Here is a 72089-nt window from a genome sequence, read left to right as displayed (position 1 = left end):
ATTAAACCAGAATGAATATTGATGCAGGGCTTAAGGAACATACATTATTGCCTACTTTGTGGTTTAAATATAGAATCCTTCATTTGACAGCTGTGTGATCTTCTTCAAGCTTATTACACATTTCTGCAATTTAGTTTCCTCATCTGTAAGAAAGATGATAATGCCAAATTTGCTTAAAGGATTAAACAAGGGAACATTTTTTTTTTTCTCAGTGCATTAGTGACCAAGACCTCGAACCGTTATCCTATAGTCTGTTCTCAACATGGCAAGAACACAGCTCCAGCAAAAGCCTAAGTCATGGTGGCTTCTGTAGCTCAGTGGGTAGGGCAACGGCCACATACACCCAGGCTGCCAGGTTTAAACCCGGCCTGGACCAGCTAAACAGCAATGACAACTGCAACAAAAATATAGCCAGGCATTGTGGCGGGTGTCTGTAGTCCCAGCTACTTGGGAGGCTGAGGCAAGAGAATCACTTAAGCCCAAGAGTTTGAGGTTGCTGTGAGCTGTGACACCATACCACTCTATTGAGGGCAACATAATGAGACTCTGTCTCAAAAAAAAAGCCTAAGTCATCTAATGCCACCCCTCTGTTCAAGGTTCTTCCATGGATGGCTGCCCATTACTTTCAGAGTGGAAGCAAAAGTTCTTACAATGGCTCATAAGACCCTACACCAGCTGTTCTTATTCCTGGTTTTCCAACCCTTAATCTTCATTTCCTTCATTGCTGTCCTGGCTCAGTGTGCTCCAGATGGCCTGTTCTTAATTCTTTCCAAACCTTGCAGCCACGTTCCTGCCTCAGGGCCTTTGCACCATGTATTCCTTTGCATAGAATAATCTTCCTCAAAACAGCCACTTGGCTCACTTCTCTTCCTTCAACTCATGACTCACTCGCCAATGTGGCTCTTTTGGGGGATGACCATTAGAGCTATTGTCATATGAAGTCTGATGATTAAGTTTGCAAATTCTCCACCATGTTTCTCAGTGTGGTTTTATAACCTTAGTCTATCAGTGTCTCACAGCTGTGCTCTATTGATGTGAACCAGTATCTTGCTAAGTGGCATTCATTATTGTTGCATGTTTCTGTGTACTGTGGTATGACAACTTTGAGGGTCATTCCAGAAAAAGAGTTTCAAAATTGCTGTGAAGTGTGGTTTAGGTCTTGGCATTTAGTGCATAGCTTCCCAAGTGGAGTATTTTAAAGGTGACCATAGTGATATTCAGCAATGAGGTATGTAGCACCTTTTCTAGGATGAATTCTTGAATTTAATTGTCAGACTGCATGTGTGATACTCTGTAAACACACTGTTGAATTGATTTTTTATGTTTATAATTTTTTGTCTTTTCCCCTATTAGAAGGCTATATCATGAAGGTGGATTTTTTTTGTTGGCTTTGTTTACTGATTTATCTCTCATACCTGGAATAGTGCTTGTGTGGAGTAGGTGCTCAAAAAATATTTGACAAATGAAGGAAGAACTAATAAGTGGCAGTGAGATTTTACATTTTTATTTGGCCCAATTTACTTTCTCATGATTTAGCTCATCGCCACCTCCTCTCACATCCTTTTCCAGAGTGCTACATATGGCAAGTTAATCATTCTTCCCAAGGAGGTGCAGCCTGGTTGTGAGCCCAGGCCTGCCTCCAGCTACTTTGGAACATGATCATTTCCCATTTCTCCACTTTTATAAAATAGTTTCACAGCAGTATGCCTTTGAGTGAGCATTCAAGGGTCTCCAAAGAACACTGCTTTCTTTGTAGTCTTGCTGCGTGAGAAAGAAAAATATCTCCACAAAAAGTCAATCTTGCCAAGGGCCACAATTTCTGTCTTTTTTGTGCTCTGCAATATAAAGTCAGCTCAGGATCTACTTTTCAGCCATTGCCAACAGTGCTTGGATCCCTGTGTCTCCACCAAACACTAGAATAATTGGTTATGAATTAAGACTGGGACAGACTACAACCAGTTTAACTGCTGCTGAGGAGAAAGGGAGAGTCACCTCACAAGCAAACAAAATGCTCCCAAATGTATTTGAACATGCAAAGGATGTTGGAGGTGGTGTAAATAGTGAAGAGTTTAAAAGATTGCTTTCTTTTAAATAATATTCTGTAATTTACCTCTCTTTTCTTCTTTCTTTTTGCTGCAAGTACAAGGAGCATAAGTTGAGGGAGGTGATGGATGGTTTCAGAGAGAAAATCTGAACAATATTTGCTTTGTTTTCATTTGGGAAAAAAAGAGTGAGAAAGGCTCACACCACAGTGTGTGAGCAACAGGTATGGTTTCCCAGGAATGATTTACAATATTCTTGTCAGCTCCTTTTGGATGGAGAATAGATGGCTGCTCATGGAAACCATTCAGGTCTGCTCTTAGGAGAATTGAGATTAAACAAAAACACCTTACCTTTACCCAGTAAATGACTTGAGGAGGATAGTTCTCTACGCTACCATTTTAGTAAATTTAAAATTGCAAACGAGAACATGACTATATATGAATAGTGTGTAAAATTATAGTAATCCCCACTTATCTGAAGGGGATATATCCCAAGACCCCCAGTGGATGCCTGAAACCATGGATAGTACCAAACCTGACTACTGTCAATTGGAACATGTTTCTATTTTTGTCTTTTGCCCATAAATTTAATGCCTTTTCCATCTCAACTAAGCATTTACCATGTACAGTGGCTGTAACTTTTGCATTTTATGGTCTCATGGCAAAACTAGCACGAATTTTTTTCCATCTTCCTAATTTCAGAGACAAGGCATGTTCTTATGATAGATCTCCACAACCTCAAGATATGATTTTTTTCCTTCCTTAAATTGAAAATGTTTTGCCTTACAGCTTCTCTTTGACATAACCAAATAGATAATATCACTTGTCTTGTACTTTGGGCCTACTATTAAGTAAAATAAGAGTTACTTGAACATAAGCATGAGATACTGCAATAGTCAATCTGATTGTAGAAATGGCTACAAAGTGACTCAGGGGTGGGGAGACTAAACAATGTGGATACTCTGGAAAAATATCCACAGGAAAAATTCAAGCAGGAGAGTGAGAAATTTCATCATGGAGCTGAGAATGGTACACAATTTAAAGCTTATAAATTGTTTATTTCTATTTAATATTTTTGGACTAAAGTTAACTACCTATAAATGAAATTGCAAAAGGCAAAATCACAGAAAAGGGGGAAACAACTGTATTCCAGTAGGAGGATAATTCCTGTAAGTAAGTAGGAACATAAGTAAGCATAATATTGGTATAGTGCATTGATTTGCACACTGATCTTGTAAATCTGTAATGCACTGAACTCATTCATAATAACAAACAATTAAACTCCTTTATTGGTAGAACTGTGCTATACTTTGAGAAAAAGATGGATAAAACAGCCCTTGCCCACAAGGAAGTTATAGTTAAGTGTGAAAGAAAAACAAGAAGTATAGTGATTTACCATGTGAAGTGGTTATAGTCAATGCCATGGTAAGGGATTGAGGGAACATGAAGAGACACTAGGGATGCCGATTCCAAATAGGAAGGCAAAGCATATTAACTGTGTCCAAGAGGATGTGACCTCCTTATCTTGACGAATGCCTAAGTTGGAGTTAGCTAGATGGAGAAGTGGTTGAGTGAGAGAGGACATGATGGGCAAAAGGAGCAGCTCCAACAAGAAAGTATATTCTGGAAAGCACAAAAATGTATCCTGGAAGACACATCTAAGGGACAGAAGGCAGTGGAAGGCTGTGGAAGGTTTTCTCTGATATCTTATGAAGTTTGGGCATAACCATCTATGGAGAGCCACAAAGAGAATTTAGGCAAGGCAACAATAAGACTATCATATTTTAGCCAGGCATGGTGGCTCACGCTGTAACTTAGCACTCTGAGAGGCCAAGGTGGGTGGATTGCTTGAGCTCAGCAGTTAAAGATCAGCTGAGCAAGAGCGAGACCCTGTTTCTAAAAACAGCCCAATATTGTGGCGGGTGCCTGTAATCCTAGCTACTCAGGAAGCTGAGGCAAGAGGATTACTTGAGCCCAAGGGACTGAAATTGCTATGAGCTATGGTGTCACAGCACTCTGCCCAAGGCAACAAAGTAAGACTCTTATCTCAATAAAAACAAAATCAAAAAACAAACAAACGGAAGACTATTATATTTTGGAAAAGTTATACCCCTGGTACTATAGAAAATATATCAAAATTCAGGCAACTGGGTACATGGTAGGTCAAGTCACTGAAAAAGAATGAAAAAGAGAACTTCCGAGGGCATGGCAGGTACATATGAATTCATGGTGAATTCAGTTTGGGATATGTTGAGTCGATATATTCAGGGAAATGTGAAAGATGGTGAGAAAAATAGGAGTTGAGTGTAAGAGAGAAAAAACACTTGAGATAGAGTGTTGAGATCATGAAGGGTTTTATCATAGTATATATGGCCACTACTTACTGTCTTTTCTAATTAGAAATGAAGTCCATGAGGTTGACGACTTTATTTTGTTTATTTCTAAATCCCAACAATCTAGTACTGTGCCTGGACCACAGTGATAACTCAAGAAATATCAACTGGAGAGGTGAATTATTCAGAATTACAGCTGGAGAAGATATGTTTAGAAAAATTAATTTCTTACATGCAACAGAAATGAAAGAGGGCATAGTGGGAAAGCTTAGGCTAAACAGTGGGTGAGTAATGTCATTTGGTGTTAAGAAGGAAGCATCAGGGAAATTAAGAGAAATAGTAGATAATGACCTCCTAGAAGACAATGGTAACAATTGTGAAAAATTCCTTTAAAAACCATGGAGCTCTAAGAAGGAAGTCATGAATGACCTTATAAAGAGATGCAGTGTGGTTTCAGTGCAGAGGTGGGAACAGAGCCAGAGCACTGACACAGAAGAAATTAAAAGGTGTTGGGAGTAACATTACTCTTTATAGACACTTGAGACAGACAACTGGCAACAGCTACCCAGAAATACCAGGTCAAGGAAGAATTTTATTTCTATGTTTTTACATTTTTATTGGGAGTTTTTTAGTTACGGTTAAGTAAAGAGATTAATAGTGAAGGAAGAAGATCTATAGAGGGTGTAAGATTAGGTCTATCTTGTTTCCAACTGTGTCCTGAGTTCTATGTAAACAATGGCCACATGCCACACACTCAATAAATACTTTTAATTGAATAAATACATTTTTGATGATATGATAACAAAATACATGAACATACGTGGTCAGAATAAAAAAGACAGTTTTAGTAGTTTTGATGAGGTTCGAGGGATGAGTACGTATCTCTTTGTCTTACTTTTTCCAGGTAAACATGGCTTGACTCCTATGCACTTGTGTTCTTTTCTGGATATTAAGGGGATAATGGCTCCCTGGGCCCTGAACCCACCACACCTTTGGTGTTCTCTCTGCACCTACATACAATTAGACATGGCGTGATTACACGTCTGTCTCCACTTCCTTCTCCTCCAGCTTCAGTTCCTCAGTGCACTTGGCTCCATCCTGCTGTGCATGACTCATTTTACTTTACTTTATTTGTCGTGTATATATCCTCAAGTCTAGCAAGACCAGCAACCCTCTTAATGATCTCACATTCAGGCTGGTCTCCCTAGCTCGCCTCTGAGCGCTGTGTGGATTATCTGAGATTTCTAGGCAACCTTTCCAGCTGTTTTGCAGTCAAATCTGTCTCTATGAACACGTGAGAAAACCTCATCACGTTTATGAAGCTGTCAGACTCCTCACAAAAAACTACCCAAAGGTATAACTCATCTGCCGTTTTTATGAGTGGATTAACTTCGAATTGTTTTTCCATGGAGATACACAAGACGTATGGCATTTACTACCATAGCTATCCTCCTCCTGGGGACGCCATGAAATGTTGATCATTTTCCTGAACACTTGCTGTAACTGCTCCCTTTTTCTCCTACTCATAATAAATATAACTAAGACTCTTGTTATAAGAATACAATTAAATCATGTCTAATTAAATAATTTCATCATTTCTAACATAGCTACTAATAACATGTATCTTTGAAAAATCACACCAATACTCCAGAATCTACAAATAGGTTAGAGCACAATCAAGGCAGTTTTCAGTATTCTAAAGGACAGAAAACTTTATTCTATGTGGCTGTAAACTATACCCGAAGTTCTGAGCAGCCATTTATCAATTTGAATCTCTAGTAATGAGGGGATTTAGACTTTCGCTAAAATCATCGATCCTGAATCAGGAATTCAAAGTTCATTCCTTGTTCTGAACTTACATACGTACAGAAAATGTTGATTAAGGTTGTAGAAGTTAGTTATCTATTATTGTATAACAAACTATGGTAAGATATAGGGGCATTATACACACCACAAACACACACACACATATATAAAACTGTCTCACACAGTTTCTTTGGGACAGGAATCCAAGATGAGTTTAGCTGAGTGATTCTCCTTCCTCTCGTGAGGTTTCCATCAAGATGTTAGCAGGGGCCACAGACATCTAAAGGGTTGGCAGGGCCTGAAGATGTGCTTCCAGATGGCTCACCCTCACTCCTGACAAGCAGTGCTGGGTTTTGGTACGAGGATTCAGTCCGTGTGGTCTACTTTCCCCCACTTATGAGGCTGCTGCAGTGTGTTCATATGCTTTAGCAGCTAGCTTTTCCTGGAGGTGGATCTAAGCGAGCAAGGCAGATGTCTCAATGTTTCTTATACTTAGCCTCACCTCATATACCATCAGTCTCTATTATCTTGTTAGTTACATGGGTCATTCCTACTCAATGGGGGTGAAGACTACACATGAATACCAGGACCTGCAGATTGATGGGGTCCTCTTGACTACCACAAAAGTCCAGGGCTTTACAGAACTGATACAAGAGCTATACCTGCTTATTTAAATATTTCTAGAATATGTGTTTGTGATGGTTACTTTCATGTGTCAACTTGATCACGCCATTGGGTGTCCAAATTAAACATTATTTTCGAGTGTGTCTATAAGGGTGTTTCTGGATGGGATGAGATTAGTGTTCGAATCAGTAGACTCAGTAAATTGTCCTCCCTGATGTAAGTGAGCATCATCCAATGTAGTTAGAAAAGGAAGAATTTGTTTCTTTTCCTTCTACCTGCCTACTTGAGTAGGAACATTGGTCTTCTCCTGCCCTTAGATTTTTACTTACACTATCTGGAATTACCTAAGTTCCCATAAGTTCTGGTTTACATATCTGTTTTTCCTACTAATATCCTTCTTCCATTAAAATGCCTCCTTTACCTCAAACCTTTTCCCTTTTCATAGTACTTATCTAAGTGCTTTCACTGTAACTAGTACTAAAGATTCATTGCTAATCAACATACATATTTGGAGATACATATTTTTTTATTTGCTTTTAATCATTTCAGGGAGAACTGAAAGTCCAGATCAGTTTTCACTTAGCCAAGTCCGTTGATTAGATTTACTCCAAAATGCCCATGCATGATTTCAAGGGCATAATGGGTATTGCAGAGACTTTCAGTCCTCTTCCAAGAAAACTGGAACCCTGCCGGGATGTGGATAGCAGATGTGTAGTCCTGACAACAGGGACTGTATTATATTGCTGGATTAGACGCTCATTAAGGGAAAGTGGTGTAAATGAGTTTTATACTCAGGATTTACCACTAATGCTTTCCAGACCCACAAGAATCTTCACCACTTGTTTTTTCTCCACTAATCTTAGGAGACTTAAAATCAGCTCTGGGGTGTCTGAGACCATTCCCACTTATCATAGAGGTGGAGATTTTGTCATCTCGCCTTCTGATTTTTGTAGCAGAAAAAATGACCTAACAAAACCTTGTTCATGTTACATGTGTTCATTTCTCTGAACATAGACATGAAATCCAGAGAAACGGCTGCAAGCATATTGGAACAAGGTTCAGCAACTTCCACCCCACCCAATTACAATAACATTGTTCCGTTACAGGCTAGCATGGACTTGGAGCCCAGGGGCAAATCATTTAAAGTACCCATGTCTCTGTTGCCTCCTAGCCTTGTAAAAATAAAGAGATGATGGTTGGCACATCTTACAGGACTCTTGTGACAAATGGCTAACAAATTCAAGCAAAAGCATTGTGCAAACGTGAAAGGGTACTGTCTAAAGCATAACATGACATGATGATGTAGTCTAAGGATCCAAATGCTTTCAGGATAATTAGCAGATTTGGCAGTCTTTGTCACTAAGGCATGAGTACTACATCTTCCAGAAATTCATTTGGTGGTTGACTTAGGTACAAGACTCTTCCAGGTTATCAGGATCCACTTTATTACTTTTTTTTATAACAAGAGAAATGTTGTTCAAATGGATTAGATCATGTAGTGGTAGTGCCAGTGAAATATAATGTGTTGGGCAAACCCAAAGGATTAATCCATACTTTTTGGTCATACTAGTAGACTTTGACTCAAATCCTTTTATTCTTCTTCATGAGTAATGATGCTTTGAATTTTTCTAGTACAGGAGATTACTGGCTCTCAACTAGAATGTTTTCCAGATTCTTCATACTGGATAACTCATGGAGGCCTTGCTTATGCACATGTACATTTATCCCCCACAAGCAAGGGCAGATATATTAGGTGACGATATCAGAATAAATTCAATTGAGGGAGGCTGTGACCATACTTAAATTTCATAACACCCTACACCTTCCTTATAAATATCCTTTTTGACACATTTTTATTAAATTGAAATTTATTTCATTCTGAAGTGTTGGAAAAGAGAGAAGTGGGAAAGAATTGTGTTAAATCTTGTGCGATAAAGGAAAAATTCTGGAAGATATTTCAGCAACATGAAAATACATCACATTGGAATCTCAGTTTTGTGAACTATTTAACTATTTGAAATGGACAAGTTGCTTATTATTCCAATTTTATAGATAAGAAAAATAAGGCATAAATATTAACATCTACCTGTGTATGAGGATTAAATGAGACAAATTTAGATCTCTATTTTGAGCATTATGAGGGCAGTAATGGATTAAGCCATTTAAAAATATTAAATAGGCCTACCTAAATGTATGAAGTTTTTCAGAGGTATATTGTGTGGTATTTACAGCACGATGAGAATGTATTTTAAATTGATCCCTGATCATACTTTCATTCTTTTAAACTTGTTCTGCCTCATTTTCTCTGAGATAATAACTATAATTATATTCATTCCTCAATATAAAGCTGCTCCTTTTTCTTTCTTGACATTCTGCCTTCCTTGACTAACGATGGTGAAGCTGCCACTGAGATTATTTATAAAATGCAAGAGATTGAAAGAGAATGTTATATACAGCCTACCCTATAAGTATTACTATAGTTTTCTTACCTACAAAATAAATTTTTCAGAATTAGTGTTTGTAAGCTAAGCACGTATTTCAACATATGTGAGCTTCTAAGAATCAAATCATAATTGTTCTGTCTGATTTTGGTCAATGCTTCATGTTCTCATCTGTCCTTAAAACATAAAAATATTCACCATTTTCCTTCCCTCTTCTTTATGCTTAACCTTTTCAGGTATGACTGTAGTGATTTTTTAAAATCTCTTTCCTTTTCTTTTTCATGCTTGGAATCCTTAGCAGAAACATTAGTTAGAAAACATTCCATGTTGCAGTCCAGTTTTTCATGGTTAAAGTTAAATTTTTCATGGAAGAAAGAAGTCTAGAATATTTTTTCTCACTTTTAGGTCTTCGAGGAATGGGCTTGTAGGAAAAAAATAACTTTTGATATTTATTTACAGATAAGTAACCATGTGTCCATAATCAGTAAAAGATCCAGATCCCTTGTGTGCATCTTATCTTTCTCTTTTGCATTGCCTGTTAAAGATGACCTTGTGTTTCCTGACTTATTTTCAAGAGAAAGATTTCGTAGGATGGTCCTGTACTCCTCCCTTATTTTATCAGTTTGACATTTTCTCCCTCTCTTATAATCCTAACTTTTCCTTTACTTGAAATGGTTGTCTAGTTCATGGAAACTATTGACTTTTAATATTTTGAATATTTGAATTACTTCAAAGGGAGAGCAATTCTAATGTAGAATTATTTTTTATGTATTTCTTACAGAGTCAAAAAATAGAGTGCATTTTATTTTGAATCTCCAAAATAAAAATCTAAAATAAAACAAAAATCTAAAATAAAATAAAATGTAAAGTAAATAAAAATTAAATATAAATCAAAAATAAAAATCTTCCCTGCCTAGCTTATATCACCTCCCTACTGCCACCCCATGGCTCCCTAGCTTATTGAATACACTTATAGCATTCCTTTTAGCTTATTGAATACACGTACAGCATTCCTTTTTTTAGCATGTATTGCTATCATGTGCTCTCTAATCTGTTCCCCACAGTAGCTATAAATTCCGTAAGGGCATGGAATATAACTTATTCTAGTCTACTCTATTTTTAGCACCAAGCATTAGGAGTAGTCATAATTAGTTTAAAAAAAAAACCTGTTGATAACTAAATATCAACTAATTTTTATTTATATACAAAGATAAAGTTTTATTTATCATCATCACCTTTACCCGCCCTCATTTGTCTTCAGTTTGTTTCTAAATAACATCAACAAAAAAGTGATAAAACCCAAAATATCTTTAGACTAACACCCCAAGTTTAAAACCACTTTGATCTCGTATTCCATTTTATTTCAATTCAAAATATTTGCTGCTGTATTTTTGAATAGAGTCTTCACAATGAAATTAATGAACCAATTGTTGATTTGTAATATTTACATTTGGTAATCTTTAAGACACTTTTTAAATCTCAATAGCTGATCTTGGTGGAAATTAAATTATACCCCAAATATTATAAAATCCTAGAGTTCATATGAAGTATTCTGTAAGAAATTGACAATGAAAATATTCATTAATTTATTCTATTTATTCCAAAGAGAGAATGTAGACATAAACCAGAACATATTTGTGTTGAAGGTGGAGTCCCAATTTCAACCCAGTTGACCTTGCTCAGTTTCTGGGCTGAGCTAGAAGGTTCAACCGAGGCATGAGGCACAATGGTAACTAAAAGCAAAAGTGAGTGGGAACTGAAAATAAACTGGAGCAGCAGAGGCAGTGTGGATAGAAAGTAAAAGTAACGTATGCAAGTTCTAAGGTAACAAAGAGAGATTTTATTTAGGAAGAACAAAGAGAAATTTGGAGTACTTCAAAGGGGGGTTGGAAGTGGGTCCCTCTCCTGAAAGAGAAAAAGTGAAAGAAACCAAGACAAAATGCAAAGGTCTGCAGCAGCATAAATATTTTGTTGGAAATTGGTTGCAAGGCTTTCATTGGCTTCTCTGGTCTCCAGGCAGTATTGCCCTTTTCTACTGGTCACTGATGGTCTCTTTCTATTGGTCACTGATGGTCTCTTTCTATTGGTCATTGGTTTCCTAGGTTACTTCATAACCACATTCTTAAGGCCCTTTCAGACATCCTGGTTCAGGAGGCCGGGCTTCTCTCACACTCCCCTTGAATCCTCCATTCTTTGTGTCTCTTCTCAATTTGAACATTCAGAACTGAGTTCATTTTTTAAAAATTGAAAAGCCTGGACACAGTGTGGTTTAGTGGTGATACATTAAACTACAAAACAATTAAATCCCAGTGACTTACCACACTGAATGTTTATTTCTGGTTCAGACAAATCTGATGTATTTTATGAGGCCATGTTTATATTCATTTACACAGGGATTCCAAGTTTCAGTCCCACATGCACCATGCAGCATGGACGTGACATTGCAAGCAACTCTGGAAGCACCACGCTGGCTCTTCATGGGCTTGGAACAAAATTGTATATGTTACTTTTGGTCTCCTTGATTTGGCCTGCCAGGTTCAGACAAATCCGATGTATTTGATAAAAAATATTTACTTTTCTTCCCAGCATAATCTCAATGTTCACTTTTATGTACTAAGAAAAATATCGGCTCATTTGGCTAGACAAGATACTATCACTGCATCTCCCCAGTCAAGAGCTGCAGTTCAAAATAAGAGAATGAAAACATCACAATTCAAATGTATACCTTTTCAATGAATATTTGGCTCTCATAAAATTACAAAAAGTAGCTGGGAAATAACTTGCTACATGCATTTTGCTTTTCTACAGTTTCAACCAGATCCTCACAATATCTGTGCAAACCAAAGGCTGTCATCTGTGGCAAAAGATGGTTTCAAGGAAGTGCATGTTTTAACCTTTGTCTTCCCTAAGCTCTTTAAGGCCGAATAAAAATTATTAGTAATGGAGTATTCCTGAGCTTATATTGACTAAAAGATAGGCTCAAACCAATTACCAAAAATAAGCTATTCAATGGTAGGATTAGAAAAATGATTATTTCTAGGGCCATCTAACACCTCTTTAGGAAAATAGTACCTATTAACCCAAATCTATCAATTAGAACTTTCCTAAGAATAACACATAATACCATATAGCTCAGTCTGAATGTTCAGCCTAGTCATTTCTCATTTAAGGAATAAACTACAGTTTATGTTTGACTAGAACTCCAGTATTGAGTTGAAATCTACTTGGTTCATTCAAGTAGCACTAGTGGCCTTTTGTACAACCCAAGAAATATTAGTTTCTGTTTCTGACACTCTTCACACACTTGTGAAAAGCAATTTTGTAAATCTTCATAGCACAACGGGGGAGAAATATATAGAACCCAATTTTTAATAACACAAAGTTCTAAGGACTTAGAACATGAAAATAAGTCCAATTAACGTAACATTTATATAAAAATTAATGAGTAAGTGTTCATTTAATAATTTAGTAATTCGCTAAATAATAACTTATCTCCTACAAAGAAAAGGAAATGAAAATAAAAATGAAGGATCATATGAAGCAAAATTTCAAAATCAAAAAGACTAAAACAGAGAGACCAGAGTTAAACTAAAATATAATGTATTCAAAAGTAATGTCAGTGGACCAAATAGAGCCACAAATTTGGACCTGTGCTTCACAGCAACTATTGAAAAGAAGGAAACATATTCAGTTAGGACATATAAATATATACATTAATTAATTCAAAATAAAGGAAAAAATGAATAATTAAATGAAAACCAATCTGTTTTTTAGTCTTAAAATATTTTCTGGAACTGAGAACTGTAAAAAATATCTGCTATGGACACCAAGGGAGATTAGACTAAATCTTTGAAACATTCTGGTAATAAATGTGATATTAAATTTTCTATGACTTTTCCTTTTTATGTCCCATGATTGTCACTACAATATCTTCTAATTTTCCCTGATCTATTTATTCAACAATCCTTGATTACGTGCATTCATATAATCAGTGCTGGGTATTCAGGAAGCCATGGTGAGGGAGACACACCACCTCCCCCTTTGTGGTACTCCCAGCCTACAGAAATATGGAAAAAAAGGCAATTGAGCCCTAGGATTAGAGAAATCAGTGAAAAAAATCAAGGAAAGAGAGGGGTGATAGAAAGAGTCCTGTAAGGACTGGACAATCTTTCCAAGGCCCTGTGAGGAAAACATCATGGCCATTCTAAGGAATGAAAGTCTGCACAATGCAGAAAGGTCATACAGGAAAGACAAGAGATGAGACTGCAGATGTATGTGGGTCTTTAGATTATAAAGGGTCTTCTGTGTCTGTACTTCATCATGAGGACAATGAGCCATGGTGAAGTGAAGTTTAATGAAAGCGACTTTGGAGTTTACTAAATAAAGAAAAACAAAACAAACAAAAAAATAACAATACCCAAGCAAACAAAAAACTGAACTCTAACCATGCCATTGCTTTGACCTCTAATATAATGAAATGTTTATACAGTGCCAGGTGGACAGGGGAATTTAATACTTGTCCCATATGACCGGCTGCTAGTCCCTAAAGCAGCAGTTGATTCCTACTCCAGGAAGACCAGACTGCTAGGGACACAGCCATTTCCCTTGAGTCTTGGGTTTCTTCCAACAGATGCACACTCTACCATTCTTATAGAGGTCACACATCTGGCATGGCTGCTTGTATCAGCAACAGCAGTGAAGATGTCTTTGTGGCTTGTGATGATATTAGCTGCTTCACAGTTTTCTGCCTTCCAGTGAAAGGGGACAGTTTCCCCTACCAAATTAAAACAACAAATTTACAAACTGTCAGCAAGTTCTGTGTTATGGTTATGTCTTTAAAGAACAGTGAGCTTTGCTTTCCTAAGACAAGGACTAAGCAGATTCTCTCCCCTGGGTGCCAGGAGAAAGGAAAAATGCATGTCTCCTCAGCACAAGCCTCAGCCTTTCCAAGGATGCATCCAGGTCTCCTCCAAACAGCAATTCTACTTCTGATCAGACACTTCCACCCAGAGATACTCACAGAACAGGGATTTAATGTTACCCAATGAAACATTAAAATACTTAAGTATTTTGTATATAATCCTTAAGCTCTCTGATAATGCACAGAAAAAGAGCAATTATGCTTCACCTCTGGTGGCTGATAAGTCTACTTCAAATTGTGTTATTTAATAATGTCCTTGCTTGCATGTTAGTTGTTATAAATATTAGCCATAAAGATAATGGGGTATATGTATGAGGAAAATGAGTTTAAATTATTTAATTTTTATAGTGTAACAACACAGCCTTACCACTGTCATATTTGCAAATTCACATCTACCAACAATATGTAATGCCTACATGGTTTAGCATTCCTCTGCATGCATTTTAATTTTAAATTTTGAAAATCCATACAATTAACACTTCAAATGAAGAGGGCTTTAGGGCTCAACCACCATCAAGGATATATTAAAATAAAAATGAAAACACACTGAGGGATCAGAGAGAAGACTGTGACAGGTTGGGCAATGCAACTGCATTGGGGATTTCAGTGATTGAATTATTCATAGATAATATCTATTTTGACAGCCTTCTTTTTCTAATAAGAAAATCCACTCACAGGTAAGTCTTAACCCTCCTTTCAGCTAATGTAGCTTGGGGAAGGAGTCATCTTTAATAAGGTGGTCATATGTGCTAAGGAAAGTGTGAAATAGTGAAGGGGCACTCAACTTTGGAACCAATAAGCCTGGTTCAAACTCTACCACAATCCCCTTCTTAACCTCATAAGTCACAAGGCTTCAGAGTACTTCTCCAGGACTCTGATTTTTCAAGTACAATCTGCTTCACAGATATATGAGGTTAAGCTGTTCGACTCATGCAAAAGCATTGGAAGTAACAAAACTGTGTTTGTCTAACTTAGAAAAAGTGAATTTAGAGGATATAATTGCTGTCTTACTAGGTCTGCCAGTTCTGTCAAAAAGAGATTGGGATTTGATTTATTGATCTTCATTGCATCTGGGTACAAAATATCTCCAGAAGGTAAAAGATATAGAAAAGCAAATTTTTACAAAATACAAGGTTTTTTTTTAAAATTTAAGGCTGTGATAAGCATTTGTCATAGTTATTTTGCAGAAATGCTTTTTGCCCTGGGTAGGAAGTTGCTTAGAACACCCTAGGGCCTCTTCCATCTAAGATTGTATGGAATAGATTGGGAACAAAAAGAAGGGCTAGTGTTAAAAATCTCTTAGTAAGTTTAAGTTTATTTCATTGAATGGGTCTCTGAAAGGTAGGAACCTGACTTTCCCCCTCTATACCTCCACCCCTGCCTCCCATGACACACCCCACTAATGGTTTCCAGGGGCGGAAGTCCAAGATACAGTAATCCTATTTGATGACTAAACACTCTTTTATGCCTGAAGGATCAACTCTAACAGTCCAACAAACTGAATTAATGCCTAATGCCGAAAACAGAGCACTCTCTGGACTTTATAGAGTGGCTCAAATCACCGATACTTCCAGCCTGATCAGTGTCTCCCTGGAGAAAAAATCACTTTGCTTCACTTCAGTTGCTTATGACAAACTTTGGGGGACATAATTGACCAAAGAAAGCTCTGAATTTAAAATGCATGTTGTGGTTCTTGAGTAGCAGGAGTCTAAACCCAGCGTACATAGAGGCTGTGAACTGACATATGTTTCTCACTTCCTAAAAGTAAATGTTTTGATTTGATTTGATTTGTATCTAGGGTGAGTAAAGTTAAAACAGAGATGAATGTATAAGTTTTTGGAAAGAAGGACCTAAGTCTGACCTGAATTTTACCTAACAGAAATTAGCCCTGTAGGGAAAATAATTTTGTGTTATTTATTTGCCCTGCTCATACACAGCCTAGCTTGAGTTTATGGTTGCCAACATGACACCATTTCTGAAACCTCCCTCATACCATATTAAAATCTTCCACTTCTTCAGATTACTTGCCCTCCCAGACCCAGATGAGATAACTTGTTCTCAAGGAATGGGACCCGGCAGAGAACGTCTGACACTGGGGGCTCTGCTGCTGCTGCTGTTAGCTATTTATTCTAAAAAAGGAATACCTAACTCCTTGTGTCTTCTGTGGCTCTAGTAGACAAAAAATAAATTATGAGATAGAGGTAAAGAAACGAGGGTGAGAAGGAGCCCAAGATAGATGATTTTTACTTTGCAATGTAGTTTCAGGCAGACGTTTATGAGATAATCCTAATACAGAGATTTGTGAGTTAGGAAGTGACATTATTCAATGGAATCCTCTTCCCTACTCTTCCAAGGTGCTTTCCAAATTCCAGAAACTGAATGTTTAAATAAACAAAACTTAGGAGATGGGGATTATATCATCACGGCTGTTAGCATAGGAATGCCAATATGAAAGAGAAAGCTTTTATCTGTAGGTCAGACTTTCATTATTTTTCTCCTTAATGTGGAATCACCGATATTCAGAAGGGGATTGCACATCATTTCTCACCACAGACTCAGCACTTCACTGCTATTAAAAATAATGGGACTACAATTGAACCTGTTCTGAATTAATCTGAAGTTCTCACTGAAATGGAAAGGAGTGCTTAATAGTCAACTCCTAATTCTCTTGACAAAAATAAAGCATGGCCACCACGTACTACTTCATCATAGATAGCCCAGAAAGTCATATTCTACCAACACATGTCATCTTTTATATTGGTTCTATATTGGTTTTATATTTGGAATAGCTCTTTCTGCAATCTTCCCAATCCTCACCCTACTGTGAACCATCTTTATCACCTCTGCTCTGAATAATTGTGGGGTGTGTTTTAAGAAAAATGGGAGGGAGGTAAAAATTAAATCAAAGTACTTTAAGCACCACATATTCGCTCAGAACATGTTGCTTTTTAACGTCTAGTGCAACATTTGTCTTTAATTAGGAAGAAAGAATACATATGTTAACCTGTCATATCTAGTTAATCTTAATCATTTTTTTCTTTGTCCCCACGCATTTTGGAATAAATGTTATTCTCCATTCATTTTGACACTAAATTAATTGGATAAATTCAAAAAATCTACTAAAAATCCTGCTTTGACTTGGGAGATTAGATAGGAACATATGAGAGGGGAGGATGTGCAAAAGGGAATGAAGAGAATTCTGAGGGATGTCCTTGTTTTTAAGCTGCAACAAATATTTATCTAAGCACGTAAGATTGTTAAATAATGATGCATATTATCTGATTATCACCTTGTACTACAGAAGCTAAACTCCAAATTGTATGAATCATTTTATGTATCTTCTCTATTATCTTATAGGTAGCTTGGGTATACATGTGTGTATCATGTTGAAAAAGAATATACATCCAGGTGGCGCCTGTGGCTCAAAGGAGTAGAGCGCTGGCCCCATATGCTGGAGGTGGTGGGTTCAAACCCAGCCCCGGCCAAAAACTACAAAAAAAAAAAAAAAAAAGAATATATATTCATTTAGATTCTGGGATTAAGGGAACCAAAGAATGCTATTCTATTTTTTTTTTTTATTTCAGAATGTAATGTTTTTTGTAGTATAGCTTTTCTTTGTATTATAGCTTTCTTTCAATTACAATTTGAATATGTCCACAGCAGGTTATTTAATTTTTACTATCAATTAGAATTCAGATCTTAGTTAGAATCACAAATAAGTGATTCTTCATATTCATAGGCAATCCAAAAGCAGTTTCAAGTTTGGTTGCTGTGTAATCCTAAATTATTGTATATCAAGACATTGAAAATGCTGAAAAATCTTCTAGATAATGGACCAAAATTGAAGAGGACTTTTAAACTACAATCTGAGATTTCAAAATGTAATACAGTAAGATAAGGGTTCAAATAATCACCAATAATCAATATTGAATATAAACAAAGAGTTTTAGAAATGTAGAACATTCATAGCAAAGACATTATGACCAGGTCATAATCTATAATTCATCTATTTTCAGACATATCAGAATAAAATCAGAATTCTTCCTTATCTATGATAGCTAATATATGTAATGTAAAATGATGCTCAGGTTTGTTCATCAAATTAAAAAAAATACTCTTTAAAATATGACCAGTCTCCTTCACTTTGCTTTAAGAAGCATCCTGACAAAAATAAATCAATAAAGTCAATAAGTCAAACCTTTGTTTAGAGACTCTGAAGAAACACATCCTAATAAGAAATTATGGACTGATTTGTTTCTTCTCATTAATCAGTTTAGCTATCTGAAAATGAGTGGTATTGACAGTAAAGAATTTATTCAGTGAGGTCCTCAAGGGACATCTAGTCTGGTTTTAAAAAAAGACGAAGGAAGGAAGGGGGGAGGGAAGGAGAAAGGAAGGAAGGAGAAAAATGGTCCCCAGCCAAGGTTGATACTTTCACTGGGTTCTTACGAAATGCGGCATTGCTGGGTGCCAGCTCTCTTCCCACATGCAGACCATACACCCTCATTCATACTTGTTGGCCCTTTTTTGAGTAGAGAAGTAGAAAGAAAAAGAGTAACTTTTGGAGATAAGCAGATGCTTTTGAGAAATGCGAAAAAGAGAACTTAATTCTCCACGGCAGGTGCTGAAAGATGGCATGTATGTCTTGCCAACAAGTAGATAATTTATAGTGAGAATCAGAAGGTCGTTTTGGTTTCTGCGGGAAACATAAAGTGTGGGAAAAGAAACTTCAGATATTGTCATGCTCTGCATGCTCCCTTTAGTATTGCTGAAATCCAATAATTTTATTATTTTAAAGCTACATTTTTTAACTATTGAACTGTGTTTTTTGAATGTGATAGAGATTAAAATAATAGAATCGCATTTATTACTGTTACAATTTTAAAAGAAAATCATGATCATGTCTATCTCCTGTTAAATTAGAAGCCCATTTATTATATGATACATATTTTATTTTTTAATAGAATGCATTGTACATTGTATAATTAAATTTTTTCAACATTTTAATTTTTTTTTTCTTTTTCTTTTTTTTTTTTTTTTTTTTTGCAGTTTTTGGCCAGGGCCAGTTTTGAACCCTCCACCTCTGGTATATGGGGCCAGCACCCTACTGCTTTGAGCCATAGGTGCTGCCTTGTTTTGTTTTTGTTGGTGAATACCTTAAACAATTTTTACACATAATATATTCAATAATTGCATACTACTTCATATTTTGACTTTTTTATGAGAAAGCTAAAAAATACAATTATAGACTTCAGTAAGTCTTCTTTACTTCTATAAAAAAATACCAAAATAACATAAATCAGCTTCCTTCATTTATATAAAATAAAAGGTAAAACATATTTCCTGCTTGTTTTGTTTTGATTTCGGTTCTCATCCAGTTTTTGCTGTTGTTCTTATTTGGCCAGGAAAGAATTTTAAAAGAGAGAGATCGAGATCCTGTCAATTTACAAAGTAATATCTGTCTGCCTATTTCAACTAAACTGAATAAACAGGCCTATATTGTGTATTCAATATGCTGTTAAGAATATTATGGGTGTTGTTATGGTCAGAGGATATTCATGCTCTCAAAAAATATTGCATTTTTTTGTGTGTGTGGTTTTTGGCCGGAGCTGGGTTTGAACCTGCCACCTCCGGCATATGGGACCTGCGCCCTACTCCTTGAGCCACAGGCGCCGCCCCAAATATTGCATTTTTAAAAAACAAAAACAGGCCTCATAAAATGAGGAGTTTTGTGGTTCTTGACATTTTATATAAAATCTAGTATTTGAGGCTTATTACATGCATCATGACTATAAGTTTCTTAAGAGAAGAATACATGTGCATTTGTGTGTGGCATCTATATGCATAATGTGAATGTGTATATATCATCTATCAGTCAGTATATGACGTATACATACACTACCTATGATAGGTGTATTATACAAACATATCTGCATGTGTACCTGTATATACACATATCTGTTAAAAGGTCTATCTCTAGATATAATTTTAACATAATATTAAAAATTAATGACACTGAAAACACCTTCAAATAAAATATTTGTGAAAATCTGTTCTGAAAAACTGTTATTAGTTTACCAGGTGCTCATTTACATAAATTGGGATAAAACAAATGTCTTGAACTGACATGTTTATTTCATTCCAGCAGGTCTAATAATTGAGCTGAGAATGCTTCGAACCATTTGGTCTACTTTATTTATTTTCTGTTTTTTATAGTTTGACGCTGTCCTTCATTTCAATGAGAGTTCTATTGAAATTACCTTACTTTGAAAACTATCCTGGCAACTTAGAAATATGTTCTACAAGGAAATTTTTGATTGCTGTATTTTATTAATATCAACAGCTACATAAAGAAAAATCTCAGTGATTGAAATGAAGAACGCCATAATTGTCCTTGGCTTTCATGTTTGGGTAAAGCCACATAATTAAATACCTTGGAGGTTTTCTTAGACTTTATGTTTTTCTTCATCTTAAATTATCTGAAGATAAAAGACTCAACCAAGGGTAACTGCAGAAGTAAACTGCAGAAGTAAACTCAGAAACAATAAAAAGCGAGTTTAAAGAGCGCATGGAAATGGTGACAAAAAGTGAAAATATCAGTCGTCTGTATTTTTGTTTATAGAATGCTAGTTATCGACAAGCCTGTCGCAAACTTGAGTGACAATCAATTAAGTTATTGAGCATTACTTCAGTACTGACTGGCTTTCCTAAAACGTATGGATATTTAATATTATATAAATTTGCAACATACTTGCCACGTGAATGAGTTGGAGCTTATCAATTTTTCATCGTCTTTTCACATTTTCCATATGTTCCATTAATTTGACTGCAATAGATATAAAGAGCTTCAGTGCTATTGCTTCAAAAAGGCTTCAGGTGAAAGCAGTACAATTGCAAATGTATGTGAGAGGACCTTTAAAGTCACTCTTAAACTAATGAAGTACATGTCCAAGCACTGTAGCACTTGGTCCTCCTCATGAGGTCCTGCTATTCTCTGCCACCTGTATGTGTTTTAATCTGAGAATTCCTAAAGCCCACAGAAGTCGGGCTCTATCATGATGTCATTGGCCCTAGCTATTTTTATTTTTCGGTCTACTGTTGCGGAGACATATCAATTAGTATAAATAAATTTTTATTTTAAAAATCTACTTCACCTTGAGCTCTGTTTTTGTTGCTAAATAATGTTTTAAAACATTATTTTTACATCATGTAAATAATTTTAAGAAGGATGAAGACTTAGATATGTGCTAAAAAATGTAATCCTCATAGGGATTAAATTTTAAATTACATAATGATAAGAGAATACTTAAAATTGAAGGGGCATTGATTCCAGGTCTCAAAAAGAAATCATTCCTTTTACGAATAGAGGAAACTTCAGCTTCTATATTCATAATTCCCATACAAATATTTCTAGATGTTGAGAGGGAATTGTGGGGAATGGAAGCGTAGTGGGGCTGGAGAGAGGATTAAGTCTCTCAATACCATGTGAGGAGAAGAATTTAAAGTTTTCATTGATCCACCAGTGTTTTGATACATATGGTCATAAGTACGCATTACTGTTTTCTATATCTTTACCTTTTATTATGCAGTTGCAAAAGAAGAATTTGAATTTCCCCTAAGTACTTGATTTCCTGGGAAACCGTCTCTACGATCTCCATCAGGCCACACAGAGAGCACTTTAGGGATCATTGTACCTGTTTTGCACTGAATTTTCTCCACTTAACCCTAAATTCGTGATCTGAATTCTTAACCTCCAGGACCTCAGAATGAACTGAATTTGGAGATAAGCTATTTACAGAGGTAATTCAGTTACAATTAGGTCACTGGGGTGAGCCCTCATGTAAGATAACTGAAGAGATTAGGGCACAGCCATGCACAGATGAAAGTTCATATGAAGACACAGGAAAGAGAAGAAGACCATCTTCAAGTCACGGAGAAAGCACTAGAAGAAACCCCTGCTGCCATCTTTATCCAGAATTGTGCAAAATAAATTTCTATTGTTTAAGCCACCCAGTCTGTGGTATCTTGTAATGGTAGCCCTAGCAAACTAATTAGTACCAATTTTAAATCTAAACAAAGGCAGGTAGACTTGCACTAGGAAAAGAAGACTTTTATTAAAATTGTTACTAAGTTCTTCTGACAGTAAATACAGGAATGCTTTTTCTCATTTATGCTACTTATGCTGCTTGATACTGTGCTAAAATGGTAAACCTACTCAAGGGTCTCTAACTATTGTTCCTAAGGTATTCATGCACTATGAGTATTAAGCTGTTGGTATTTTCCGAAGAGTTAGAAATGCCCTGGTATTAATTGATTACTTGGCACCACTGTAGCCTCAAAGCTTGGAATGATGCTTAATATAATTATTTTTTTCCTTGCTTTACTAGAATGCAACAAGAAATAGGGATGTCTATCATGAAATCAAGGGAAGACATTGATTTATGCTCTAGGAAAAATAAATTGAAAATTGAATAGAGACAAGAGAAAATAAAATTTCCTAGACCCCGAACAAATGGAAATTGATTCAATTTACTGAAAAGAAATCACCTCTTTGAGTAGTCAAGCGAAGCATTAAGATCTTGCTGACTACCAGGAAAAGACAAATTAGAATTAGAAGAATCTATGAGTATGCGCACTTCAAATTACTACAGTACCTTTCTGGTAAATTTCTTCATTTTATACAAAACATTATGTAACATTTCAGGGAATCAGGATTTTTTTCCAACAGTAACATATAATGATATTAAAATATTTTCTTTGCTTTGCCTTTTAAGAAAAGATTAAGCTATATTCTATCTTGCAGTCACACACCCTGTGGATGTTTGATATTGGTGCTCGAAAAACAAGCATTTCAGCTGTCTATGGTTTTCCTAATAGCTTTTGACTCCCTTTAAATAAACTTCATATCCAAAGCCGTGGATAAGACTCCTTATAAAAAATGGGGAAGGTCACATGTATCAGGGGGCAGACTTTAGTTAGTATAGCACTGACCCCAAGTAACACTTTTAGATTGATAACAAGAATGGGTCAGAGCAACTTGGCTGCCTGCCAGCTGTAAGAAAGTGAGAATAAGGGAAGTTACAAAATAAATTTATGTTTAAATATTCTCTGTACTAAAGAGCTATGTAGTCAAATTGTAATAAAGGGATAGCACCTGGAAGAACTAATGATTTGAATTTCTTTTTGATCTCACCTTAGAGGAATATTTTGATAAGAAACTGCACAAGACTTAAAATAACACAACATACATTGAACTACTGGCATTTTGTGAGTGCTGTAATAAGACAGAACAGGGCAGACAGTTGAAAATATGCATGTGTTTCTATTGGAAGGCCATCTCCGTGTTCTGAGGTGAGTGATTTCCCCTGAGGGGAATGGCTTGTCCCATACAAATTATCATACTGCAGGACAGGAGGGAGTGAGCTAAAGTAGTGAATGAGACCTAGAAAACAGTCGAAATCACTCTCAGTATTTTACTTTTGTTCCCCTGCCACCTTAAAGTTGCATCATGCCGAGCTTTGCTTTGTGTAAACTGAGCTCTGGAAGTTGAGCGACTAGTTATATCCATATTTGGGGCACACTAGTTCCTGGCAAACAGTTGGGGGAAATACAGAGAAGCTTGTTCTAAGAGTTGATCTGCAAGGATCCAAAATGAAAAGCTTTGGCAAATTACAAGGTGACAATTGACAACCAGTGTGGACTTTGGAAATTCATAATAATCTCTTCCCAAGTGGACATGGTTGAAAGAAAGGGTTTTCTGAAATCTATGGGTTAGAACCTTGCATCATTAATCTTTGGGCATTAGGGAATAATTCCTAAGGAACGAAAAGAGGCCAAAGATTATTAGCTTAGAACATTTGTCTATGTTTGAAGACCTTCCTCTTCCCCCAAGAACTTAAAGCATGGAAAATAACTTATTCTCAATTAAAATATAAAAGCAAAGTGAAGTGTATTTTGTGTTACACTAAGTCCTATGTAGTTTTCTTCTTTTCTTTCCTTGTTACTTTGCTGCTATGTATTTATTTGCATCTTCTGAGTATTTTGTGAATAACACAACTATAATATTTTTATGGTGTTTCTTGATAATTGAAAGATTTTATTTACTTATTTATTTTTTATTTTAGAATGTTACAGGGATAGAAAGTTTTGGTTAATTTCAGTCAAGGTCATAATTGTGTCTATCCCCCAGAGAGTGTGCATTGTATTGTGTCTGTTAGGTGTGAATTCACCTGTCCTTCCATGTGCTTCATTTCCATTGAATTTTATTACCTTGTGGACACATGTGTATTAATTATTCAATTCCATTTAAAAGTGACCAACTGTGGTGCTTGTTTTTCTATTCTTGTAATACTTCAATCAGGAGAATGGTCTCCAGTTCCATTCAGGTTATTAAAAAAGATATTAGTTCACCCTTTTTTTATATGGCTCAGTAATACTCCAAGGTATACGTACACCACAGTTTGTTAATCCACTCTTGCATTGATGGGCACTGGGTTGTTTCCACTTCTTTGCAACTGTGAATTGTGCTGCTATAAACATTCAAATGCAAGTGTCTTTTTTATAAAATGACTTTTTTTCCTTTGGGTAAATACCCAGGAGTAGAATTGATGGATCAAATGGTAGGTCTACTTTTAGTTCTTTGAGGTATCTCCTGCTACTTTCCATCGTACTAGTTTGGAGTCTCATCAATAGCGAATAAGTGTTCCTTTCTCTCTGCATGCATACCAGCATCTGTCGTTTTGGAGACCTTTGGATACAAGCTGTTTTCCTTGGAGTTGGGAGATACCTAGGTGTTTTTGATTTTCATGTCCCTGATGAGTTAGAGACATGAGCATTTTTTCATATGTTCATTGGCTTCTGTTGATGTCTTTGCCCACTTTTTAAAGGGAATGTTTGATGTCTTCTTGCTTATTTGGATGAGTTCTTTGTAGATTCTGGGTAATAGCCCTTTATCACATATACGGGAGGCAACTATTTTCTCCCATTCTGTAGGTTGTCTATTCACTCCAGAAGATTTTAATTTAATCATGTCCCATTGATTTAATTTTGTTGTTGCTGGGATTGCCTTTGGGGTCTTCTTTATAATTTTTTTGCCTTTCTATAAGAGTTTTCCAATCTCTTCTTCTAGAAGTCCTATAGTTTCATGCCTTATGTTTAAGTCTGTTACCCACCATGAATTAATTTTTGTCAGGGGTGAGAGGTGCAGATCCTATTTCAGTCTTCTACACATGGCTATCCAATTTTCCCAGCATCATTTATTCAGTAGGGATTCTTGTCCCTATTGTAAATTTTTGTCCACTTTGTCAAAGAACAAATGGCAATATGAAGGTAATTTTGTATTTTCTTTGCTCTGATCCATTGCTCTGTGTCTCTACATGTAGGCCAGGAGCATTATGTTTTGATTACCATGGCCTAGTATTATAGCTTAAAGTCTGGTAAAGTGATGTCTCCAATTTCTTTTTTTATTGTTGTTTGTTTGTTTAAAGTTGCTTTAGCTATTTGGAGTCTTTTCTGGTTCCTTATGAAGTATAAATTATTTCTTCTAGATCTGAAAAAAATGATGTTGGTATTTTTTTTTTTTTTATGATGTTGGTATTTTAATGGGGAATGCATTAAACATGGAGGTCACTTTGAGTATTGCAGACATTTTACCAATGTTGATTCTGCCGATCCATGAGCATGATGTGTTTTGTTCTTTCATTTGTTTACATCGTCTGTGACTTCCTTCCTCAGTGTTTCGTAGTTCTCCTTGTAGAGGTCTTTCACCTCCTTGGTTCAATATATTCTTAGGGATTTTATTTTCTTTGTTGCTACTGTGAAAGGTATTGAGTCTTTGATTTGATTCCCAGCTTGCCTATTGTTGGTATATAGGAATGCCACTGATTTTTGTATGCTGCTTTTGTGACTTGAGACTTTGCTGCATTTGTTTATCAATTCCAGGAATCTCCTTATTGGAGGTTTAATAGATACTATGTAACATCTGTGCAGCTTCTTGTCAAAATTTTCCTCTAAAGTGAGGTCCATTGTGTAGAGCCAATGTCCCAGACCAGTGAGATGTCATAGTAAGTTTATCAAAGTTATTACCAGGTATAAAGAAGGGAAGAGTGACTCAAAACAGGAAGATGAGCCAGTGGAAACATGGGGAAAAAATTCAAAATTAATTTCTGTATCTCAGATACCGAAAACCTAAATCAAAATTAATCTCATTCTGGAGTCGTTGATCGGGTTATTTCTATTTTATTATAAAATGAACATACTTAGCCATCTTCTTGTGATACTATTAAATTATTATTTCACCCACTTCCCTTGTCTCCTGATACATACTCACCAAGAATCATCTTGATTATGTTTCTTGTACAGATCTACTCCATTAGCAGTTTCAAAATTTCAATATTAGCAATTAACAATATGGATGGAATATATGAAATTGAGGCCTGGGTTAAAATAATATGTAAATTTAAAAAAAGTTTTTTTAAATGTGGTAATATTTCAATTTGGAGAAGTTTTCAGAAGGACTAACAGAAAATATGATAGGTAATGCCAGTCAGCCTGCCCTTCCACATTCCGCTTCTTGACATTGCAACTAATCACTGACAAGAAGAGGATGGTTGGTCACGCAGACAGAAACAGTCGCCCTTCTCATTGGCAATCTGCTTTATATTGCAATGTGAGATTAATGCAAATCTGCCCATTTGATACATTAATAATCATGGCTTAAAACAAAAGTGTTTAGGTTTTCATTTATTAGTTTTGGAGTCACAGAACAGTAAAAATGTACACAGACGAAGTTCCTAAAAACTTTGTTTCTAAGATAATTTGGAATCGTTTCTGTTCAACTCAGAGAGAGAAAAGAGCGTGGAAAAGTGTGCGTGAGCTTCTTTTCTGTGCAGACTGGCAAAGACATGCATCACTGCCACTGCTTCTTGCCACACGTAACTGCGGAGAAGATGAGCAATGCAGTCTGGTGTGCCCCGAAGAGGAAGGAAAAAATGTCTTTCCTCCGCCACTAAAAGTCTGTCACAATACGGACTCACAGGACTGAAAAAATCCACTTTTTGAGACTAAGGCTGACAGCCAACCTTTGAATGAATAGCAAATTCAACAATAATGTGGCTCTTGTGAGAATAGTGATGATAGATAGAAAGATGACTATAGAGATGGATTCTCCAAGTATAGGAATACTAATTTATATATTACGGTATTTTCCTTATTTATATATCCATATGGACAACGTTTTCATTCAATTTCTAGTCTTACTTAGAGAAAAGGTTAATATTTATAATAATACAATGTTATTAATACTAACATGTGTTATATGCATGTACGTGTGTACACATATACACGTGTATGTGCATACACACATACAGAGATACAGTGACTGGACAGGTACACATTTAGTAAGATACAGTCATTCCCCCACATCCGTGGAGAATTGGTTCCAGGATCCCTCACAGATACCAACATCTATGGATTCTTATGTCCCTTGCATAAATTGAGTAGTATTTACATATAAACTACACACATCCTCCCGCATACTTTAAATCATCTCTAAATTATAATATCTAATGCAATGGAAATACTATGTAAATAGTTGTCATACTATATTGTTTTTTATTTGTATTATGTAGTATTTTATTCTATTCTTATTCAAATATTTTCTATCTACAGTTGGTTGAATCATGAGATGGGAACACACAGATACAGAGGACCACTATACATGATATCTGACAATCTGACAAAATCATTAGTTACACTTTTCTTTTTTTTTTCTTCTTTTGTGAGACAGAGTCACATTTTGTCATCTTCAGTAGAGTGCCATGGCATCATAGTTCACAGCAATCTTCAACTTGTGGGCTCAAGTTCACAGCAATCTTCAACTTGTGGGCTCAAGCAATTTGCTTCAGCCTCCTGAGTAGCTGGGACTGCAGGCGTGAGCCACTGCACCCAGCCAGTTACGCTTTTCTTTAAAGTTACTGATTCTGACAAAGGGATGATGACTACAGAGAACTCAAACTAATCAGTAAGAAAAAAGCAAACAATCCCATTTATAAGTGAACAAGAGACATGAACAGAACCTTCTCTGAAGAAGACAAATGGCCAAAACATACACAAAAAAATGCTCATCATCCCTAATGATCAGAGAGATACAAATCAATATCATCTTGAGATATCACCAAACCCCAGTGAGAATAGCCCACATCTCAAAGTCCCAAGGCTCCAGATGCTGGCATGGATGTGGAGAGAGGGGAACACTTTTATATTGTTAGTGGATTTGTAAACTAACATAGCCTCTTTGGAAAGAAGTATAAAGAATCCTCAAAGAGCTAAAAGTAGACCTTCCATTTGATACCACAATCCCATTACTAGGTATCTACCCAGAAAAAAAAAATCATTTAACCTTAATGAAATTTGCATTAGAATGTTTATTGCAACTCATTTCACAATTGCCAGGATGTGGAATCAACCCAAGTGCCCATCTGCCCATCAACACATGAATGGATTCATGAACTGTGGTATATGTATACCATAGAATACTATTCAGCCATAAAATATATGGTGACTTTATATCTTTTGTATTAACCCAGATGAAGTTGAAGAACATTTTCCTTAGTAAAGTATCATAAGAATGGAAAAACAAGCAGGGCACGGTGGCTCTCGCCTGTAATCCTAGCACTGTGGGAGGCCAAGGTAGGTGGAATTCTTGAGCTCACGAGTTCAAGACCAGCCTGAGCAAAAGCAAGACTGTCTCTACTAAAAATAGGAAAACTGAGGCAAGAGGATATCTTGAGCCCTAGTTGAAGGTTGCTGTAAGCTATGATGCCACAGCACTCTACCCAGAGTGACAGCTTGAGAATCTGTCTCAAACAAACAAAGAAAGAAAGAATGGAAAAGCAAGTATCCAATGTACTTAATACTAATATGAAAACAAGAGAAAAATAACTACCTACCCACACAAAAGAAAAACACAAATAAATTCAAATGAAGAGGTGGGGAGGGGAGAGGGGAACAGGCAGAGGACTGGCAAGCTCTCACCTCACGGGCACAGTGTATGGGTATACTGCCCACCTCCTGGGTGAAGAACTCACCTACAACTTGGAGTTCTCCAGACAAATGCAAACACTGTAAACTAATTGTTTGTACCCTCATATTAATCTGAAATTTTAAAAAGTAATAAATTTTTTTCAAAAATTACTAAAGATGTTTTATCCAACAATCTCATCACCTCTCACAGATTTAGTTCTTCAATTTTCATATATGTGCTAAGAGGTCTTAAAATCTGTTCTTAGCACAGACCTATCTTCTGAATTTCAGACTTATATCCAACTGGCTCTGTTACAACTCCAGTTGGAGGTCTAATTTGGCATTGCAAATGTGACATTTCTAAAATGAGAGATCCTGATCTTGACCTACCCAACCCCCAAACCTGCTCCTCCTATGATCTCCCTGATCTCAGGAAAGGGCAAGGCCATTCTTCTCAGTGTTCAGGCTTCAGTAAATACGGTTTCTTCTTTGAATTCACTCTCTCACAACTTACAGAAAATCTCTCAGCTGATACTATCTGCTCTGTCTTCAAGATGTGTCTGTGCTCAACCACTTCTTTCTATCCTCACAGTTGTTCCAGACCCCTGGTGCTGCATGTGTGGAGTTGTGAAGTCACTTTTGTTTCCTCAAGTGCTATCCTAACTCTGTAGTCAGAGATAACCTTAGAGTGGAAGACAGGTGCTGCCACCCCTCTGGTGGATGGTCATTTGACTGGTCATCCATCCTATGACTGCAAAGTACTATTGGATCTACCCAACCCCTTGTTACCTTTCTAAGTTAGGCTCCAACTTCCTCTTCATTTTTTTCCCTCTTCCCAGGACATGCTGGCCTCTAGCTTTTCCTGGAATGAACCATTCACATTCCTACTCTGGGGTCTTCTGCATTGGAATTCTTTCTGTTTTTGGAATGGTTTTTCTCCTAGATACTCTTAAATCCTTCCCTCATTTTCTTCAGGGTTTCTTCATTTGTTTTTTGTTTTTGTTTTTTTGCTTAAAAAGTCATTATCTCAGTGAGGTCTTCTCTTGGCACCTATTTAAAATTCCAGCTTCTGTTCCCTGACATTTTATACCCCCATTATGTTTTACTTTTTCACCTCAGTGCTTATTACTCTTAGCATCCTAGACATGTTATCCTTGCATTGTTACTATCTTGCTTTAGAACATGACTCATTAATTTAGAGATGTTAGTATGTTTTGTTTGCTGATATTTTCCTAGAACCCAAAACAATGTTACGGACACAGTAGGTATTTAGAAAAATTTGTTAAGTTAACCCTAACATCATATACCTAGAAAGGTGGCAATATCTGCCATCCTTAATGAGGGGAGCCATGGACAGGAGATTTCAAGTATTTTGATTTTAGATTAGGATCTTTCCTGTAGTGAGATATGTTCTTGTTCAACGTTGCTGTTCACCTTTGAACCATTATAATTCACTGTTGGTTACATAAACCCATGTTTAATTTTATAACTTTGAATATTTTATTTGTTTTCTGATATGACTTTATTTCTTCAGGCCAAAGGTCTACCCTACTTTCTGTGTTTTTTCCTTCTCTTTACTTTTAATTATTTTAAATTGAAGGCAATACTTTTCCAGATTATATTTGGAGAGATTATACTTCTATCAACCCCAATTTTATTTTCCTAGTAATTTTGAGGGAATGATATTTCTGTTATGATTTTGCAGACATTCTTTTTTGTCTTTCAACTACCAGAGATTTTCTTTTGCTTAATCCTACAGAAGAGTCTCAGAGTGCATATGTCTCGATCATGATCTGTAACTGCTAATGTAGTGCTTATAGCTCAAAAAGTCTATGGACATATGTAAAAATATAAACATAATTTCTACTTCTTCTTTAGCTCATAAACTGGTTCTTTCCTCCATGAGTTCTGATAAATTAAAGTGTACACATTCTCATTTTCAGGTTAAAATCTATATCAATTATGATGGGGTCACATTAAAAATCATTATCCATTTTAAAAGTACAAACATCTATATTTTTCTCTCATTCTTTTGCATGACCCTTGGAAAGTTATTTTGAGAACATTCATCATATATGTGGTTGTGAGATTACAACTGTGGCTTGGTTCTGTAGATTAGACTTGTACAACAACCTTGCCAATAAAGACTCAAGGAAGGAAGTAGTCAAGGGCTTTCTCCACCCTCCAGTTTCTAGACAGGTTGTTTCAATCACATAGCCTGTGGCAGACTAGTGGTGTGAACAGGTGGCGCCACTGGAAATGGGGGTGAGGCATGTTTGTTCATAACCATCGTATATCAGAGCCACGACATCTGATATATATACTTCTGTTGAGGTACAGACTGCCAAATTAATTTCACTTAGGAACTTGTTAACCAAGAAGTACACATTCCTGACATGCACCTAAGGCACAAATTTGTCCAAGGCAGGAAAATGAAGATAGTTAAGGATGTTTACCCAGAAATGAAATCAAGGGTATGGTACTTATCGTCACAAGAAATACATTGTATTCAGTGATGTGAGATCAACTTCATTTAAAAGATATCGGGCCTTCCCTATGCCCCAGAGGCTGTGGCCTGAGCAATAAACGATCTGTCCTTCCTGTTTTAGGAAGGGCCAACCATGAGTACTTTTGGTAGCCAGTTGTCACATGCTATATCAATGTAGTTAAAATGCAGTGATTATGCTCAGGGCAAGTCCTCTCACTTGTGCCTATTCCAGGCCTGGGCCCAGGTGACACTTTCCAGATGGCCCAAGGTCCATACATGGTTGTAGCACAGAGTAGAGAGCTGTGTGTTCAGAGGCTTTTCTTCCAGTTTGACCCCAGAGGGTACAACTGCGACTACCAGTGAGTAAAAGGAAATGATCAGGAAGAACGTTAATACATGTGAACATCAGGATGTGAAACCCAAAGGATTGCAGGTGAAGTCCGCAGACCGGGGTGAAGCCTTTGCTCGGACATGTCACAGCTCTATGGTTAACGACTGTCTATCCCTACTTTTTAGGGTTCTTACGAAGATTAGATAAGCTCTGTAAACAAAAGTTATTTTGTATAAGCTATAAAGCACTTAATTAACACTAATATGTTTTATTATTGATAATATTATCAGTTATAGATGAATAAGATTAAATCCTATAAAATTGAGAACTCTTGTCCTCAGGGTTTGCAAGGCCCTGAGGGGTATGGAATATACAACCTGTTTTCTTATTGACCTCCGAGCAGGTGCTGACATCTGTGCCATACCATCCTGGAACCTGGCAATTCCATGTGGCCTTGAGCATTTTTACTTACAGGAAACGTGTTATCTCCCAAGTAGTTCATTGCCCTGTCAGACAGTCTAAAAAATAGGAAGTTCTCAGTAATAAAGCAAACTCTGGCTCCTGAGCATGAGTCCTCAGGCCACCCCAGTCTGGTTCTTGTCCTCTCTATTCCTCCAAATTGGCCACCTCTGACTTTTGTGGCAATAAATCCAGTGGACGCTTGCCAGGCTTATCTTATTTTCTCAGCAGCATTTGACCCAGTTGGCATCCTTAACCCCTTGAAGGCGCTCTCTCTTCTTAACTTCCATTACCCCGCTTTCTCCTGGGGTCTATATGCCTCTAGCTCTGGCTTCTCAATCTCCTTTGCCAATATTCCCCATCAATTAAAAAAAAAAAAAAAATATATATATATATAACTTCCAGAAATGCTTTTTCTCATACAAAATATGTACCTAAATATTAAAGTTATCTTTAATTTTAAAAGTGAATTCACTTAGAAAAGTATGTGGGATTGTGTCTGAGAATAAAAGGAATTGATAAATAGAAAATTCTCACTTTTCTGCTTTGATGAGTAACATTAATGTGAATGATTATTCTTTTTTATTAAAAGTGATAGGCAAGCAAAAAAATGAATAATGAGTTCCCATACCGTGTTTCCTATTGGACTTGATTGAGTTGTATATGATACCTGCAAGTATTTGGCTGATGATTCAAGAATATCATTGATTATTAATCCTTTAAGGAGATGAAAGATACATGTACTTAACACTTTTCTTCTCAATTTCGAATTATACATGTATTAAAAAGGTAACAGTCCTTCCATAACAAAGAAAAACTGTACAGGTTTTATAATTCACAAATGAGGCATAATTGTTTAAACAGGTTATGTGTCTTAAAAAGAAAGCCTGATGCAAATTATGTGAAACATTTAAAGGTGAAGCAAATTCCTTTGCCTTTCTTATTTAATAAACACTATTGCAATTGACCTTTAAAGCTGATAAAGCTATAAAGGAAGATAAGAGCAGAGGCAACATTCAGCCAGACCTATTTGAATATGTGTAACATATGGCCAAGGAATGGTTCTTTTTTCCAAAGATATATCAAGTTGATTTTAATTTCTACGTGGGTATTTTGCAATATCGAGGTTTCTCTTATAAAATGGGAAGTTAACTGAAAAGCAGAAAGAGCCTTTTTGTTCTTCTCTTAGGGTTTCAGAGCAGATAATGAGAACCACAGCTCCCAGTGGCATAAAGAGGTGAAATATGTAAGTAAGCATCTGTGTTGGGTGATTCTGTGCTGTGTCTGAGGAGTGATCTCAGCACTGTCCACAGAGGTGCAGGGATCTGGTTGCCTTTTATTTGACCTCAACGTTTTTGATTTTTCCTGTTGTTATTCAGTCTGCAAAAATGTTCACCCTAATCTTCCCAGCCTCCTGTAATCAACCAGAGTAGTATTGATCCTCCTACCTTTCTCTCGTGCACCTTGGAAAATCATATATGAGTGAGAAAGTGCACACTCTCACAATCTACAGCCCACACTATGCTCTTAATTATAAATAGCTCTTCCTAAATTTTCTGCACCCATGAACATCGTATACTGCTATATACATATATATTATCTCTCTTATCCACATCCACACATTTATATTCATACTTTTATGGTCACGTATGCCACAAATTTTACTCCCAGAGGTCTCTGTGATAGCTCTTCTGTACGCCACTTCTAAACAATCTCCAGCCATTAATAAACACCTGACGATGAATGAATTGCACACACAGCCCCTTGAGAGTCCCTGGAAGGAGACACACTTCTTTGAACTGGCTTTCAGTTTGTTTTCAAATATTTCAGCCCAGGGTAGGAGGATCATTTAGCATCTACTAAACATGTTCCTTCCAGGCAATGGCAAAGCTAACAAGCAATCGCATTAACTAGGTAAGAAGACATGATTCCGTTTGTGCTTTTTTGAGCTATCAGAGAATTGCTAAGTGAAAAAAAATCATTAACCAGAAGTGCAACTTGGGGATTCTGTGAAGCTTTTTTCACAGAGGCTAGTTTACTTCCTATATTTACTGCTGTTCTTTATTTTTTTTCTTAAGTCCCATTATTTGTTTTGAAAGTTTTTAAATCTGCAAAAATTGGAAATACAACATAATTAATGTTTGTCTACATTTCACTTTTTTTACTGATAATGTTTTGCCACTGTTATTTTTCTTCTATCCGTATATGTTAATACCTTTTGGTATTAATGATGGTGATGAACCATTTGGAAGTCAGTTGCAGACATCGGGACATTTTACCTCTAAATACTATACTCTGTCATGCATTTCTTGAGAATAGTACATTTTTCTACATAAATACAGTACAATTAAACACCTGTAAGCAGTAAAATTAATTTAATTATACAAATTCTTAGTCTGTAATGTTAAATTATGACATGATTTTTTGAAGAGTTCAGCCCAATTTTGTCACACAGTCGGTTTCTTTTCGATTACTGCCTCATAATTATCAACATTTATGTTAACTATTTTTTTTCCAAAAATACCACATATGGAATGCTGTGTACTTTTTAGCATTGCCTCACATGGAGTGGTATTAACATGAGTTTCATCTCACTTTTGATGACACTACATTTGATGAATAGGGTGAGGTGGCACTCCACAATCTGTCCATTATAAAAGTATCTGTTATGTTTTTAGTAAATAAGACAAAGGTAAGTGATTTTTTAAACCTGGTGAATATGCTGTGTAACAATATCTTTCACTCAATAGTTTTAGCATCAGTTGATAACTGGCAGTTGTTTTTATCAAAAGAAAGTTAGGTTTGCAAAGTTAATTCATCTACCATAATTTAACAAAAACCTATATAGAGAGATGCAAGACAAATAAATGGATTAAATATAAAAGAGGTTTTTACCAATATTCAAATACAATTAATCTCTACAAAATTATTGCCTCTAGCATAACCTAAATTTTTGAGGCCAAGAAACACATTTAGTTGTTTGTTGGCACATGGATAAAGGATGTGCCTTTGTCCGTAGTAAAGCCTCATGGACCAGAACTACACTGTCTGTGGGCAAGAGCTAAGTGGAAGTTAAGAATGTGCAAAATATAAATCTAACCGTAGGAAAATACTACGGTTGAAAATACTACGGTTGAAATTGCTCACAAATGACCTGGTTTATTTTTCTGTGTTTCTCACTTTCTCAAGCACTTCTAGAGGATTTCTTTATTTGTTTATATTTATTTGGAAGGAAAATGAAAGCAGATGGGGGGTATTTGGGAAGCAGAGCTATAATGGCAATGCTCCTCTTTCCCCCCTAAAGACTTCCCTTTTTCCATTGAGGCATTTTTTAGAAGCATTTGAAGTAACAATCAATGCATTCTTTCACCTAAGTTGGAAAAGGCAAGAAAAACACAACCCACTTCTTAGCACAGTACTTCTTAGCACTTCTTACACAGAGCTGGTCAATACTCTTACAGGAAACTAAATTGTCTAGGAGAGGCGAATACAATTATGAAGGGATTTGAGCCATTTCTCGGTCAGAATATACTGAAAAAGGAAAGTGGGATCTTTAATTTCAGAAAGCCAAAGACTAAATAAAGATCTGAGAGTAGGGCAAAACATTACAGAAGGTATCAAAGGCGATGAAATCAGACACACTGCAAAGGAGAAATATTTTAAGGTTAGTAAAATTTTACATGATTGCAAGCAGACATCTAGAACAGGTTGTTATCAAAGATTCTCAGGATAAAAACATAAATTTAAGAAGTTTGGCATAAATTTGCAGGTGATATCTTCAAATCTCAAGGTAGATAGAAGCTAAGAATAGTTGAGGAGAGTTGTGTGAAGAGTAACTACCATTAATCCATTTGAATATAGAAGTTTTATTTTCAGAGATAAGCACCCTAAAAAGTTATACCATAGAGCAATACAAAAATCCCTTGGGTTTTATGTTTTAGACAATATGATTTCTTATTTTTGAAATATATATAACTTCTACTTTCAAAAATAAAACAATGAAGAAAAGCCATAATTTCCACCTCTTATGTATTGATTTTTAAATTATTAGTATTATCTCAAATTATAAAAATAACACACATTTTAAAGGCACTGAGGTTTAGACTTCGACATTTGGATATGTGAGATACACAAGTCAATCCAGAGCACGGTTCTTCATATATTTTTATCTTTCTACTTAATAGTGCTCTGTGTCTATAATTAGTCTTTATTATCACTTCTAATAGTACCTATTTGTAGTGTTACTCTTTTATTTCCCTTTACTATCTTGCCACCATATGTCTATTTAACAGTCTCTTCAAATGATAGTTTTCAGCATTTTGGTTAAAACTACCCTTTTTTGAAAATTTTGTTCTTATCTATTTATTCCATTCCTGTTTTGTATGGTTTTGATTCTACTGTCTTGATATGAAGCTTGGATCACTTATTTTATGTTTTCTTATTTTCAACAAATCTATTTATGGGTAAATATTTTCATCTGAACATGATTTTAGTCACTTCCCTGAGATTTTAAAATGTGCTACCCAATATTTGCTGACATCTAAAGAATTTCTAATTTTTAAATTGATTTCTGATTTCTTCTTTATCTTAAGAAATAAAATAACATTTTAAAATTAATAAATAGGTATTTTTTGATTTTTTTTTTTTTTTTGAGAGTCTCACTCTGTTGCCCAGGCTAAACAGCCATGGGGTCAGCCTACCTAACAACAACCTCAAACTCTCGGGCTCAAATTGTCCTCTTGCCACAGTATCCTGAGTAGCTGGGACTACAGGCATCTGCCACAACACCTGGCTAATTTTTCTATTTTTAGTAGGAACAGGATCTCCCTCTTGTCCAGGTTGGTCTCAAACTCCTGAGCTCAAGCGATAATCCTCTGACTTTGGATTCCCAGAGTCCTACTATTATAGGAATGAGCCACAACACTGCCCCTATTTTGGGTTTTTGAAATCTGTAAAAATTTATTTGGTCTATGGCTTTGTGCCTGGCTAATTTGTGAAGTCCCCAAATTCTCTTTAAAGTTTTTTTTTCTTTTTTTTTAGAATACAGAGCATTTATGTGGTCAAACAATTAAGTTCACAAAGTCCTTCTAGAAAAAGTGCTATATACCTCATTGCTGAGGTCAACAGATGGCCCAGGGGAGCCCTTCAAAGGTGACCATAGTGACATTCAGCAATGAGGTATGCAGCACTTTTTCTAGGACGAGGTCATGAACTTAATTGTCTGACTTCATATATGTGTGCGTGTATATATAAAATGATCTTTGTCATTTGTCTTAAAATTTCCCTAGACATATTTATTTGTTAAATTATTATTTTTTTTCAAGCTATTATGTTAATGCCTAAAATCTCTTTTTGGAGAATTGAATCATTTTTCAGAAAGAATAAATTTAATAAATACACATTTGTTTCTGACAGTAATAATAAAGAACATTAAGGCATTATCTATTTCAAGTTGCTTTTAATATCTATGTGAGTATTTTGCAATAACAACTGACAAGTAGTTGCTATTAATTTTAGTGCATTTCTTTCTTTCTACTTTTTCTAATTATTTACTTTCATATTTGGGTTGCACTGTGTGTGTGGCTATATACCCTACATTGATTTATTTTTTTAATATGTGTATTTGAAGCGTATAAGAAGAGAAACATCGTCTGTATCACATATTGGGGCTCTAGACAAATAAAATAATGTAACGGAACAGAAGCTCCACTAAGTAGATAAAATAGGTCTTCTAACAGGATGAACTTTAGAAGTTTCTCTGTTTAGCAATATAGATAGAAGATCTTCTGTATGGAAAGGTTCTTTACTTCCTTCTATATCTCCTGCAAGATCCTATTTCATGACAAAAATGCAAATTTAGAAGCATCACTAGCCCTTCTGAAAGTTTTCTGTCGCTTAACCAATGTTACCATTCCTTCCCATTCTTGGTTGGTATCATTCTTGGAAGGCCCAGGGTAAATCTCTCTGGATTGAGGGAATCTTCTGGCAGAAGACTGTATTTTGAGATTAAGTGGATGGATTAAGGTGGCTGTCTCTGAGTTGTTATGGGGACAAAAAGGCCTCAGAGAAGAACTCCCTATAAGGAGAACAGAGCTTGCACTGACCATCTGGGTTTTCCAGCAAACTCTGGCATTGCATGGAGAAAGCCCAATGGCAGCCAAGTGTGTGGCTGAAGTTGGTGCCCACTCACACCTGAGTCTGAACTAAAAATCCTCCTCCTTTTATACCCAATTCTGAGGCATTGCCGGGTCTTGTGCAGAGACCTGCACTAACAAGGACACTGTGGTGCCCATAGCCCCATGCATCAGGAGAGAAGTGAGGAAAGCAATACCACTTTCATTGATTCAACAGCCATTTTCTCTGTCCATTGTGGCATTTGAAAATAGGCCTTTAAACTGAGTATGACTCCACAAATCTTTGGATGCTTCAGGTGAGGGGCTTGACAGGGAAATTTTGGGCTGCCTATCGATAGGACTCAATTATTAAATGTGGAAAAACATAGACAAACAATATAAACAAAAAAAGTCTTTGAACTTAAAGGTGATATAGCCAGTGAATCCCCAAGCATGAAGGAAAGCCAACGAGGCTAATGGCCTTACTCAGTTGCTTTTGTCCAAGTTCTGTTGCTCTCAGGACAGAGAATATTGCCCAGGCAGAACCACCCAACATCATGAAATATGCACCTATTCTCCAGCTCACATTAACAATTCTCTGAAAAACTTGACTCTTCTAAAAACAAAATTCTAACTATTAAACACCATAGAAAGTTAGGCTGTCTCTTAATTTTGTTATTTTAACATTGTTAACTAATTACTTTAATTCTATATGAGAAAGAATGCCTAGTATTCCACTTTTTAAAGGCATAAGAGATCATTGCTTCTGTGCTTTTAATATCTACTTGAATAGGAATACACATTTGTCAAAATCTGTACCCTATTCACTCTGAATCTTCACTTGGCTGATTCACAGACAATGGGTCTTTTCATGGCCAATGATCTGTTTATGTTTTATTTAAGGGTAAAATTATAAGCTTCCATTAGCTCATTGTTACCTTTGTTTACTGAATGATTGCCTTGGTAAATGCAGCTCTCCCTTCTCAGACAATTAAACAAATATCTTCAGAAATATACAGGTAGCCCCCAAGTTACAAACATCTGACTTATGTATGACTCGTATGGATGGAGGCAATAGCAAGTAATAGTAAATATACCTGTTTCAACTTACATACAAACCTACAGAACAACAAATCCTGGGGCTGACTGCAGAATGTCCCCAATTGACAAAGTTTTAAAAGTTAACTAAATTTTAACCATTATAAATAAAAGATAAATGTGTTTCTATGCCCAAACTCTACTCCCCCCTCCAATCTATGAGGATAATTCTTTTTTTTTTAAGAAAAAGGGAAAGAAACTCCCTCTGCACTTAATCAGGCTAGACTAGGCTATTTGGTAGCTGTCACTTGAAATGGATGTGGTGTCACCTTTTCCTGAATGGATGAAACATACCCCTTAAATAAATGATAAACACGAACCAGCAGCCACTGAGTGGAAGGTAGACAGTGAGGGTGAGGGGGTGAGACAGGCATAATAAAAATAAATAAATAAACAAATTGAGAAGGTTTACAAAGTGCAATGATAAATCTCTCTGGGCTATTGTTGTTGAGCTTATTTGAAAGACTGGAAGCATCATCTGGGTTCTCCTTGAACCATTTTATCTTCACCTTTCACCTGTACACAGTTTGACAATTGCATTTTTACTTCAGGGGAAGAGTAAAAGCTAGAGAGGAAAAATCAAAACAAAAGGGCAATAAAAGAAGAGACAGAGCTACTAACTTGAGTTACTCTAACAATGTAATAGTATCACTTTTGGCTAGGCCTTATCACCAGGATGGGACCCAGGAACAAGGAATCCTGTGGGAATTATGAATCCATTGCTTCTTCAACTAGTAAAGGTGGAACAGTCAAGTTGAGCTACCATCTAAAAGATAGAAAAATGAAATATGAAAACTGCAGAAAATAGCAAAGCTGATAAATTATGTTCTATCCCTGTCAGCTGTTTCTTTACTATAAACTTGAGGATTGAAGTAGTTTAGTTTAAAGGACAAGAAAATAAAAGGGATTTTAAGGAGAGGAAAATATTTTAGAGAAAGTGGCAGAATCACACAGGGGGAGAGATCTCTTATCAGGTAAGAAAACAACTAAATTCAAGTGATCACATTCATTTTATTATCCAAAATAAGGATTGTAAGCATAGAGATTATCTTGTCTCTGTTATTGTATCATTGAGTCAACAGTAGACAAGTCAAAGTAATAGCAGAATCGAAAAATATATTTAACTTGGCTCAGCGCCTGTGGCTCAAGCGGCTAAGGCACCAGCCACATATACCTAAGCTGGAGGGTTCGAATCCAGCCCAGACCCACCAAACAACAATGACGGCTGCAACCATAAAATAGCCAGGCGTTGTGGCGGGCACCTTTTAGTCCCAGCTACTTGGGAGGCGGAGGTACGAGAATGGCTTGAGCCCAGGAGTTTGGGGCTGCTGTGAGCTGTGATGCCATGACATTCTACCCAGGGTGACAGATTGAGGCTCTGTCTCAAAAAAATAAAAATAAAAATAAAAGAAAAATATATTTAACTGGAAGACTGTGTTAATGCTGTCAATAAGAATGGCATTTCCCAGGAAACATTGCATAATGCCAAAACTTCTTTTTCCAGTCAAATCAAGAAACACTTCAAGACATGATCAAAACCACAGACGTGTGTGTTTATCAGTTCTTCTGGACCAGGGTCCTCAAAGTTTTTAAACAGGGGGCCAGTTCTCTGTCCCTCAGACCATTGGAGGGCCAGACTATAGTTTAAAAAAAAACTATGAACAAATTCCTATGCACACTGCACATATCTTATTTTGAAGTAAAAAAACAAAGTGGGAACAAATACAATCACACCGCCTCATGTGGCCCATGGGCCGCAGTTTGAAGACCCCCGTATCTGGACTGTGAGTGGGCTGAGAAAAGGCCCACTTCCCAAGGCCCTTTCAACTGTGCTACCACATAGTTCCAAAACTACTGCCACCTTTTTTAGGTTTCATAGTGGCAGATCCTATGGTACGTCCATGTACCAAAATCTCTTCCAGTCACTATGGCTGCATAACAAATCATCCCAAAACTCAGTGGCATAGAGCAACCATTTTGTTGCTCAGGGATGGTGTAGTTCATGCATTTGGACAAGAAACAGCAGAGGTAGTATGGTGGGGCCTCAGGGGAAGACTGGAAGTCTGGAACAAGAATAATCTGACAGCTAATTTGTTCAATGTCTAGCTGCTGATGCTGGCTTTGGGCTGAGAACCTTGGTTTCTTTCCTGGTGGGGCTCTCTATTTGACATTCTTAAGTGATGGGCTTCCTATTTGGGCTTCCCTTCAACATGGCGGCTGAATTCCAACCAAGAGCAAATATCCCAAGAGAAAGAGAGAGCCAGGAGGAAACTGCATTGCATTTTCTAATCTAGCCAATGTCATATGACATTGTTTGTGCTCTACTGCATTCACTGGAAAAGTCAGAAACCTGCCCAGGTTAAAGCAGGGATGTGGAGAGTGAGAGGAAGCATTACCTCTCAATAGCAAGTGGCAAGTTAGAAGAACATCAGAGACCAGAGCTATTGATCCAGAGAGGAAACTAAAAGGTAGACATTTACTCGACAGAGCTGCAACTGGCAGGTACTGGGGAAGAGAATAAATCTCTCTTTCTCCTACTCCAAAATCCTGCCTTAATTATGTAACAGTAAAGAAACATCAGTCCTAGCTGAATGGGAGTTACCCTCAATGGGAAGGTAATATCTTCAGGGAAATAAAATTCCATAAAGAGACAAAATGAAAACAAACAGGGATACTTCAGAAAATTGGTGTCATACCAGGCTGGCCTGTGGAAGTTAAATTTTATTTGATTGGGTTACTTTAAAGTGGTTAGCCATGAAGAAGCTTCCAATGTTAAAATTCTGAGTTTTAAATTGATTGATATTATGGCTAAGGTATCTGAAGATGTAAACTGTACTACTGATTTTAATATGTAAATGACAAAGGACTATTCAGCATGTATATAATAAAAAATCTGGAACTGAACAATATAACATGATATGAAATATATGCCAGTATCAAAGGAATTTCCTTGGACAAAACAAATATTTCTGCTATCATTCTTGCTAGTTAATATATAAAGCATGCTGAATCTAATTTGACCTTTAAAAACCTGTGTAATGGCTTCTGATTACCATTGCTTACATTTATATAAATGTAAAACACACACACAATTTTCAATCAAATTATTATATGTAAATATTGCATCATGAGAGCAATCTCTCTATTAAATATACTATAGCTATAAGAGGTCCAGTGGATGAAAAACTACACACATTACTCGGGAGGGAGAGTTACATTTGGCATCTTAGCCTTGCTTTACCCTGCACAGAACTCAAGAAAAATTCTTGTATTCAGTTATTTTATGTGGGACTGTGTCCTCAGGAAGCAGGATTTGGAGAGTGACATAGAAGGCCTAGCAGGGAAAAGCCACGACACCTGGGTGAGGTTTCACCTGAGCTTCAGAAGCTTCAGAAGACATTCATGGAACCGACCTCAGCTCTCTCTGCCACAAAGGATGAGGAAGAAGCAGCTTTATCAGCTGCCATCCCTTGAGTGGGTAGAGCCAGTTCCCCTGCGTCCCACGTCCTCACTTGGAAGGCACCCCCGGAGAGACTCATGGGAGGTATGTAGCACGGGAACAAGAAGTCACCATCTGTGCAAGGCCAGAGTGAGTTCTGCTTGCAGTCATTTTATTACTGATGCAAAATAAACGTAAAATAAAATGCACCAATCTTAAATTTTCAGTTCATGGAGTGTTGATCATTGTACCTCCAAGACAAATGATCTTGTATACTATAAAACCCACCACATATATTACTAATATATGACTTTTGCTATCATTCTAGAGAGGTTCTAAAATCTCTTTCTCTTGAATTCTTCCTGACTGCTTTCTGACTTTTAGCACTGTAAATTGTGGATTTAATTTATTAATAATTTAATTTTAGTTTATCTGTCCTATAACAATGTTAGTGTAATAAAAAAAAAGGAGGGAAGGTATTTGGAAGGAGCTCACCTATTGTGCACAATGCAATAGTACATTTCAAAACTATTAAGAATAGAGTATAAATGTCTTACCACACCAAGTAAGTGAGGTGATGGCTATGTTAATCAGTTTGATGTAAGCATTCCACATTGTGTAGCAATTCAGCACATTGTACCCCATAAATGCATTAACATACACAGTTAAGATTCAATAAAGACAAAGAAAGCATATGCTCCTTTGTCCCTGGCTTCTTCCACTCAACATAATGTTTTGGAAAGTTATCCCTTTTGTTATGGGTAGTCACGGTACATTTCATTGTCGACTAGTATTTTTCTGTTGAAACCTATCAGTGTTTGTTTATCTGGTCCCTCATTGATGGCTTTGTAGTTTCCAGTTTGGGGGAGTTTTGAATGAGGTGGCTCTGAAAATTTTTGTGAACATATATTCATACTCTTTGGAGGCAGATACTTAGGAATGGAAGCAATGGGTGGTAGAGTATTTAGCTTTACCACCGTGTTGCTAACCAGTTTTACACGTGATGATGCCACCTTACATTCCAACTAGTTGCTTCACACTCTACTCAATTCGTATATCATGTGGGTTTTTTAAAAATAATACTAATTCCAATAGGTGTAGAACGGCACCTCATTCTCATTTTAGTTTGTTTTACTACCGAAGAATGAAGCTGAGCACATGTTTAGGTACTTATTGGACATTTTTATCTTTTGTGAAGTTTTATTTGTTCAAGTTTTTGCCCACTTTTAGTTAGGTTGTAAAGTTTTCTATTGCTGTGATAAAAAAAAATTGGTAGAAATTTAGTAACTTAAAACCATATCAATTTATTTTTGTTACAGCTCCATACATTGGAAATCTGACACAAATCTCACTGGGCTGGAATCAAGATGCTGGCAGGGCCGCATTCCTTTCTGGAGACTCTAGGGCAAAGAGGACCTTTCTTTGCTGTTTCCAGTTTCTAGAAACTGCTCATATTCCTTGACCTGTGGACCTTTTTTTCATCTTCAAAGTTAGGAATGTTCCATTTCTCTAACAATTCTTCTGCAGTCACAACTCTCTTTCTCTCTGAACTCAGCAAGGAAATGTTTTCTAATTCAAAGAGCCCTGGTGATTAAACTGAGCCCAGCCAGATAATCCAGGATAGTGTTTTCAACTCTAGATCCTTAATTTAATCACTTTCACATCTGCAAGTCCATTTTGCCAGGCAAGGTAAGCTATTCACAGGTGCTAGAGGTTATAATGTGGGCATCTTTGAGGTGGGGAGCATTATTCTGCCCCATTTTCACTCATTTTTTTTATAGTTGTAGTTCTTCATACATTTTCTGGAGACATACTTGCACAGGAGTACACACACTAATTTTCCCAGCCTATAGTGTCTTTCAGTCAGTAGAAAATTTCAATTTTGATGAAGTTAAACTTAATTTTTTCTTTTTTGTCCTTTAATTTTTGTGGTTTTTGTATCCTGCAAAAAACATTCACCACTCCAAGCTAAATATTCAGTATCTATTTCTATTGGATGCTGCCTTTAAGTATTACATATATTTGTGGGTATGTGTATATATACATATACATAGATAGATGTATATTTATTAAACCTCTTACACCTTCTCAGGAAATGTCCGTGACTTACAATGACTGATTCCTGGTTCATAACCTCTTTGAGGAATCTAAATCTTAAATGAATTAAGCCACTTTCTGACTGTATGAGAAACGCGGGCAATCACGTATGTAATGTTTGCACAAGATGAAAACAAATTCTTAGGTTCTTTAGGTGTCATGACTTTCAACTCATCACTCTCTACTACACCCAATTTCATTTTTTATGTGTATTTATATCAGCTAAAGAAAAGTCAGCCATTCCAGGAGCTCAGTGCCACTTCTGATCCTCTTCTCTCACCTTCGTGGAGCACCACCCCATTTAGATTGCAGCTGAAAGGTCTTGCTGATTGAGGCACCTCATGTAAAGCATTGCAGGTTTCAAGGAGTCATATTTGCAAGTAACATGAACATAGCTCTCAGTCAGCGTCCATTTGTTTCGGCCAGCTCCCCTCTAGCCTCCACTCACCCTACCTTTGCAGATAGCCCTTAATTTCTACCGATCATAAAGAACATCGTTAAACGTTATGGGAAACTGCAGAGTCAGGGAAAAATACGGGCCGTAAAGAATGTACAAGGGAAGTAGCATCGTCACTGCAGCGGTTCCAGTGCAGATCTCAGCATGATGACCTCTGTGTGAGTCCTTCTGCGCCCAGTAAAAATGAACACAACATTGTAATAAATTAGCTGGCACTGCACTTCCCTGGGTGTTCGCTCAGTGATAACATGATAAATAACCCCAGGCACGTACAACTTGGCTTTCTCTCTGCCAAGATTTTCTACCATAATATTTTCAGGCTTTAAGTCATGGTCATCAACACTTGATTAATACAGGGAGAGAGAGTTAAGATAACACGAGGGAGATATTTCCTTGACTAGTACCATGTATCAACAATATATTTTTATCTGGGTTAACTTTTTATTGGTCATTACAAGGAGGAACATTTTTATATACAATTAGTAACTGTAATGCCTCAACACTCGTCATAAAGTAAATACCTTGAAAACCCTGCAGGTATATCTTAGGTTTGTTTTTTTTTCTGATTATTGGGGCATATCTCCTTGTCTTCTCATTTTCCCATTTTTTTGGATAGGGGTACTTTAACCTCTCTGCACAATTTTGTGTGCTGAATTTATTTCTTAATACATTTTCCATTATATAATATGTGTGTGTATGTGTGTATGTGTATATATGTATCACATATCTAAATTATGTACATAATACAATTCTGTTTCATAAATATTTATACCACATTCATTTAACCTCAATCCATCAAATAAATTCAGTTGTGTTTGTGTAACTTTCACAAGGAAGGAATAACTTAGCATATAACTTTTCTAGTTACACTGCTATTGTCAGAAATAAATCTGTATTTACTCACCGTATCCCAGTCTTATTCTCTGATGAAAAAACAAAAGGTAACCATAAGCATCCCTTCTCCATTAATTATTACACCAGATAAAAAGCATATTCAAGTAAATAACAATAAAACTGATCTTTTACTGAATAGCAAAGCTATAAAGGATGGCTTGCATAATTAACTCTAAGCTACGGAATATAATGTAGTCACTGCACATACATGTACGTAATGCAGCATTTCCCATCTCTGTAGAAGGTAATGAGTTCAGACCTTCGTGCTTTCCTCTTCTTGGGATGAGTCTATTTTTCCATGTGTAGCTGTGCTATGTTTTTGCATAGGCCCTTAGAGATGCTAATAATAACAGCTATTGTGTATGCAACCTGATATACACTAGGTATTGTTTTAGGAGTTTTATATATTTTTAAATTTTATTTAATTTGAAAAATGCCCGTATCACTGTGATCTGATTATATCCTTTTTATGTTTTTTTCTTTTTTCCAACAGATTCTCACTCTGTTGCCCAGGCTAGAGAGCCATGTGTCAGCAACCTCAAACTCCTAGACTCAAGCTATCCTCCTGCCTCATCCTCAGCCTCCTGAGTAGCTGGGACTACAGGCACCCACCACAGGCCCAACTAATTTTTCTATGTTTAGTAGAGACAGGGGTTTCACTCTTGCTCAGGTTGGTCTCTAATTCCTGAGCTTAAACAATCCACCCACCTTGGCCTCCTAGAGTACTGGGATTATCGGCCTGAGCCACCACACTCGGCCCACATACTCTTTGTAAAGATAACACAATAGGAACAAATATTTGAATTAGCTGAAATGATTAATGAGAAAATGGCAGGACCAGATTCAAAGCCAGTAAGTCTGTCTCAGAAGCTTCCACTCCTAACCAATGGGCCATGCATACTTCAAAAAGAAGGGATTCAGCATCAGAGACAGAGAAAAAAAAAAAAGCATAACAGTATCAAATAACCTTTCCCTTGAAATGTAGTTCCTAAATCTTTCAAAGCTAGATATAACCAAATTCCGTGGATCCCTCGTAAAATTCTCATCTAGGAAATTTTTCGGATTAAATTTACCACATTCCCATGATTCCATTACTATGCTCACTCTGTTTAAATAAAAACTTAAATTCAAGTTTGACAGGTCTGAATGATCATAAGATTTGCTGTAGCACATCCAAGCATCATTAACATGGAATCACTCTGGCCATGAATACTGAAGGTTATACTGTATAAGCAAGGGCTAGTGAAGGGGACTGTTCTTTTGTCTGACCCAAGGGAGCATTGCATTTATTCCTCTTGTAGGAAAAATATTTGACCGGAAAGAGTCCATGTCTTACTTGTCTTTGTATTTCCAGGACCCAGTTCAGCACGTGACGCACGACAGGCACTCATTAAATATTTGTTGCCCCAGATATGCCTAATTGATTCCCAAATATTTATCAAAATATTTTTTTCCATATTTTGTATAACTGGAGTGCTCCCATGGATTAAAGTCTTAGAAAGCCTTGAGGTTGCAAGTGACAGAAAAACGTGCTTTATCTAAAATAGAAATGTCTGAAGTTATTAGAGAGACACATGGAACTGAAGATAAAAATCTGAAAGTGGGCTTTATGGGGAGCTGTAAGCAAATGGGAGTGGCCCCAGGAAATCCAGCTGATTTGTTTTGTTTTGGTTTTGTTTGCAGTTTTTGGCCGGGGCTAGGTTTGAACCAGCCACCTCCAGCATATGGGGCTGGCGCCCTACTCCTTTGAGCCATAAGCGCCACCCAATCCAGCTGATTTTTTACTCACCTGTTCTTCAGACACTCATCTCTCTCAGCATCTCTTTATTTTTCCCTTTCTTTGTTTCCTAGATTTTTCAGCTCTTTCTCCAAAATAACAGAAAACAGTCGCTTCAGCCCAGTTCTTATGTGAGTTCACCATGTGGGCACCACCCGCTAGCCGACTCAATCTCCATGTTCTGAGTCTAAATTCTTGAGAGCAAGAATTCAGTTGATCTTGCTTGAGTCAAGGGCTACTTTGGGGTTGCCTGGCTCACTGTCCACTCCGCTGTGGCCATAAAAACATGTTCTGTGAAAGGCGAGGACAAGTAACTGCTCCAAAAAAGAAGGACATGAGATGCTGAGATCATAATAAGTAGAGAAAATGATTGGCATCTTTACTGCATGTATATTACCTCAGCAAAACAGTACTAGTTTGAACTGTTGCCACGTGCCAAGGGAATAGAGGGATTAATATGACATATCCTCTTGTGCCATTTTGAAGACATAGATAGTGGTATCTATATAATACCAATTTTCTAGAAAAATTAGAGAAAAAATCAATTAAATATGTTTATAAACAAAATATTCCAAATTGAGACATGTAGTAGTTGGTTGCTTCCATGTTGAGCAGTTTATTTATGTGAAACAGAGTAAGGAGGAAACACCAAAATACTTTGGCATGTAACCTCCACGTCAGTTGTCATGACTCAACAGATCAAATTAATACACTTACATGAAAGAAAACTGCAAAAATGTAAAATCAAAATATAATCTTATTTATCTGCATTTTAATTCTATTCTACTGGGGTATTAATACCTAAATGTTAGGTTGGCCATTTCAATCTTCTTTGAAAGAAATGCCATTATTCTGTGATCATATCCATTCTATATTTTTTGTGTTAAAATTTGTGTGGTGTTAGTTTTTCTTTTTTTTTTCATTTTAGCATCAATATTTGGCAAATTAAAAGGTTGAAATATTTAGACACTGCAGATATTATTTTTTGTTTAATTTACCTATTAATAAATGGAAAGAAAACAACTACTCTTTTGTAGTAAAAGCACAGGTGCAATCAAGACCTTACAATAAAAACAGCAAATTGGAAGTAAAAAGGAAAAGGCAAAGAAAGGTTTCAAGAGGAAAAAGTGAAATTTGAAATCAGAACAAATGGGTCTGAGCACACTGGCTCAGGCCTATAATCCAAGCACTCTGAGAGGCTAAGGTGAGTGGATCACTTGAGCTCAGGAATTCAAGACCAGCCTAAGCTAGAGCAAGACCCCATCTCTAATAAAAATAGAAAAATTATCCAGAAGTCATTGTGGGCACCTGTAGTTCCAGCTGCAAGGCAGGCTGAGGCAAGAGGATAACTTGAGCTCAAGAATTTGAGGTTGCTCTGAGCTATGATGCCACAGCACCCTACCCGGGTGAGAGAGTGAGAGTCTGTCTCAAAAAAGAAACACACACACACACACAAGAAAAAGGGAAGGGAAGGGGAGGGGAGGGGAGGGGAGGGAAGGGAAGGGAAGGGAAGGGAGAAAGAAAAAGAAATTTGTACAATGAGTATATTTCTTGGCTTTGCGTTTTGTAAGAACCTAGCAAGGAGGAGCTCAACTGTTTTTTCACTCTCTTTGTCACATACAAGTGGCTGTCTGAAGATGGCCACCAAAGATGCCCACATCCTACCTTTTGAAAACTATTCAGCTTAAATGGCAAAGAGGACTTTGCAGTTATGATTAAAGGTAAGGATCTTGAGATGGGGATTGTCTGGGTGGGCCAGGTCTAATCGCAAGGGTCTTTACAATTGTAGGAAACCTTCCCCCTCAGAGACGTCAGCATGAGGATTCCATCCCTTGTTGCTGGTTCCACAATGTGGAGGATAGTATGCAAGGACCAGAAAGAAGCCTTGAGAAACTGGAAAAGGCAATGAAATAGACTCTCCCATAGGATCTCCAGAAAGAGCAAAACCTTGCTGACACCGGGACTTTAAGACTTCTGACTTCCAGACTGTACGATAACAAATTTATGTTGTTTTAAGCCACTAAGTTGGCAGTGATTAATTACATCAGCAATAGGAAACTAATACAGATACAAAGATGCAAGGCTGTTCATGGGGGAGGAAAAAGTGATTTCCCTGGACCCAGGCTCCAAAGGAAAACTTATCTCCTACAAGCTTTACCAAGGTTAATTAAGCAGCCTAATGAACAATACCTCAACCGAAATTTTGCCATAAAAAAAACAAACAGAAACATTCTTTATATGGATGTACTATTTATTTTTACTCATTAATTTTATTTTTCTAATTTTTTTCTTATTGCTATATTTTTAATAATAGTTTTTCAAAGGAAAAATAAACAGTAGAAAGTCAGAGGAATGTGGTTTGTAAATGAAACCTACAGAACTTTTAGGAACAGTTAACATATCCCCAACTTAAAAAAAAAAATCTTATATATTAAAATGCCATTCATTTGTCAGAATAAAAATGACTAGAAAATAATAGAAGCACTCACTGTCTATTGGGATTATGATTTTGGCACCTGGACAGTGACTTTTTTATTTGAATTCTCTGGAACCTCCATTAAATTGAACACACTTACAAAATGGCCTCAAAACAGGGCACAGCCTTGATTTCCAACAGTGCATCATGAAATATCCAGCCTGACATTAAAATACAGCAAAGATTTTAAATACTTGATAAACCTTTTGAACCAAAGAGTATGATCACAGTTATGGAATTAACTTAACTACAACTTTCAGATATTTTAAACATTTAAGTCCTGGCAGGTCTCACTTCCCAGGGTGGTGTGGTCCAGTACAAAGGGCTGACCAGGGCAAAACTGTGCAATCGGATTGTAACCATCAGTGGGACAACACAATCGTTCTGTGACTTTTAAAAATTGGGCCAAAACCTTAAAAGCTCTCTGACTGTCATCCGTCACAAAATTATAGATGAATGAAAAACTAGCAAAACGACTTTAGCTCATTTTAATTTCAAACATTACGAACAATGAAAATTAGTGCTTTAGTTCTTTGCAAACACCAGCGAAAGTGTTAAGCCGTGCTTACCTCCTCCTCATAGCATACAGTACAGGAAGGAGTGAACATCTTTTCTGCACCTTAGCAGCTTCTCACATTCCTTTTCTGAGTTCCCATCAGCTTTCTATATTTTATTCTTTGTTTTTCCAGTGAAATGAAATGTATGTCTCTCCCTGAGAATTCCTCTCAGGTAAAGTGTCATGGTAGCGTCATTTGCTCTGGGACAACTTCACCCTTTTTATTATGGCCTCATTTATGTCAATCAGTTTACCCTCTGGGATTCTCTGGTTGCTTATCTAGAATCTGGGGCAAACAGATCAGCAATCCCAGGATCAGCTATTTCTTCCATTTCACTTCTGTTTGTTTGAAATTTCATTCTTTTATCATGTTTTATTTCTTCGCTCTGCTTTCTTCTAAGATGTTAGGTCTCTATTTTTTGTACAATGTCATGAGGTTCTAGCTCTGAGAGACCAGGAAGAAGCACAACTATATGCTTTGCTGTCTGTGTGCGGACTGAGCAGGGACCGCTCACCGACAGACTTTGAAAGAAACAATGTATTGGCCATGGGTTGGGGCTGGTCTGTTATTTCTGTAGTGATTTGGTAGCAAAGTTAGTACTTTATGCAATTCCTCACAGTTTATATACCGGGGCAACAGAAACTTGAACATGCCATTGGAACACTAGTGTTATTTAAGTAAACCGGAGTAAATGAAATCTGTGTGTCTCACAGTTGGGCAAAGCAAGGGCTCTCTGTACTGAGACTGAGCACAAAATGAGTTTGAATAATGAAAATTTCCTGTTTTAAAGAGAGACAGAGGAGAGAGAAGGGGGGAAGAACATTTTTTAAAAAACAAGCAAAAACAGGATTCTTAAAAAATACATTAAGAGAGTGACAATGTTATTGAATACATTTTACATAGATAACTTCATGCAATATGAGATTGAGAAGTAATGGAAAAGAAGATGATGTAAAAGAAATGTTCTACTTTTCTTACATTTAAGTGACAAAAAGGGATCCTTGAAAGAAATCCATACGGAAGACTAGGGAGAAGGGGACTGGGGAAATGCCAGACAAGAAAGATGCACGTAGAATATAAAGACACCTTGACAAAGGCAAAACATGCTCGAATTTTTTCCCATCAAGCCCTTGAATAATGATAAATGTGAGTGCTGTGTGTGTATATTTGGAAAACCAACTGTGCCTTCTGCTTTAGTTGCCTTTTTTTTGCATCAATAATTTCTCAAACAACATTCTATTTCTACAGCATATCTCTGTCACCATAGTGTAGCCAAGCTTGTCTTTGACAAATCAAGTACTAAATAATTCATTGTGGCTCTGAGAGGAAAAATATCCTCAGCACACTGCTATGGAAAGTTTCTCTTCCTCGTAAACAGAACAGTTCAACACAGATATGCAGGAGCACGTTCTCTCTCTGTGGAAATGCCTCTGAGATGAATCAGGACCAGGACTGCGTGCACATGTTAGGAAGAAGCTGGGCCTGCTGGTCAGCAGACTGCTCATCTCATTAAATAGTTGGCTGCTGTTATTCTTTAACTGAGGTTAATGGCGTTATATCGGCTTAATTGGTTGGGCATAAAATGTATTCTTTTACTAAAGAAAACTATGATGGCTTTTTCTAAGAACTGATAGTAATTTATAAGACTGATTTTTATGCATTTTCTGTCTATATGTATTTTATGTATTGCTAATCCCTTTATTTCAGGTTGTTTTCTCACTCAAAAGATATGGGAGAAGCCAGGGCAGTAGGCACAGAACAGATGTGTTGGAACAAAATAATAATGTTGAGATAGAATGATTTGATGTTTATTTCTAGTAATCAAAACATACTAGCTATGGGGATATCTGCTAATAATATGGGTATCATGATGAAGGTACAGAAAAAGTAAAAGCCACTTATTTTTTTAATTACATTGTCTGAAAATCCCAAGAATGAAACCTTATTTTTTTATGATGTTTTGTTTTTAATTAACATAAAAAAATTACCCATTTCTATGGGGTGCAGGATGATGTTTTGATACATCTATGTAATATAGTGTAATGATTAAGTTGGAAACATAAATTAAGTTTGTTAAATAAACGCATATGTCTTCCTCTCCTCTGTACCAGGTACAAAATAAGTTAAAGAAATAACGTATACAATCGTAAGATATTTATGCTGCATATCTCTAGGGGTCTTGAGGAGCTTGCAGAATTCATATCATTAATTCTATTATATCCCTGTGAGGTAGAAAGCAAGCAGATGTTATTAGATAATTATATAACTACTAATATGCGCGTGTGGAAGCAGGAGGGCTGGGGAGCCTTGAGAGGAGCACTGATCAGCTGGGGCTCTGCTTTGGGACAGGAGAATGGCTGCAGGGAAACTGTGCTGCTTCCATTACCTGCTAGGCCCTTCCCCAAGGCCGTGAGTATTTTATGCCTCTAGTTCTTTAATAGCGAAGTTTTTATAAGTACCTCCTGAAACTAAATACAAAGATGAATCTTCCAGCAAGTGCACTTTCTGACTCTCTTCCGCTCACTTTGTCTCATTTCCCACTACAGATTTATACTACAGTTTGAGTCAATTTGTCCATAACCAGTTTTCCAAGTGATAACTGTTAGTAAATGGTCCATTTCCAATTGTATCCTCACAGGCTAGAGAGAAACTCAGACCCTCAAAATTTTGTCTCCAATATTTCTGCAAATCCACAAAAGTTACCATTGTCATGTTGATTTCTTACAAAAATTGAGTCTTTTGAAATTCTCAGAAAGAACTATACATTTACCCTGCTGCTCCCTGACTGTATGGTATGGAAGTTTAGCCAGGACAAAGGAACTTCTGCATATGAAACATCACGCTCTATTCAGAATCACTCTGGCCCTCACTTTGGCTTTTAAAAAACAGTGACATTAATTATCTCTGTGATAATACTAATTCAAGGGTTATTTTACATTTACCATGTATTTTGCAGTGCGCTAACCACTTCTCAGCCACTAGCACACAAAACACTTATATATAAGGTAGGTATTTTTATCATATGCATTTTTAGCTTACAGAGATGAGGCTCAGAATGTAACTTGACCTTAATCACACAAAATCAGAGGTAGGTAAAACTCAAAACCACAATTTTTTCACTTTAAATCACATGTTCTAAACCATTAAACTTGAATGCTGTTAAAAAATGTGTGTGCTTAGTAATGTTAAACACACACATTTTTATTATTAAATAATTTCAAGAAGGGAAGAGAAAGATATTAAAAATTAAAGTGTTGGGATTTGTTAATATGTCAAATTTCTAATAGTTTTTATTTTTATAAAAAGTTGTGTTTTATATTGTATCAAAATGGACTTGGCATTTTTCAGAGTTCAGATAGTTGAATGCGTATAATTTGATAGCCCTATATTTCCAACAAATACACAGAGGGTGCTAATTATTCTCTTTCATGTTTACATGGATGGACCTGGAACATATTCTTCTTAGTAAAGTATCTCAAGAATGTAAGAAAAAGTATCCAATGTACTCAGCCCTACTATGAAACTAATTTATGGCTTTCACATGAAAGCTATAACCCTGTTATAACCTAAGAATGGGGGGGGGAAGGGGGAGGTGGGCGGAGGGAGGGTGATTGGTGGGATTACACCTGCGGTGCATTTTACAAGGGTATATGTGAAACTTAGTAAATGTAGAATGTAAATGTCTTAACACAATAACTAAGAAAATGCCAGGAAGGCTATGTTAACCAGTGTGATGAAAATGTGTCAAATGGTCTACAAAACCAGTGTATAGTGCCCCATGATCGCATTAATGTACACAGCTATGATTTAATAAAAAAAAATTGTAATAATATATGTCAATAACATTTATTATCTTTTATTTTGTATCTCTTATAATTGCAGAAGTTAAACATTGAATATTACAATGTTACAGTATTAGCTCCTTAGCCCACCTGCAACTTTAGATTTTGCAAGATTAGAAATAGCTTTCATATCATTACAATGTGTGTGAAGAAACGGTCAAGCACACAATGAATAAGCAAAAGAATTAAGAATAAAACCCCAGCTTCTGAGGATTTTGAGGAGGTCACAATATGTATCTATTGCTTTTTTGTCAAGGAAGTTACAACCAGTTTGTGCTGTAGCACTGTTCCAACAAATATAGGCAGATGGGTAATGCTTGGCTTTTTTATTTTCAGTGTTGAAGTTGAAGCTATAGGTAAAATATGAACATAATATTATAGTTATATCAGGAAAAAATGTATTTGTTATCAAAGTCTCGCTCACCACTTAAGTAGTGAACAGAACATAAACCTGGTGAAATTTGACTGTGCCCTATAATTTATTTAAATATGTTTTCACGATTCTGGAAGTCTTAGGGGATTATTTGCAAAAGTCTGGCTTTGCAGGATACAGGCAATGCTAGGGTATTCAGAACTCTCCTTTTAGGACTTTACACAGTAACTGTGTAACAGTAATATGGATAATCATAGACCTGACAGTTCGCAGTTTGGCTGTACTTTGCAATAAATCTAACCAAGAATGGGTGAAGTGGACAGGTGTCTGTCAAAATACTTAAGGCATTTTTCAAACACTGTGAGTTTGCCTGAAATAGAAAAATATTTGCCAATTTCCTTTTTACTGGCACTTTTATTGAAAAACAAATGTACGTGTTACTACTTCTTTTTTACTTTATTCATCACAATTACATATGTTTGTATATAACTTTCTAAAAGCTCATGTTGTCTAGAGGAATAGCAAGTTATCTCCTGCCTAAAAACAGAATTTTATATATTCAAGTAAATCATTTTCATGGAGTTTTTTTGGTAAGGTTTTTATATGGAAGTATTTTCTTCTTTTTTTAAGGTGGAATACTACTCTGTTGTATGTACATACCATTTTTTTTTAAATCCATTTATCCATGTATGAATATTTAGGCTGTTCCCACATTTTGGCTATTGTGAATAGAGTTACAATAAGCATAAGAGTCCTAATATCTCTTTGAGATTGTGATTTCAAAATAAGAAAGGAACTTATGCACTATGTGACCACACGAATGGTGGAGAACATTATGCTCAGTGAAACGGGCCAGTTATAGGAGGCCAAACACTGCGCAATTCCATTTATATGAGGTATCTAAAATAGTTAAATCCACAGAAGCAAAGAATAGAATCATAGTTGTCATAGACCAAGAAATGAAGAAACTGGGGAATTGCTAATCAGTGGATATGAAATTTAAGTTATAAAGATGAGTAAGTAATAGAGATCTGCTATATAATATTCTACCTACAGATAACAACATTGTATTTTGTACTTAAGAATCTATTAAAAGGATAGGTCACAATAAAACCTTTAGAGGATTTTTATAATACTCTACTTCATTTATTTTAGGTAAAACTGTATAGCAGCTTGTGCCCTATATCCTATTTTCTGCCACTTCTGTTCCTGAGCAATATAAACTAATAAAAAGAGAAAAAAATTCTAAGCAGTAGTTCTGAATCCTAATAGCTTCTAGCATATGCAATAATCCTTCCAAGTATTTGATATAATTTTAAAAAACCATTTACCAATTATCTGAAATTCTTAAAAATCTTTTTCTTCCACACCTGATATTCACCAGCCAAATGTATAGACATGAGGGAGCCAGTGAAGAGGTAGGTCAGGACGTCAGACTCATCTGCTCATCACTAACTCATCACAACTACTAACGCGTAATCATACATGGAAGTAAATGGTAAGGCAGACTGGTGTTAGAACACAGGCAATTTAAAAGTTATTCAAATAATATTTACTGATCAGTTGCCATCAGTTCTTTGCATGACACTGGCAACATGAAGACGAAAAATTACAGTCATTGCTTCAAGAAGTATAAGCTGATGCACAAATCATGTAGATATTCAAAGGACAAAGTCATCAATTATGCTTGCCTGGGGTCAGGGAGGGATAAGAGAGTTGTTGACAACTGAGTCATAAAAAGTCAAGTTTTAAGATGAAAGAGGGATTGGCAAATGAAAAGATTTCTAGACCAATGGAAAACACTTAAATGTGTGGAGGGATGCCATGATTAGGAGTCTTCAAATGAGTTAGTCTGAGGGGAATAGATGTCACAGGACCAGCAGGGAAGGAGGGTGGGGCAGGCAACAACGTAGGTTTGTAAGTGATGAGGCTGATGGGGACATTCCAGATCTTTTGTGAGGCAAACTAAGGAACTCATTAGTTCTTCTGTGGTAATTAAATGGCACTGGAAGATTAAAATAGAAAATATAATGACATTTTTGTCTTGGGATTAAAATTATAGCAGCAGTAGGGAGGGGGATGAATATATGTCTTTAGTCCTTTTGTTGTTGTTTGTTTGTTTATTTTTTGAGATTGAGACAGAGTCTCACTTTGTCACCCTTGATAGAGTACTGTGGCATCACAGCTCACAGCAACATCAAACTCTTGGGCTCAAGTGATTATCCTGCCTCAGCCTCCCAAATAGCTGGGACTACAGGCACCTGCCATAACGCCTGGCTATTTTAGAGACAGGGTTTCACTCTGGCTCAGACTGGTCTCAAACTCATGAGCTCAGGCAATCCACCCATTTTGGCCTCCCAAAGTGCTAGGATTACAGGCATGAGCCACTGTGCCAGGCCTGAATATAGGTATTTAAAAAACAAAAACCAAAATCCAGGGCTGATTCAGACATACTCCTCAGGGACAGTCTAAACAGAAATGGTAAGAGCTCAAATGAAAGCAACAGGAGTAGAAATGGAAAGAGAGATAAATAAAAACTATTTAGCAGAATAAATTGAGAGGAATGAATAACCAATTAGATGTGGAACATAAAGAAAAGGAAATATGAACAGTGACTAAACTACTTAGTTTATGTTACCATGTTGATGGTAGTGTGCATTTGAGAAAAAGACTCAAAACTTTGGAATAAACAGACTGCAGAGAAAGTAATGAATTCAATGTAGGAAATAGTGGGTGTGATGAAAAGTTAGATTTTTAAATTAAAAGTCAAGCAAGACATCAATCAGAGTTAGACTTAGGGGTCATTAGCATTATATGATAACCAAATCACTGGAATAGGTACTATTTTCCAAGGAGTCATATTAAAAAAGAACAAGAGAGAACCAAAGCACATTAGGAAGTGCCATCATTTTAAAGAACAAGTGAAAAGGAAAGAATAATGGTCAGAGAGACCCAGGTAGCATCAGAGGGGAGTGTTGCAAAAGCAAAGGAATTATAAAATTTAGGAAAAGGTCAAGAAAAACAAAAACAACAAAAAGACTAAGGTAAAAATTGCAACAATGAAACATTGATTTTAGCAATAATCAGATCGTAGATCATGGATTTAGTAGAATTGGTGAGGATAGAAACCAGACACAACAGTGAGAGAAGTATAGGAGGGTTGAACATGTGAAGCCTGCAAGGACACACTTTGGAGAACCTTGTCCATGGAGGAAGAGAGAAATAGCATCTAGAGTCAGTGACGGCATCACGTTCAGGGTCTGAGGAAGAAGGCAGGCGAGAAGGAGTGGACTAACATGCAGGGGGATGGTAGGAGAAGCCGGAGAGAGTGGAATAGAGAATAAAGGTGGAAAGTTCATCCGTGACAGGGTGAGGGAGAGGACCGAGGTGGAGTTCAGGGCTCTTCTGCTTATAGGCAAGAAGGTGAGGAGCTCCTGCCTCTAGGCCTCTCTCTTCCCTGTGAGGGTGGTTTCCTGGTGTTCATCTGGAGGGAGGAGAGGGAAGGAGAAGGTTTGACGTGAAGAGCTAAACTTTAGCTGCCAGGATGAAAACTAGGAAATTTTAATCAAGGAAGCACTGGAAGCCTGGCTGAGATTTAATCTAATAAGTTTAGTGACATTTCTTTATTGATTTACATACTTAATTTATTCGACACGTATTTATTGAACTTCTACTATGTCCAGGGATTGTCTGATTGTTGATGCCTTAGTAATGAATAAAAAATCTCCACTCACACAGCATTGCAGAGCACAATAAGAAACACAATAAATAATCCGCTGACTATTAAACTCCATGAATTATGTATGAATATTAGTATCAATAGAGTGCTTTTGGGTGCCAGCTATGCTTTTTTATATGTGCCTAAAAAAGACATAATTATAGCTCAGCTGTTTTTGTTGGTGGTGGTGGTTTTTTTTTTTTTTTTTTTTTTTTGCAGTTTTCGGCCAGGGTCAGGTTTGAACCTGCCACCTCCAGTATATGGTGCCGGTGCCCTACTCCTTTGAGCCACAGGCACGCCCAGCTCAGCTGTTAAGAAATAGGCAGACCACAGCACAGGCAGGGAGAAAGACCCTGGAACAGTGATGTGCTTAGTGTCAAAGGAGGAATCTGAGGAAAGCGCTGTGAGGTCACAGGGAAGAAGCGCACTTTCTTTGACATCCAGGAAAGGTCTGGCAATAGGATAACAATTCACATTCTCTCTTTCTATGATTATTTTATGCAAAGACAGGACATTCAAAATCCTGGGTAATAAAACCGATGTTCCTTGCAACAGGCTTTAGCCAAAAGAAAATGCAATTCCGTGGTGAATGTCAGCTTCATCAACATGCCTCAGGCAGTGTGGGTGTTTAGTCCTCTGCTCTACCACATAACAGGGAGGGGACCAAATAAAACAGGATTTACAACCATCCATCAAAACACGGGTCTGTTATTGAGACAATTTCTGATTGAATTTCCTCAGCAGACTATCGAGGTCTTCATGTTCATCAAGATATTTCATTTAAAGGATCATTAAAGTGAAATTAAGTTGGTATTAACCTTGTCTATTCAGATGATGCCACTGAGAGGTAAACACACCATTCTGACATGCATGTAAATGAAATGATAAATTGATACAAGCAACACTTGGAATGGATGGAGTCCTTCTAATGAGTGATTACCTGTGGCATAACTATATTGATTATGTTTGTACATGTCAAATGGGGCTGGCAAGGATGAACTTGAGGAAATCAATCTTGGAACCTGCTAGGACAGCAGCCGTCTACTTTCACAGGTACAAAATCAAGAAATTAATTTCAAAAAAACTGCAAAATTTTTCAAGAATATAAATCTCTGCCCAACCCTATTTGGGTTGCTAAAGGATATCTTGACAGCTTAAATGGCAAACGTGTGCTCAGTTAATTTGTGGGGGACAAATTATTGTAAGAATATATTTAGAGATCCACACTCTTCCAACCCTTGTTCTCTCCATATAATGAAGAAGATATTTCTTTCTATTTCTATTTATTTTTCTCATAATTACAAAAATACATTTGGTGACCCACATTTCTCTCTCCCATATTCTCTCAATAGGATGAGGGGAAGTTATTTCTATGCTTCTTTCTACGTGTTGAGATTAAGGTGTACTAGAAGAAATGTGTAAAAACAAAGGCAGAAAAGTTGTACTTTTATAATTTGCTCGGGAATCACTCCAGGAGTGGGGATATGTGTGTGTGCACACACCACCCACACATTCAGGCGTGGTGTGAGGAAGTGTGTCATTTAGCAGCAGTTTGCTGGCAGAAGGAAGCATAGCTCCCTGCCTGCCTTCTTAGAATGCTGGGAGTCACACTAAGAGAGTCTGAGGACCAGTGGAACGCCCATCTGCATGAAATAACTTTTGCATCAATTCTAGAAGAAATCATTCCTAAGGCAGATTTGGACTGAGGCCTGCTCTCAAAGCAGATGAAACAACGCAAGCCCACAGAGGGAACTGGTGCCCTGTCACCACTACTGAAGCAAGTCATCCTTTTGTTTTCTGAAGAAAGGATTATGAAACCTGGGGGCTGGATTTCCCAGGCAGGAATTTACTGACCCAAATCTTTCCCTTATGGTAGAGAATGATCTTTCATGTTTTTCTTTTTTTCTTTTACAAAAGGATAGAAAAGCATGCATAATACTAGAATATCCTGACATAGCATCCTTGAAAACCAATTCATTTCCTGTTGGTATTTCTTTTACACAGTAGTAAACAAAGGCCAGTCTGGGACACGTGGTCTTTATAACGTCAATAGAATCTCACCTACTGACTGGGCACTTTCATTATTTTAACTCACGCTGTCAGACACTTCGGAAATAACCTTTATCTCATGAATCTCCAGTAAAAAGAAAACAATCTCTCCTTCTCTGCTTTTATCACTCGTGATTAATTTAACTGTGGCAAATTTTTAGCAAAGAATTATGGAAGAGTAGAAACATTTTGCATATTAAATTTGCTAATCATTCCTGTTTCTCAACACTGTGTCTTCCAACGTGTCATTAGGTTAAAGGGCAAAATCCCAGAATAGTGGCTCCTCTGTGTTTATCTGGGATGGAAGGACACTCCTGTGAGGAGGCTGCGGGGACATCAGCTGACGTGTGCCAAGGCTGTTATGCTGTGAGATGACTGCAGGAGGTCAGCATACGCACCTCCTTGACTGTGCGCCTCTTTCACTGTTGTGATGTTGCACTGGTGTCTTGTTCTCAATCTTTGCTCTAGAATAAAGGAAGATGCAGATTCACCACAGGATGGGTATTTTGTTCAGGAATGACACAGCCTCTTAGACGCAGGGCTTGTATTTGTATTCCAATCCTATAGCTCAAATTTTGAACACCTGGCTTTTAGCCAGAGACATCCTTTAAAACACAACACTAGAAGCCCCTCCTCCTTACTCTTTCAATATTATCTGTATTCAATACAGCTGAAATGAAGTTTAAGAGCTTCCTAAAAGGAAAATTTAACAAAAGAACACCACCAAATGTGTGAGAACAAAAGTTCTCTATGATGAGAGACTTCTGGCAACATTCTCCCTTAACTAATGAAGGGAAAAAAAGAAATAGATGCATTTTATTTGGTTTTACTAACATACAGGCATATTAGTTGACCCTCAATTCATTATTAAAAAGTATAACAACCTAAAAAAACTGTTTGAAATGTTAGATGCTCCAAGATTTCCTGGCTCTTCTTTCTCTTCATCAAGTAATGTAAAGGCTCTGAGAGGTGATGACCACTTCACCAGTGAAACACGATTCATATGTGTCACATATCAGACGTATTTCTATCATTTTAAAATTCAGCTAAATAGTTAAACCAAAGTTTTTCCTTTTCAACTTTTGGATCGATAAAAGTGTGAAATCATTTTTCTCTTTACAGAAACTGTTAACATGGCCAGGAACCCTGGCCCACTGCTGTGATCCTAGCACTCTGGGAGGCCAAGGTGGAGGACTGCTTGAGCTCAGGAGTTGGAGATCAGCCTGAGCAAAGCAAGAGCCTGTTTCTGCTAAAACAGAAAAGTTAGCTGGGTCTTGTGGCAGACACCTGTAGTGCCCACTACTCGGGAGGCTAAGGCAGAAAGATTGCCTGAACCCAAGAGTTTGAGGCTGCTGTGGGCTGGGGCTGACCCACTGGCACTCTAGTCTGGGCAGGGCTTATTTTTAAAACTATATTAGAATGTTGTTTGTAAGAGTTTGTAAAAGTTGTATATGTGTCTGAATCTGTACCCAATTTTTAAATGAAATAGTACTGAAGCCAGACTTTCTTGAAGGGTACTAGAAAATGCTCGTCAGTCTCGAAGGCATTGTTGAGACATCTAGAAGGTAAAATTAGGGGCTGTGCAAAAATAAAGTAAAATAAAAATTAAGAACGTACACTGATGTCTAAAGTTTCCAACAACTGTAAGAAGTAGTCACTGTGCCATTAAATACAGATTTCACTCTCCTTGCCACTTGGATAGGGATAACACCAGCAATATGTTCTCATTAAATAATGATACATTATAAAGGTAGCATGTTCATTGTAGAAAATTTGGAAAATGCATGGAAGCATGAAGGGAAAAAAATGAAAATCACCTCTAATCCATCGCCCACCAGACAGCCAGTCTTAACACGCATTCTATAGCAGCTTCCAGTGTTTTTTCTGTGCATAATTTCCCCAAAATCCTAAAAAGTCCGGAGGTCTGTTTTCTGCTTTTTCATTACAATTATTAGGGCTGTATTCCCCAGGCCACTGAAAATTAGATAATGGGATGTGGAATCTCAAAGAGAGATGGCGATAGAGGTGATTCAGGAGGTGGGGATGATTCAGGGCACTGCTTCATTAAGTAATGAATTTTGCTGCGTGTGAGTGTGTGTGAGTGTGTGTGTGTGTGAGTGAAATCATGTATCTAGGTAGAATGTCACATTTAAGACACTCATTGAATCCTTCTCCTTTTTGGTGAAATGTGAGAATTAACTCAAAAATAGTTTTAAGACCACAGAAGTCAGTCATCTGGAATATAGGATGACACTTTATAAATAGCACATAATAATTCTTTTAACTATTATAGATGAACACATCTAAATTCACAATGATATGCCATGAACTTTTCAGTATTTCATCTACGCATCTATTTCTTTATCTCCGACATCCCTTTAGCACATGGATCCATGTCTATTTCCTAACTTGGCCACTCCCACTTGCTTGTTCTTCATTCTCCCATATCAAATTGTAAACTATGAAAAATAAGCTATGGGTTTTCCTCACAAGCTAGCATCCCGATTGTTTGCCCTTAAATTTAAAGAGGGCTATTCACATTAATTGCCTAGTCATATCTTTTTTAAAATGGCATCTGTTTGGATGACTAACTACAAAAGTAACTTTACTGTTAAACAATAGAATGCCACAGGTTGGTGAAATGATAGTTGAATGTAAAAGACCCCCTCTTCCAGGGTGGTGCCTGTGGCCCAAAGGAGTAAGGCGCCAGCCCCATATGCTGGACATGGCGGGTTCAAACCCAGCCCCGGCCAAAAACTGCAAAACAAACAAAAACCCCTGTTCCCCTCCCTTTGACGCTCTCCTCTCCTTTACTTCTGCCCTTTGTTCTCTCATTCTTCCTACCCTTTTTCATTCCTTCCAGCCTTTCTCTTTTCCTTCATTCTTCCTTTATTGCTTTTATCATTCTACTTTTTACACCTTTATTCAGTAAACATACTGCATGTGTTGAATTTATCGAGTGTGTGGAACACTGAATCTATACGTGCAGCTTCTATCTCCCTCTGCAACCTGAAAGCTTCTATCTCCCACTGCTTATTTCATCACAGCTGCAGAGATGATCCTGATATCAGGAATAAACAAACCAGTGCACCCACGTCTCTATTATAAATCAACTGCTCTTATACAGACAGACAACAAATAAACTGAAAACTCCACCAAACTTGGAGAACCCTCAAGGTGCTAATGTTTGACGGTCAGAATTCTGTGCAGGCTGCCTGGCACAGCAAGAAAAGTATTAAATGGTGTGGGGCCCACCCATCCCTGCTTTGTGAAGTATTCACGAAGTGGAATTACGATGACCTGCTGCCGTGATGTGATTTTCAGCCCCTCCAGCTCTCCTGTGCTCAGTTTGACCTCCTTCACCCCCCTTGACATTGATCTATTCTTGAGATCGTGGCTATAGGCTTTATATTTAAACCCGAGATTAAAGCTGGAAATAAAAGTCACCATAATGTCTCTGCCTATACGTTGATGGGCTGCTATTGCAGTCCTGTGTGCTAATCAGGGCGACCACTGAAGAGTCTATTTAGAAAACAAGGACTAGAGTCTCAACGAAACTCCTGCAGAAAGTTGAGGAGAAAGATAGAAGAAAAGGAATGGTTGTGACACTAAAGACCACTGCAGAATTACAGAAGGAAATCAGGGACAGTAGCTACACATGACCACAAGCACTCTGTGTTGGATATTGGCTCATCTGATACATTCAGCTAGAAATGACAAAATCATTCTTCCGCCTTCTCCTCGTGTGTCTTACCGAGAGGCCTCACTGTGTTCCATTACTCTTTCCAGTCCAGTTGCTTTATTACCAGAGAGCCTTTTTCACACCCAATATAGTCTGGAGTATTTTTATTTCTTTTCCTCTGTTCTTAATAGTAATTCTCTACATTCTCCGATGCCCTTTGTGGCTTTTCACCATAATGAGCAGTTTGCAAAATCATAGTGAATTTCTGCCTTTTTTCCTCTTCCTTTCTTCTCTTCACCCTCTCCTTTTTTCTGAGACCAATCCTGAGTTATTTAGAAAAAAAAGGGACAACTGCATAATTAAGAATGTAATGCCAATAGGAAAACACAATAGATCCTTCCAGATACTAAAAGAGGGAGTGGGAGGAGAGAGGAAGGCGGTAGGTACAGCTGGCTGATAACATGGCTGCCCTGTCTTTCAGGTACTGGGCTCCTTTCTCTAGCTAATTTCTACTTAGAAACAAAAGGTTTTTCGGAGATTAGAGAAAGAAAGGGGCCTGAATAATGCTCCATTTTGCATTTCTATTCACTTAATACCCATGTACAATTGACTGCAGAAAGGTTCTTACTTTTTCTTGTTACAAATGGAAGCACCTGTTTAAAAATACTTGAATCAAATTTTATTCACAATTACTATTTTTCTCAAACTTGATAGCCAAATAAATAAATTCTGAAATGTACTTTTTTTTTAAACCCTGCACTGAATAACTCGTAGTAACATGGCATAATAAGAAAGCATTTTGTTTCAAGAAACCAAAGATTTGGGTTAGAATCTAAGTTCTGTCATTAACTGTGTGATATTAATACTAAGGTAATATTAAGTTCTGTCATTAACTGTGTCATTAATATTAATGAAATTTCAATCATTTGTTTCCTTATAAAATTAGGAGTCTGTTGTCAAGTAGTGGTGATTTCCCTTCTAGTTTTAAAACAAGAATGTTTGGTCTTCTTTCACCCTTACAATTCAAAACCCTGTCTCTGTCTCGTGTGTAGCCAGCCTGTGGGAGGAAACTGCTGCTCCCCCCTCAGCCATGGAAGGGGCTCAGGTAACCTCTGCCTGCCTGGCTTCCTCACAGAGATGTTCTGTGCTTTTGCTGAAGGAACTGGAATGCTAACATTCTGATTTCCACAGAAATTCTAGGGGAATCACTATATATTATCCATAATCACCTAAAGCACTTTGATTTATTAAAAATAACAATTTCAAACTCATGTCTTGTGGACTCCTTTGGCTGCTATTTGTTGTGGTTGAAAGTCTAGAATATGCACTGGGGCCTTAGTGTTCATATGAATCACTAGTTCATTCATTATGGCTAAATTCTGCTGCATCATCAGCCCTTGGGATTTGCTAGTGAGATAGGTGACTGGAAATGAGAATTATGCTAGTAATTTTTTTTTTTTGTAAGAGAAATGCATTTCTTTTTTAGAATATTATGGGGTATGTGTGTTTTGTTTACATATTTGTTCTTGTACAGATAGAATCAAAGTTATGTGTGCCTTTCCCCCAGATAGTATGAACTGTACCCAATAGGTGTGAATTTGCCCATTTCCTCTTTCCTCATCCCCCAGCTTGATTTTCATTGAGATTTACGTCTATATGTGCACTGACGCATGGATCGATTAGTTCCGATTTGGCACTGAGTACATATGTTTGTTTCTCCATTCTTGTGATGTTTCACATAGAAGAATGGTTTCCAGCTCCATCCAAGTTATCACAAAAGATACTAGATCACCATTTTTATGGCTGAGTAGTTCCCCATAGTATGAATATACCACATTTTATTAAACCATTCATGTAATGGTGGGCCCTTGGGTTGTTTCCAAGTCTTTGCAATTGTGAATTGTATTGCTATAAACATAAAAGTACAGGTGTGTTTTTTATAAAATGACCTTTTTCCTGTGAGTATATGCCCAGCAGTAGGATTGCTGGATGAAATAGTAGGTCTACATTAAGTTCTTTGAGGTATCTCCATACAGTTTTCCATAGATGTTGTACTAGATAACATTCCTACCAACAGTGTATTAAGAGTTCCTTTTCCTCTACATCCATGTCTGCATGATGTCATTCTCATTGGTGTTAGGTGACATCTCACTGTGAATTTTGATTTTCATTTCCCTAATGATTAGAAATGTTGAACATTTTTTCATGGGTTTGTTGAAGTTTCTGTTCATGTCTTTTGTCTCCTTTAAATTGGGTTGTTTGGTTCTTTCTAGCTGATTTGTTTGAGTTCTTTGTTGATTCTGGTTATTAGTCCTTTATCATGTATATCATGTATATTATGTTACCTATTTACTTTTTTGATTATCCTTCGGCTTTACAAAGCTTTTTAATTCTATCAGGTCCCACTGATTTATTTTTGTTGGTGCTGTGATTACTTTTCAGCACTTCTTCATGAATTCTTTGCCTATAACTCTTTAAGAGTATTTCCCACATTTCCTTCTAGGATTCATATAGTTTCCTACCTTAGGTTTATGTCTTTTATTCATTGTAAGTGGTAAGGGATGTAGATCTTGTTTCAGTCTTTTACACGTAGCTATTCAGTTTTTCTACCACCATTTCTTAAACGGGGATTCCTTTCCCCAGTATATGTTTTTATCTGTTTTGTCAAAAGTTAGATACGAATATGAGGATAATTTCATTTCTGGGTTCTCTGTTCTGATTCATAGGTCTGTTTCTGTTCAAAACAGGGAACTCAGTACCATGCTATTTTGGTTACCATAGCTTTATAATATAGCTTTAAGTTTTATAACCTGATACTTTCTGTATTGTTCTTTTTACATATGGTTGCATTGGCTATTTGGGGTCTTTTCTGCTAGCATAAAACTATTTTTTCTAGATCTGGAGAAAATGGCATTGGTATTTTAATAAAAACTGCATTGAATCTGTAATTCTGCATTGACTCTTTGGGTATTATAATCATTTTAACAGTGTTGATTCTGCTGATCCATAGCATGGTATATTTTTCCATCTGTTTACAACCTCTACAATTTCTTTCCTCAGTGTTTCAGTTATGAAGCCTCCCTAGGGAGCTCTTTGTTAAGTATATTCCTAGGTATTTTATTTACTTTGCTGCTACTATGAAAGGTATTGCATCTTTTATTTGTTTCTCATCTTGACTTCTATTGGTGTATATAGAAGCTACCGAATTCTGTACATTTATTATGTAACCCAATACTTTACTGAATTTATTTATTAATTCCAAGTCTCTTGGTTTAATCTTTGGGGTTTTCTAGTTATAAGATTATGTGGTCACAAAAAGTAGTAATTCGACCTTGTCTTTCTCTATTTGGATACCCTTGATTTCCTTCTTTTGCCTGATTGCTCTGGCTAGGACTTCCAGCCCTATGTTGAACAGAGAATGGAGTTGGCGGGCAACCTTCTGTGGTTCCAGTTCTTTGCAGGAATGCTTTCTATTTTTCCTTGTGCAAATGATAAACTGCAGCACTATAATTTCTGGGGACTTCAACATCCCACCAACAGAACAGAACAAATCCTCCAAAGAGAAAACAAGCAAAGGAACAAGCAACTTAAGCAGACATATGAGCTTAATAGACATTTACAGAACATTCTGCCTGCTAAACTACTGAAAATATATTCTTCTATCATTTCATGGAACATTCTCTAAGATGGATCACATCCTAGGCCACAAGTCATGCCTCAACACATTTAAAAAGATAGAAATTATACCTTGTATCTTCTTAGACCACAGTGGAATAAAACTATAAACTGTTCTAACAGAAACACTCATTCCTACACAAGTTCATGGAAACTAAACAACCTATGGCTGAATGATAGTTGAGTCAATGACAAAATAAAGATAGAAATCAGAAGATTTATTGAACTAAATGATAATGAGGACACAAGTTATCAAAATCTGTGAGATGCAGCAAAAATACTGAGAGCAGAAGAAAAGAAAAAATCAAGATCAGAGCAAAATTAAATGAAATTGAGAACAAAAGAACTATACAGAAGATTTATCCAACAAAAAGTTGGTTCTTTGAAAAGATAAATAAAATTGTCAAGCACCTAGCTAGGTTAATCAGAAGCAGAAAAGAAAGGGCTCTAATAAGCTCAATGCAAAATAAAAAGGGAGAAATAACAAAGTATCATCTGAGAATATTATAGAAATCTCTATGCTCACAAACTTGAAAACATGGAGGAAATGGACAAGTTCTTGGAAACACACACCCCCCAAGCTCAGTCAGAAACACATAGAACTTCTAAACAAACCATATCAAACACTGAAATTGAAGCAGCAATAAAAAAGTCTTCTAACAAAAAAGTCCCAGGCTAGACAGTTTCACAACCAAATTTTAAGAAACCTAAAAAGAAGCGATTATACCTATACTGCAGAAACTATTCCATAATACTGAAGAGAAAGGAATCCTCCCTAACTTGTTCTATAAGGCTAATATTGCCTACCAGAGCTAGGAAAGAACAAAACTAGAAAACTAAAGACCAGTATCCCTTATAAATATAGCTGTAAACATTCTCAATAAAATCTTAGCAAATCAAATTCAACTGCATATCAAAAATAATAATAATAATTCATCATGACCAAGTAGGCTTCATCCAAAAGATGCAAGGATGGTTCAATATATACAAATCTATAAATGTAATCCACCACATAAATAGATGCAAAAACAAGGATCATACGATCCTGTCAATAGACAGAAAAAGCACTCAACGAAATTCAACACCCTTTATGATAAGAACACTTAAAAAAGGCATAGATGAGAAAAAATTAATTTCTTAAAAACAAAAAGTCACAGTAAGTGTTCTTCATTGAACTAAATTAGATTGATTATTAAGAAGGCTTAAACATTCTGATTTTTTTTTTAAATCAGAGTAATGGTGCCTTGAAAGTGATGATAATTATTTGAGTTTTTAAATCTTTAATATATCATTCCTTCTGTGAAAAAGAACTAATACAGGTTGCTAAGCATTTGCTTATTCCTGTTATTTGACTTTCCTCTTTTTTTACTTTCCTCCATCCCTCCATCTTTTCCATTGTTTCTACGTCTGCTCCTTCACTACAAAAGGACTCAGGGCAGACCTAAGTGGAATGGACAAGCTGTGATGCCCCCTGGTGGAAACCTCCCTCTACTTCAATGTGTGGCTCAGCTCCCTCCTCCCCATACACTCACTCCATTGGCTCACTCCTAGTTTTTCTTCATTTTTCAGCGCTGGTTTTGCTTCTTTCTGAAAACCTCTGATGGCCCCAGCCTGCTAACATGCCTTGTTGTGTATTAAGACAGTATCCTAAAAAAAAAAAAAAAAAAAGACAGTATCCTACATTTACTTTTCCCAGTAGCCATTATCACCACTAAGAAGATGACTTCATTTATAAAAATGGAGGAACTGCATTCCCATGCAAAAATTTCTCTGGAATCTGCTTAATGGGACACCCGACAACACTGATCATGTTTCTGTCAAAAATCATCATTGTAGTCCATTTGCTTTCCCTGATTTTCTTCTCTGAGACACCATTTCCCATTTTTCTCAACATATTGATAACGTTTAAGTTTGCTACTGTCCATAACTTCTAATGGCAAAACAGAATCTTCACTTTTTGCTCCAAATCTATTTCCTTAAATCTTCTTTCACTAGCTGGTTCATAGGTATGGAAGATAGAGAAGAGCTACAGAGCCTCTACCCTTTCAACCTTGATTCCAAAAGCCCTTATCTAGTTGTCCTTAGGGTTAAACACAAATTCTCATGCAGGGGTTTCTTATGCGTCACCCAAGGCCCCGCTAGTGACATCTTTTGCTACACTAAACTGCTCCATCTGTTTTAGATAAGCATTCAGGTATCCCTTCCTCCTTCAGGATGGCCACATAACTTTGTTTCCTTTCAGCCTTTAAGTCCTGAGAAACTTTAGCTGTCTCACTCTATCCAAAAAATAATTAGATATGAAAAAAAAAAGTCTCTAGTTGCCCAAGTGTCTCATATCCTGGAAAACTGTATTGAGGACTTGTGGGAGCTTGTGCCCATGAAAGTAAAATAACAGCAGAAGAAATAAAATTATCTTACTAGGTGTTTTAATATAGTATTTTTATTTATTTATTTATTTTGCAGTTTTGGGCCAGGGCTGGGTTTGAACCAGTCATCTCCAGCATATGGGGGTGGCGCCCAACCCTTTTAAGCCATAGGCGCCACCCTAAAGGAAGTATTTTTTAATTGAAAGTTCTTTTCTTCTTAGTGATACATAAAATGTGTGTGGATTTCTTTTTTTACAGGGGTACACGTGTTTTTGTTACATAGTTTTGGAGATAACCAGATTAAAGTTGTCCATTTATCAGATTAGTTGAGTGCATTATACCCACTAGGTGTGAATGAGCCCCACCCCTTCTCTTCCCTCCTGCCTACTTGACTCTCTGAGGTTTATCTCTCTGTGTGCACCTAAGTGTTGATCAACTAGTTCTAATTTGTATTGATTGCATGGGTGTTTGCTTCTCTATTCTTATAATACTTCACTTTTTTTTTATTTTTTATTTTTATTAAACCATAGCTGTGTACATTAGTATGATCGTGGGGCACCATAGATCACTTGGTTCATAGATCGTTTGACACATTTTCATCACATTAGTTAACATAGCTTTTGTAGCATTTTCTTAGTTATTTTGCTAAGACCTTTACATTCCACATTTACTAGGATTCACATATACCCTTGTAAGATGCACCACAGGTGTAATCCCATTAATCCCCCTCCTTCCTCCTCCATCCCCCTCCCTCCCCTCCCTTTCCCCTTTCTCCCTATTCTTAGGTTATAACTGGGTTATAGCTTTCATGTGAAGGTCCTACATTAGTTTCATAATAAGGGTGAGTACATTGGGTACTTTTTCTTCCATTCTTGAGACACTTTACTAAGAAGAATATGTTCCACTTTGAAGAATGGTCTCTAGTTTCGCCCTAGTTGTTGCAAACAGTATTTTTTATAATTATTTTTGTACTCTAAGTTAGCTTATATTTTCCTTTGAATTCACTGATA

Source organism: Nycticebus coucang, chromosome 9 (assembly GCF_027406575.1).
Source record: "Nycticebus coucang isolate mNycCou1 chromosome 9, mNycCou1.pri, whole genome shotgun sequence".
Lineage (NCBI taxonomy): Eukaryota > Metazoa > Chordata > Mammalia > Primates > Lorisidae > Nycticebus > Nycticebus coucang.
This window is presented reverse-complemented; position numbering follows the sequence as displayed.